Source organism: Amborella trichopoda, chromosome 8 (genome assembly GCF_054954075.1).
Source record: "Amborella trichopoda isolate Santa Cruz 75 chromosome 8, AtrichopodaSantaCruz75HAP2 v2.0, whole genome shotgun sequence".
Lineage (NCBI taxonomy): Eukaryota > Viridiplantae > Streptophyta > Magnoliopsida > Amborellales > Amborellaceae > Amborella > Amborella trichopoda.
In genome coordinates this window covers 30,156,802-30,228,890 of record NC_142343.1, presented here as the reverse complement: position 1 = coordinate 30,228,890, position 72,089 = coordinate 30,156,802, and the positions used below count along the sequence as shown (strand labels likewise).

The following is a 72,089-nucleotide window of genomic DNA, read 5'->3' as shown; positions in this document are numbered from 1 at the left end:
TTAAACTTTTTTTCTGGGCAGCAACATGGGGACCATACACATTCATAATACCCCATTGAAAATCAGCTTCCAGACCCACAAAACCAAGAAGCACAAAAAAGTCTTTTTTAAGTACACAAAAAGAAAGCAAGACAGGAGGGTCCCACAAAATCCAAATACCACCAGATTGACCAACTGAGTCAATACCCACAAAATCTACAGCTCCAAGACCCCAGACTTCCCTCACCCTAGGTACACTGAGACTGAGGAGTTTGGTTTCCTGCAAGATAAGAGCATTAGGTTTATACTTACTAACCAAAAACTGAACATCTTTTTTCCGTCTAAGATCACCCAGACCTCTTATGTTCCAAGAAAGTATAAGCATTAAGAAAACTTAGGAAGGGAAGAACCTCAACCATCCTCCCTGGACCCAAAATAGACCTCTTCCACCATCAACGCCTACTCCATAGTCTCATCAAAAGCTACTTCCTTATATGACGATGAAGAGGGGACTTCAACAACCTGTTCATCTCGAATGACAATACCAGTAGCAGCACTAGGTCGCTGACCACGAACCATCAGCCGAGCAGATGATCTAGTGCCCTTCATTGGGCTCTTGCCTTTCGTTTTCTTTTTGTCCACTTCCTTAGCAGGAGTACTCTCACCACCATCTCCACCATTCTTCTCCATTTCAGTTTTCTTCTCCCCTGCATCAGACACTCCTATTTCTCAACGGTTTCTTAAAAACCACCCCGATTTGCAAATCAAAATCCATTCCACTATCAAGCATTATCGAGCCAACAGTAGCCTCTGCCTTATCACTCTGAGTCAGATTGTCGCACACCAGCGGGGCACCTGTAGCCATAGTGTGATCACTCTGAGTCATCACTTCAAAAAAGACCTGAGTTGCATCCCCAGATGGCACCGTTGTCAAGTGAAGGAGCATCGACCGTTCCTCACGAACCACAAAAATGGGGGCAGCCACTTCGACTTCTACCAACACCACCATCGCTTGCTCCGCTTCCTACACAGTTTATCCTTCCTCTAGCAAAGCCATCGTGGAAGGTTCCAGCACTTCCTCTTCCACCAGTGCGATGGGCTCAACGTCTTCCTCTATCACGACCAATGCCAGCGAATTAACAACCAAAGGATCAAAATCAGCTTTTGGGAAACACGGTTTTTTCTGGCTGCTCGGCGGTGCCACAGTAGATACATGGCTGCCAAAATAGCAAAGCACAACTTGAAGGGCAGTCGTCAACCTAAGACAAATGCCTGTGAGCAAAAGAACAAGAGCCTTAACCTTAGTGGAGGCTCTTTCCACCCCTTAAACTCACCTCCCATCAACTTGGGGAAGAAGGCACCGACCTTCACGCGTGCTTGAGGATAGGCTTGCATTAACATGTTGACTCCATCCGCCGTCAGCACAACTCCCGAAACTTGCGCCTCAAATCCTTGGCTCAGAGATATTCCTACCATACTTTTAGCTTGACAAAATCCCAACTTTGATGGTCCCGCACAAACCGAGACCTCATGTGGACCTTCAACGTGATCTATAACGCTCGACGTGGAAGCCGCCGGTAAATTGGCAAAACGTCCAACGGGAATCCAATGCTTGCGGATTTTCAAATTTTGAAACTCCCTCTTCCCTGCACTGAAATTACGGGAGCCATACAGCTGCAAGTGGCCGGAATTTACATGTACCGGCAAACATCTATGATGTCTAACCATCTCCTGCCAACCATTTTTTCCACTTTTTTCCACCACTTCATTAGTAACCTTCTAAAAACCATGAAGGTTATTGCTTATGTCCTTTGTTTCTTGCAATACTGCTATGGAAAAAAATTCTTGACCCACCTGAAGAATCAGCTTCTTAGGAATGAGGGCCCCACACAATTTCCAGATACAGATCCTAACAAATCACAAATCAACCCCACCAAAAGCTGCCTTATCAACATCACAGAACTCCCCAAACTTATTAGCCAATTTACGAAAAGTAGACAACGACCAAGCATGAAAGGAAATACCTGATAACCTGATCCACATACTTTCTTTCTGTAATAAGAGAGATGGGAATCTGGTTTCCACAGGTCAAGGGATAGAAGCTTCCCCCTAATACGAACAAAACGGTTCTTCATTGCCATCATCGAAACTTCCTTAGTACGAAGGAAGAAGATGACCTTATTATCCCCCATTATTTTAACCTTCGGAGCATAAGTCAAGCTCCAACTTCTTCTAGCCTAATCCAAAAGCCCAAAAATGTGGATTGATGGGGGAAAGAAAGAACCCACTACTGGGAACTTCATACCTGACAGAAGTCTTCCTGACAGATCATACCTAATAGTGACCACGACATCTTCACCCCCCTCCTCTGCATCTCCATCATCACCTCCTCCACACACTACCATCTCTATTCCAAATGCTCCTTCTCTTTCTTGCCCATTTTTTGAGTAACTCACAGAAAAAAAGAGTTTTAGAGAGAGAAACAAGATCATGTTGTATCATTGGTTCGAGAGAAGTGTCTATTGGCAAAATCTAACCCCTTATTTCTATGACAATGAGAGGGACAAAAGAACAAGCACTCGCAAGACAACAAAACCTTTCTCTATTCCAAATGCTCATACTCTTTCTTGCTGATTTTTTTAGTAACTCACAGAAAGTATTCCTCTAAAAATCTTTGCAACCCTGCTGAATCCAGTAATGAACTATCCATGGCCGTAACTGATAAACCCTAAAACCCCCTTATTTTAGAAACATTTTATTTCTAAAAGAAATATTTCAAGTTACCAAACATGCCCTTATAGAGAAATAAATGTATAATAATTGCTAGTGTATTTATTATATCTTTACGGGGGCTTCTCCGTCCAAGGATTTCTTGTGCTAATCTTCCAACCTCATAAAATTAGATAAGGAAAATAGTTCTCTATTTATCTTGAACGGTATGCCTTGCCATTTGCCATACATTCTCTCTAGTAATAGAGTCCTCCGCACATATCCCATCCTTAACTACAACTTTGTTGAATGGAAAATCATTTCATGCGGGCCAGATCACATTTCTACAATATGCGGTCCAGAGGTAAAAGGCATCCATCTTAAAGATGGACGCAAATAAGTGGTCCATCTAAAAACAATTTAACTAACGATCCAAATGTTTTTTTGATATAATTATTATTTCTAATTTTCAAATTCTTTTTTTTTTTTTTTTACATATTCATGATCCCCATGTTAAAGATTATATATTCTCTAAAAATTAGGCTAAAATTTTATTTTTAAAAAATATTTATTGCCAAGCCCGCATTTCTACAATATGTGGGCTAGCCACATAGAAACGGTTTCCTTGTAGAATACACATATATTAAAGGCAAAAATTTATATAAGGTTGCAACATTAAAATGTAGAACTACAGATGCATCACAAAAATCCATCGGAAAAAGTTGTTTTAATGTTGGAAATGCCTCTAATTGATCATCTCAACATCGAAATGTATAACTATGAGAAAGAAAAGGATTTTGAGTCCCAGAACTACTGTATCTTACAACATATTACCTAGACCATCCATTTTCAAGATTTTCATATGTTTATAGATTTACTTGATTTTAACCATTTTTAGAGTTTAAAATTTTATTTTATAATTAGATATGAAAATAGATTTTGAGATAATCCTAAAAATATTTTACATCAAAATGATATATAAAATTTGAAGGTGCGCCTTAGATTGATTGTTTAAGGTTGCAAACTTATGGAAACCGCACCCTATATTAAAAGCTTAATACTAAGCTCTAAGCTTGCTTCAATGGCCTGTCCCCTCTACTGCTATGGTTATTAATGGGCTCTGCGTGCCCAATCTTGACGTATGAAGGTCCTTGTGTTTCGGATAGGCCACATGAATGGCAAAGCTGATACTATGGAAGGGTGAGATCAATGTTGTCAGACTCGCTTCAGAACTTTTTTCGGTTTGGTCTTAAAAATGAAGCAATTTGGTGTTTCAGTTAATTCGGAGAAGACTTCAGACTTTTTTAAATCAATATAAATAAAATATATATTTATATATAAAAACAAATTAAAATAAAAAAATAAAAATATCATAAAAATAAATAAAAAAATTTATCCAATTTATTTTATCACTTGAAGAATTGAAAAAATATTTATATATCTCGTGAGGAGATAGTGCATATAAGAGGAGACATGAAGCTTGGAAATTAATTTATTATTTTAATAAAAGCAAAGGAGTGAAGACACTAAAAACAGGAGGGGTAAGTTTTTTATTATTTTAACAAAAATAAAGGATAATTGTTTGGTGCGCCCAAGCCCGCACCTGGTACTATGCGAGTTTGGAAATCTACACTATCCATGTAATCAGACGGAGTACGTTGTTCCCTATCATCGAGGCAAGAAACGTGACCGGCAGCCCCGGTCTCCCTCTCTTTATCTGTCTCTCTCACCCAAAACAAATATTTTTATTATTTTCTCTCTCTAAAACACCTAGACCCTCTAGAGAAACATGACGGGCAAAGGAACTCTTCTCTCTCTCTCAAACCCCTAGCGCATACAACGCTTCTCTTCGTAGTCTATCGATTTCTCTCTTGGCTTTGATCGGGTCTATAGATAGAAGAGTGGCTTTTTGTCTAAAGAAACTCACATACTCTCTTGTTTTAAATTAATTCTCTCTCTCTTAAAACAAAGCAGGAAAGAAATCCACTTTCTATCTTACTTGTTTTGATTTAATTTCTCTCTCTAAAAATAGGTGGGTTTTCTCTAACACATTTTTTTTTCGATAAGACACTACCCGCCATCTATCACGGTGATGGAGAGAAAATGGAAAGAGAGAGGGTAAGGGAGATGAGAGAGCAAGGGTATGGGGCACATATTTTTGGGATAACGGAGGTCTAAAATCGGGGACAAGATTTTTTGGGATGAGGGACGGTTGCATGTACGGATAGGAAATGAATGATGTGAGGTTTTCTAAATTTGTTGTAGCCAGCTTTTGAAAACAACTCACTTTTGGTTATCCGGTTATCCATAATGAAATCTGAAAATCATCGATTCATACTTACATGAACGTCTTGGATTTGAGACCTCAGCATAATAGGTGTGGGCATGGCCGCACAAAAACATACCAAAGGGCGGCTGCTTGTTCAAGACGTTTGGTTTTTTACCTAAAGACAGAAAACCAAAAGGGCACCTTTGATTTTCTGCATAAAGACAGAAAACCAAAAGGCGCCCTTTGGTTCGGCTGCTTTGCTTGTTCAACATGGTGATAGGGATAGATGGGCCACAGGTAGGGTGAAGTAATTAAAGGACACACTAAAAGACAAAAACAACTCTTGGGCTCCTGCGTAAAATTTGGGTTCTTGCTTTCTCACCATTGGACGGAAAAAATATCGCGCCCAAATGCCTCTACATTCGCTTCGCTTCGCTTCGGTGGTGACAAAAAAATCCGAAGGCTTCGGTTGCTTCGCCCGAACGGAAGCGAAGTGAATTTAACAATATTGGGTGAGATTGAAACGTTCAAGGGGAGTCTGACTAGGTTAGAGAGAGAAACCCCTGAGCTTGTGCCTGAAGAACACTGAAAAATCTTTGGGCGGCTCCCTCACCTGCTTGAGATAGAGAGATTTCTGTGCTGCCCCTATAATATACTATAATAGATTTTGCATGTTTTTTTTTTTTTTTTTTTAGCCAATTGTCAAAAGGATAAAAAAAAAAAAAAAAGCTCACCCTCCAAAACTACCCACATGTTGAAATTAGTAGCTTAAAGAGATGGGTTGGGAAAGTAAGTTCTAGTCTTCTAGTCTTTCTCTCTCACTCTTCATTATTCTTCTATCTCTTTCTACAAATTTAAAAGTGTCTTGGTCACAAGAGAGCACCCAAAGCTTTGCAAGAACACCGTGAAGCAAGCTACTCTTGAGTCTTTTCCATTCCCCAGTACCTTAACATTTTATCTCTATATTGTTTCTATACTCTTGATATTCCAGAATTTCCAGCAATATATTGGGGTGCTTGTCATATTTTTGAGTTGTCGATTTGCTTATTCTTTAAAGCAAAAAGTTTATATAAAGTTGCAACCTTAAAATGTAGGATTACAAGTACACCTCAAAAATCTATCGAAAAATGTTGTTTTAATGCTGAAAAACCTCATATCTGATCATCTTGATATCAAGATATAAGAATATGAAAAAAAATAAGATTTTGAATGCAAGAAGTAGTGCATCTTACACACATTGTCTAGACCGTCAATTTTCAAGATTTTCATATGTTTATAGATCTACTTGATTTTAACTATTTTTAGAGTTTAAAATTTTATAATTAGATATGAAAATAGATTTTGAGATGTTCCTAAGATTTTTTTACACCAAAATTACATATTATGATAAAATTTGGAAGTGCACCTTAATTGGATAGTTTAAGGTTGCAACCTTATAGAAACCACACCATTCTCTAAATGCCCTAGTTGGAGTTTGTTCCCTATTTCATATTTGGTCATTTGGTATGATTAATAGCTATGATAAAGCATGAAATTAGGTGATAACAATTTGGGGATTTATTTTAATGATTTGAAGAGCTTCTAATTATAGATTATTATTTAGGCAAGCTTTTTATGCTCTCCCTACAATATAAAACTTATATACTTCCCCTTATCTAACCCTCCATTTTGAACAGAGGGCTAAGATGGCCCCAATCACAATGTCACGACTTTACACTAATTTATTTTTAATTTTTTTCTGTAAAATATTTTGACACCGAATTTTGGGCATCTAATCCTCTATCAAACTCGCACTTGTAAATAATATAAAAACAATACTCTCAATAAAATAAAATGACCAAAATACCTTTGAAAGATTTAAAGGGTATTTTGGCCATTATATTTTATCTAAAAATTATTTTAATATTGTTTGTAGGTGCGCCCAATGAGAAGATGGTACATACCAAATTTTATATTCATACCATTTGTATAAAAAATTAAAAATAAAATACTCTAAGGCGTCAGTTCTAAGATGAAACAATGAGTGGCTCACTTGATCAAAATTGGATGGTTGGATGGTAGGGGAAGTATAGATCTTCTATGTTGTAGGTAAAGTATAGAAACATTTCCCTATTGTTTGTGCGTCTTATGTAAATAGTTATATACATCTGAAGTGTTTGATAATATTTTCAAGTGAAGCTCAAAAAGATATTTTAATCTCTTTTTGAAATTTAAAAAATGTTATAATTGTAATCATATCACCAAATATTGCAAAGAACAGAAGAAGAAGGATGTTGGACAAGTGAGTGGCACTAAGGATTTTACCTTTGTGGTTGAAGAATGATTGATGGTGAGTTCCCCAGATCAGTGTTGCGTGGACTCATGAGCTACTCAACACATTTCCAACACCAAGAACAACATGGTAGACTTCAAATAAAAGAGTGACGGTGCTAGAAAACTTTACATAGGACCGTCAAACTTCCACTTCCTACCAGTGGTACTTTGACTCTTACTAATGTATTATATGCCCTAGATATAAGGAAGAACTTACTTTCTCTCTCTTTCTGGGATTGATAATAGTGGAGGTGATGTCTATATAAAAAATGGGAAAATAATTATTAAAAAAATAATGTTTTTGTTGTAAAAGCCACTATAGTTGGCAATATGTACAAGCTTGATCTTGATAATAAAATGAAGAGGTCATTTGCTTATGATGAGTGTTTTAATGTTTAGCATAAAATGCTTGGTCACATTGGTTATGAAAAACTATATAGACTAATGAAAGAAAATATAATCCCTTAGAAAAAAAAAATTCAAATGTGAAACTTGCTTAAAGGGAAAACTGCATAGGAGATCATTTCCTAAAGGTCAAAAAGCTCAAAACATACTTGAAATTATCCATCCTGATATTTGTGGTAAATTAAAACCCAAAAGTCTTGGTGGGTGTGAATATTTTATCACGTTTTTAGATGATTATTCTAAATACTCTTACACTTATTTAATGAATCATAAAAATAGAGCATTAGACAAATTCAATAAATTTAAAGTAGAAGTTGAAAGTCAATTAAATAAGAAAATAAAAATTGTTAAAAGTGATCGGGGAGGAGAATATATATCATATGAGCTTAATCAATTTTGCAGTAAGAATGGGATACATAGGCAAACCTCCATGCAATATACTCCTCAAAAAAATGGTATGGCCGAGAGAAAGAATTGAACATTGATTGATATTGTCAACTATATGATACAAGAAGCCAGTGTAAAATATTACTTTTGGGATGAAGCTATTATGGCAGCAACATACATATGACATAGAGTCCCTTCTAAATCGATTAATGTATGAGTTGTAGTTTGGAAGGAATCCTAGTTTCGATCATATTAGAGTATGGGGCTCTGTTCATATTCCTCATAAAAAGGGAGAGGGAAACTAGGACTGTGAGTGTATATTTGTTGGGTATTGTACTAATTCCCAGGGATATAGATTTTACAATGATGAAACTAAAGAAATTATAGAGTAGAGAAGCCCATTTCTTTGAAGACTTTCAAATATCAATATATAAGCAAGCTAGACTTTTTGAATAAAGTGACCAAGAGGAATCACCCGATCTTAGGACAACAAATGTAAGAAACTCTTCTAAATTTGATCGGACCCCTAATTTGTACGAGCGTAGAATGAGTACTAGAAAAATTAAAAAACTTAGTCATTTAGATAAATTATAATGAATTGAATGAAGTACCCCATAATTTTAAGGACGCAATCAGCTTCGATGAAGCAAATAGTTGGCTAGAAGCTATGAAGGATCAATATGAGTCCCTAATGAGCAATAAAACATGGGTCATAGTATATTTGCCTTCAAATAGAAAGACAATTGGTTATAAATGAGTATACTCTAAGAAATTTAACTCTGATGGTAATATTGAAAGATATAAAGGTAGGTTAGTGGCTAATGCGTTGTAAGAAGGCCTTGAGATAAGTCTTGGTATAGAAGGTTTAGAAAATTTGAAAACTTTGTTGGGTATGTCTGGACATGTGTGGTAACGTGTGTAAAATGAACACTCTAGTGGTGTGTGCGTGTGGTGTGATCTAGCATGCACCTGCAATCAGCCTATTATACTAAGATATAGAACAAACAGATAATGATCCAAAGAAATCTAATCTTATATGATAAGATCAAGATTTCTAAACTAAGCAGATAAGATAAGATTGAAAAGATCAAATCTACCCTAAACATATAAGCCAAAAAAACCTAATCTAACCCTTAGTCCTCTCTCTCTCTCTTTGTTCTGAAATTTCAAATCATTGAAAACATGAGAGAAAAAACTCAAAAATCACAGCGAGCCGAAATAGGGCAAAAAATGGGATTGCTGAAAATTTTCCAGCAGTTTTGTCGATAGTTATGTGTTGTCGTGTCACGCTGCGAGACTAGGTTCGAGTTGTGTTATCCAGAAGGTCCAGGATCAGATTTTGGGATCCTTTCCAATACATTTTTGGAGTTTTCGGCTTCTATAATTCTTGCTTTTCTGGATATTATTGTATATTCACAAAATGATTTTTACAATATTAGTGTGTGGATTTGAAGCTCGAGGGCTCCACAGTAAGTGCCAAAGTGTTCACGCTCGAATTTGCACCGATCTCTGAGCGAGATCAACTCAAATCTCTTTCACAACAAGTTAAATTTCAAATTTAGTAGAGAGAATGAGATCGCACAAATTATAGGTTTAAGGGCATCACAAATCTTTGCATATCCAGTTGTCATCTAAACCTACTGGCAGCACTAGCTCCAAAAACCATTTATTAGATCTTAAAACGCTTAAATATTAGCTAAATCTAAGAAATAAAGAAATAAACATAAACACAAAAATAAAACAAAAAATAAATAAACAAGAGAGAAAGATCGCGTACTTGAAAAATCGAGAGTTGGGACCCGTATCAAGATCGCGGGATGATTTACACATTTTGATGCTTTCTCTACCTTTCTTGAAGCATGGTTCTAAGGTTTTTGATTTAGATCTAGGAGAGCTTGTTCTTGGGATTTTGAATTTTAGAGAAATATTGAGAGGATCTGGGCTTATTGCCCCTAGAATAGGGTTTTCCAGGGATTTTGTCCCTAATGTTTTGGAAGTTCTCCATAATTTTCTAAGCGTTTTAGGATTTCTCACATTTTCCTAGGTATTTTGGACAAATTTCCTAACTTTTCAAGCTTTTTATTATTTTCTAGATATTTCTTAATTTCTAGAATTTTCTGGGAATTTCCTAATACTAGGGATTGTCCTAATGATTTTTTTTTGGATCTAGTTTCTAGGGAATTTGAGGGGGTACTTATATGCTTAAGCTAGGGTTAGGATTGAATTTAATTGATATAATCTCCTAATTCTATTTTGATTAGGAATAAGCCAATCTTTGAATTTTTCCATAATATTTCAGTCAAGATGGACTAAAAATTCTAAATAAGATAGCACTTGGACGAGAAATTCACCGACTAACGACAATCAGGCCATGCCACACGTTGTGCTACCCGACTCGCCTCATGGAACGCGGCCTGTGCACAAAATGGGGAGAGTCTCGCTCATGGGCAGTTTGGTAATTTCTACCTTTTTAATCCCATGGTCTATGTCTTTTAGATGGTAAATCGGATTTTGATGATCTTTGGGCCGTTAGAAAGCTCTCGAGACCTCTTATGACTTGGGATAGATTTTGGGACAATTAAACCCGATCTAAGTTGACTATGATTCATTAAATTTTATCCGGTCTTTAGAAATCATAACAAGGATTTCTAAGAATTCCTTGGGTGGGGGACGCCGGGTAGGTCTAAGTCGTCAAATAAGGATTACAATATTATTTGTGGACCGGTTTATTTGCTTTGTAATTATTCAATTTCCACCATTCATCCTTTAGAACTAGATCATTAAACAATTTGAGGGAACGATAGATAATCTTGACGGCGGAGTCTAAAATATCAATGAAGGAATCTGTGTACAGAATCGTTGGGGCACTAGTTTTGATGTACTTAATTCGGATTAAGAGAATCCGTATTCGAATATGTGGATCACATGAAAAGATTAAAAAAACAAAAGAACGAGGAGAAGTGGTAATTCTAGGGTTAATAACACAAGGACAGCCCCAGAACCCGGCAATTCTGGTGTGGACCACTACTTTTTTAAGTACTGCTTAGTGGGAGTCATCAATTTTTGGGCTCATATATGACATTCTCGCAAAACTATCAATTATGAAAGAGCAGGGATTTTTTGGTCAAATAAATGCAAGATGGGGATTTTTTTTCCTTTAAAGGTTTTTGTTTTATACGATTTCTAGATCATTGAATTCATCTATTATTTTCTTTGAATTTTATTTTGCATGGTTCTTTTGGTCTTATTTTATGCATGAGATACTTTATGGCTGTAAAGGATGATGGTATCTCGTCTTTATATTTGAATGAGCAAGGGAATTTGGCTATTTACATACTGTACTTTTTCTTTCAAATTGTTGCCATCTGTAATCCATTAAACAATGGCGTTTTCCCTTTCCACTAGTTCATATGTGAAGGACGTATACTGTACTTTTTTTTTTTTCAAATTGTTGCAAACTGTAATCGATTAAAAAATGGCGTTTTCCCTTTCCACTAGTTAATGTGTGAGTGTAATTATCTAAGCATCTGTAATGAGTCTGAGAATATCCTGAGTCATATTTGCATATAACATGCCAGACTCCAGAAATGGCCAACATATACATGGTCATGTTATACTGGGAATATGTTCATGAGTCGCATAATATATTGTTCAATGCTTTTGAAATGTTGCTACCTTACATAATAAAAGTAACAGTATCGCTGTGAGTGACACAAGTTGTGCTGCATGGCCATATTCTAGTGTCTACATGGGGCTTTGTATGTGCATGAAGTTCAAAAGTTGATCTGGGACCTGTTTGATAACTGAAAGCAAGTTCATGATTTGTAAATTGAAAGTTCCTCTTTGTTGGGAAGAAAGAAGTTATTGTAGGAAGTTTTGTATTTGATAATCGGAACGTTGAAAAAATTATGAATTTCTGTGTTTGATAACCTCCTGGAATGTTAAGTAAGTTCTAAATACCTGTGTTTGATAACATGGTGAAAGACTAGGAAATTTTGGGTATCTGTATTGGATTAGCTATAGAAGTAATAGACAAGATGTAAAATGTTAAAATTGAAACTTAGATATTATTTATTTTTTATTAATTTTTAAAATTTTATTTTTTGAGATAAAATATCAATTGAAAGTAAAATACGTTGGCTTGAAATAGAGATAAAGTTTTATTGATGAGTGAGAGAAACGTCCTAGAAGGATATATTTGTACAACAATTGAAGCAGATGTTGCATGATAAACTTCATTGCACCTCAAAATTGAAGCAGTCTCCAGATAACGTCAAGCACAACCTCAATTCAATATTGTGTACCAAATCACTAGTTTCCCAATCCATATCTTAAAATAGAAATCAATATATTTTCTTGACTATTATGGGTATACAATTTGTTGAGTTTTTTTTACAATTGTGAAGTAGAATAGGTGGTTTTAAATCTCATAAGTAGGTAATCGATGACTTTCTTCTTAAACCGAATACAAACTCTCTCGCTCTCTCGCTATTTCTCACACACATTCACACACACACATGCACACTCATATCTATCGGCGGTCATGGCAATTATGGATTTGGTTTTCTGTATTCTATTAAGCTATGCTATAATATCTTGAGCACAACATACAAACAAACATGCACAATTAATGCATCTATATGCAAGCAGTAAGAAACCAGCCCATTCAACAATAACATGTAATAGCTTCAACACAACGTAGACATACATTCACTACTCATGCATCCATATCCCAACCTCAAAAATATATCTCATTCAACAATAAAACAACGTTGTTGTTTGTCCCACAATGTTCCCAAAATAAAAAATAAAAAAATATTTAGACAACAATTAGAACTTTAATGAAAGCAAAGATTAGATGCTTAGGAAGATAGTCTTGAGATGCGGATATACCTTGAGGAAGACATCAACCCCTATTTCTTCCCCCTTTCACATGGCTTCAATCCGAAACATCTGTGCCAAATATCTTCTCCAATTCATTGAAGTATACTGGCAAAGACTTGCCTCTGTACTTTGTCACAAAAGTAAACTCTTGTAAAGATAACACACGTATGTATTGAATTTCTGTGAACATTGCACCTAAACTTGCCAAACCACAAAGAAATAGACAACAAATGCATTTCAACTCATCGCTGTACACTGATCCCATATGGCTGGTTCGGCAGTCACCATTCGATTAGCCTTATCCTAGCCAAAACCTGGTTGTCTCAAAATGTTTCTTACTTCCCTGTACATAAATATTAAGCATAAATAAATAATAAAAATTGAAAGGCATTATAGCTCAAACATAAATAGAGAAAATGCAGAGAAAGCTATAACAAAGTACCACAATGAATTTTAGTATTCATTGGAAGCTCTAAGTACAATCCAGTAACCAAGTTCTACAACAACGAGAATGTAGATCTATATCGCCTAGACCCTTTAAGGAGAAACATGATGGACTTTCTGTGCATGTGCTACATTGTTTCCCGACGAGTAAGGTCTATGCTGCATAATTTACAACAAAACATGTGCAGAATTTGAATTGTAAGCATTAAAAACATCCAAAGTCAACTTGTACATTATTCCCAATATATTTTTCTTTATTTTTATGTTTTCCACAAAATTTTTACAGTTTTTTAATTCCAAGGACGTATGATTTCTCGAGTAAACACCTCATCAGAAACAGCCATCAAAAGCACTGGAGTTCTCTTTCGGTACTCTCTTCTTCCTCTCATGGCATGCTTTCAAAGCCTGCACCTCTGCAACCACATTCATCACCCAGATTAAAAAACGCAAAAAGAAAAAATAAAATAATATAAGGTCAATATAGGATGCTCACACAAGAAAAATTAATGAGGCAAAAACAGGGAAGGAGGAAGTGCTCAGAAACTCTGTAATTAAACTGCATACATATCTTACTAAAAAAAAAAGCATACATATGTGAGAGCAGCGGGTCTGATTTGACAAATTCGAGCTGACTTTTTCTTTCGAGGAATGAAAATATAACTAGAGGCATGAAGATCCAATTAAGACATTTGCAAGTTAGCACTTGCTCTTTCAAAATGGGCGATAGGTCAGGTGGATTTAGAGCTCTTTCGGAGCTCCAAACCAAATCAAAATTTAGATAAGACTAATTTTGAAGGAGCAAGAAATTCTTTTGATGTGCCTCACACCTCAAAATTCGTTTTTCGGTGGATGGAGCAAAACTTTTGGTGCTCCACCTGTATCACACTCTCATTTTCCTTTATTGGTGAAGATCAATCATGTGATCACAGAAATCTGTCCTAAAAATAAATTTGACTGGAAGGTGGGAGGTACGTATCAAAAACTAGTATTTATGCATGCAAGGATTGCCAACCAGAATACCCTGAAGAAAGTCATGATTTTAAAGTATCGAACAATGGCCATTTCCTAAGCTATAGTTTTTCATGAAGTAACACAAGAATATATACAATTTACAAGGGATTTGGGCTGATTGTTTGGTGGTCGGGCATTGAGGGCTGCAACAAAATGTCCAATGTTTAAATTTCATTGCTGACCTAACAAAATAGTCTTAATATCATACAATCTAATAATGAAAATATAAATTGCTGTTATGTGATTTTCCTTAGAGCAAGATGATGCATCGTGATCAATCAATATGGTGCCCAGAACACAACCCTAAATTTATAAATTTATGGGCTTTTATGGCTTTCACAGCCATCCATCACCGGTATGTAAAGACCATAAAGAGCCTAAAGTCATCACACATATATTATCTCCAGAAGCTTCTGATCACTTGATCATGTGCATAAACATACATATTTTTGCAAATACTTACATTCTATAATCATACAACAAGTACATGGTAAACATCAGTGGGCAAATACCTCTACATGAAAAAAGTAATTGGACATACCTATCAAGTGTATTTTTCAAAAGACAAGATCTTTAATGACAGCTTCACTATGTTATTCAATCTCAATGTTCAGGACCTCCATGCAAGCATTTCCTGTATATGAACTAGATGCAAATGATCTTTCATATATACTAAATAGCACTGATCTTTCCAATGCCCCGTCCGTTTTGGCAACTACTATAGAAGAAAAAAAATGAACCGCATGAGAATTTCTTCAACAAATTTTCAGCTTCATAAGGAGATGGTAACATTCGGTACTGTACGATGTACCTTCTAGTGGATCTAAGAGTTGATTCAACAGATAGTAGCAAAGAAATCTAACTTTTTCAAGTGTGCTGATAAACAATGCTGACGGAGGCACCCCCCAACTCCCACACAAAAAAACCATCTACTTTCTAGTGAAGTAATTCATGGAAAAGACATTATTTGCTCAATTTTCTTTTGTTTGGACAGAACTAACATCAATGCAAAACCATCAGAAGTCTTCTCACATATGTTTCTCAAGTTATCTCATCAATAGAATTTACATCGAAGAGGAATCTTGACACTGGCATATAATTCTTGCATTAAATTTTTTTTAAAGGATTTGCTTGTATTGTTGGGTAAGGGAATTATATAGAAGACTCAATATATAACAGACACTACAAGAAAGGGAGAGAAACACAGGCAAATTCATACTAGAGATCGCAACTAGGGCCAGCACATCAACCTGCTCCTTAGTTTCCCAGTGAACATGTTGCAATGAAATTTCTATAGTGCAGCAATCTATATTCTAGAACATTTTGGGAGACCCTAATAGCAGAGCGCACCTCATTGAGCAAGTCTTCTTCCACAATGATCTACAACATATGCAACTATGATCTCACATTCGCATACCATCACAAGAAAAGAAGAACTTGACAGCAAAAACACAAGGGTAAAGAGGACCTTGTATACAATGAGAGAACAATCAAGCCATAAGATGCACTGAAAATGGTTTTTATACTGATTAACAACAACAAGAATGTGAACTTTGCTGATGCTTTTTAGGAGATGAAGTTCAGGGGATGTTTTCCCATTGAGAAGACAAAAAAGTCATGGAGCCCCCTTCGGCTCTCAGTCAATTGGCTCCCTGATTATTTATCCTTAAAATAGCAGTTGAAACTTTCATCATACTAATAATTAACAATATTTAATAAGAAAAGTAATAACATTAAAACATAAAGAAGAAAAAAAGTACCCAATAGAACTTCTATATATCCAATGAAGTAAATGACTTGAAAGAGTTAAATGGAAGCTGTTTAAGAGATGAATTTAACCAATCACTTAGCATACTCTTGTTTTATGTGAACTACACATCAATTCTGCCATGAAAAGCAAGACCAAATGGCTCCAGTGAATTCAAGAAGGAAATAATGAAAAGAATAACTACGATTTCATCTACAAATAAAAAATCTAAAGAAAGGCAACACCCAAAGAGGAGCCAATTCTCACTAAACAATCATGCAAATAACTCCAAGCCAATCAAAATATCTAAACCAAATTCATTGCTTAAACCAAATAACAACGTAAGTCAATCCAATGAAATAGTAAAAACCACAACAAAAGAAACATAATAATACACTAAAATAGATTTAAATTCATAACCCCAACTCTGTTAAGCTTGTGATGCCAAGACATTTACCTGGTTGGCAAGATTTCCAGTTCCTGTTGGTATTCACAAGGCAATCCTATGAACAAATATGGGTTAAAACACTTAAGAGTTTTGAAATATGTAGAGAGAGAGAGAGAGAGAGAGAGAGAGAGAGAGAGAGAGAGAGAGAGAGAGACCTGAAGAGCCAAGTAAAGGATGGCGTAGTGGTCGAGATGTTTCACATTGTTGTCTTCGTCATCCAAGTCACTTTGATGAACTGAGAAACCAAAACTGATAAGAAACCAAAACAAGTGAAAAAGAAACCGAAAACCCAAAAATCCATCATTTACAGATAATTTATCCCCAAAAAGAAAATTTTGATCTAAAAAATCTTCTGCAACAACCCATCAATCCAAATCCCTTTTGGATTGATGAGAAAAATTAAAAACAACAAAAAAACATACCTAAAATAGCTTCAAGGGCTTCAAGAGTGAGGACATAATGATATGAGAGCTGATGAAGCCTACAACCCAAATTAGGGATAGAGGGATTTTCACAAAGAGAGAGAGAGAAAGTGCATGAGAGCTCTAGAAGAGAGAGTGCAGAGGTGTGAGAGCCCTAGTGCACAGAGAGAGAGAGCGCAGTGGTGTGAGAGCTCTAGAGGGAGTACAGAGGTATGAGAGCCCTAGTGCACAAAGAGAGAGGGTAGAGGTGTGGGAGCCCTAGTGCACAAAGAGAGAGTGCAAGGGTGTGAGAGCTCTAGCGAGAGAGAGTGCAGAGGTATGAGGGGCCTAGAGAGATAGAGAAGGTCGGGGATGAGAAAGAACACAGGAGAGAGTGAGAGAGGCACGAGAGAGGACCTGTGCACTAGCTGAGGAGTGCAGCGCGCAGGCTTTTTTCACGGGTTTTCACAGGGGCAAAACTTCCTTTTTTAAGTTTCATGGTTTTTCATGGAACATTTTTTATGAATAAAGTGAGAAGAGGAATAGTAAAATGAAGTTACTTATTTATCTAACCTTTTTCTATCAAACACAAAAGATAAACAGTAACAGGTAAGTTCCAACTTCTGAAAAGCAACTTTCTGTTATCAAACACGTCCTTGGTGAATTTGCAAGAAGGTGGGTGTAGGTAAAAGGTTATGGGCCTCAAACTCTCTCGTCCACCACATTGGGGCCATACTTGAGCCTTAGCAAATTTAAATTGACAAAGTCTGCAAAAATAAAGGTAGGGTGTTTTGCTTATTTCTTAGTGTGTGTTAGGGAGCCTATGTGGACGTTGTGTTGTCAAAAAATAAAATAAAAATATAGATATAAAGGAATAGTTAGTTTGTCCATACTTTCAAGATTCCTACGGTAGGCCATACTTAAGCCTAGACTAATTCTGTGTCAAATATGAGTTGTGAAAGGAAATGTAGTTTTGTTTATTTTTTAAAGTTCCTTTTTTTTTTGGTATGTTTATGAGTGCATTGACATTCTAAATAAAAAATTTAATGTACTAGACCTATGCACAGCCAACCACCACGCACATAATCTCTTCCTTTGCCCATCTGTTGCCTTCTTCCGAAATTTTAGTGGTCCACCTTAGAGCGGGAACGGTTTATGGAATGGTTTGAGCAAGTAAACTGAGCTCCTTCGGGAGGGATGTCGATAAGCTGGTTGTGGAAAATGAAATCTGAAAATTGAACCATAGCCGGTGAGATTGATTGGCTGGAGTTGCAATCAGAGGACCAACGGGTGACATTAAAGTCCCCGCCCCAACACTAGGAGGCCGGGCCTCAAGGCTATGGTCTGTAATTCAGCCCAGAACGAGGGCCTGAGGCTGTCGGGATTGGGAACATAGACCGCCAAACACTTCCATTGTGGCTTGTCAGACGATCGAAAGACAATTGCCATGGTTGAAAATTGGCCTAAGTTAAAATATACGCCCTGAATACCCAAATACTCCAGATAGCAGAGAGTGGGGGAGGGGACTTTGGTTTCGATCAGGGCAAGGAAGGAGGGTGAGAACTCAGCATAGATGTCTCGAACCACGTTTCTTTTTTGTGGGTGGCCCAGGCCACGAATGTTCCACATCAAGATCCTCATTGGGAGAGGCGAGTTTGGTCAAAGCACTGGCTAAAGAGCCCAGATGGGCAGGTGAAGATAGTGGGGGGTCCGGTAGCTGTCTTTTGTCATAGTTTACCCCAAAGCTAGGAGGTTAGACAGTTCTCTTTAGCCCTTTGTCTTAGCTTTGGAGGGGGAGTTGATGTCAGCAGAGATGGAGACTTCCAAAACCTCCCTGGGGCCGTTGAATTTGAAACCCATGACCCTCATGACTTCAAGAGCATTGCCTTGAGCATAGTCCATGTCATGGACAAATGTGCAGTCAACCGAGATCACCGATTCCGATTGGAAGCTATCAAGCGAGATCCGGGATGAAATTGGGGATTCAAGGGACCAGGCAAAAAAGGTGTTGACCAGGGGTGGAGAGTTGAGTCCAGGAGATGAGGTGGATCCCACCAGGGGAAAGGAGGGAGAAGAGGAGACCAGAGTGGTTGCCGGAGACGTTGAGTAGGGTAGGAAACAAATAGGGTTCGGAGTAAGGGCGACGAGGGAGAGGAGCAGGGCTTGATGGAGGGCCGGTGGGTGGGGGAGGCATTTGATGGGGCGAAACAAGGAGTAAGACCAGATCTGTCACCTCCTTGGACGAATTTATGAAGGGATGCGGGGCAATCGAACCACAGTATGGGGGTGTGGCCTAAATTCCTGTTAGGTTGTGGGGCTCTGGCAGGGGGAAGAGAGTGTTGTTGTCTCTGTTGAGGGCGCAAATCTGAGGATTGAGAGGGAGGGGAAGATCCCCACAGTGGGGGGTGGGGGTGAGGAGGGCCGAGAGGAAGGGTGGATGAAAGGTTGGGGGAAAGGCCTTGGGTTGTGAGGGAGTGAGGGCCAGTGCAGGGAAGCGGGGAATGGTGGGGGAAGTAGAGGTAGCGCAAAAGAAGACGAAGAGGGCACCGGTGGAAGGTCCAGGATGGTAGCCGAGATGAGGACCCAAGACAAAAAGTGTGGGTCAGATATGGGAGTGTGAGTTTCTATTGCTGCAAGTCCTGTGGGATGAGAGGGGTACTGTGATAGGTGACGCCTCCAAAGGCAACCCACCCGTGCTCTGCAATAGCAGCCAAATTACAGTCAGAGGGAAGAAGGGATGCCTTGTTGCTGTATTGGCCAAGGGTTGGTCGGGAACTAAGGCAACAGAGGAGGGGGAAGCCGAAGAGGGAGAGCCAGTACACATAATGGAGTTGGAGAAGGAACACGTTGCTGACGTTACCAAAGGGCCACTTTCCAGTCGGTCGAATGTGCTGTCATAGGTTGAGAATAGTTGACCGTTGGATGAGGAGAGGAGTGGACACCCTTGCCGCATGGGGAAGGAGGAATGGATGGTGGGGAGGCAGCCATGTGATCCCTCACGAGCGTGCTTAAGACGGTGACCGGTATATGTGGTGTAAACGGGACAGGTGAGAGACATGTGGTGGCCTCCCTGCCTCTCCATGAAGGGTGATTGGAAGACAGGGTGTGGACCATCTGGACTGCCAGGGGACATGGATATCAAAGAGGGCACTTCCTGTGTTCTTGTTGCAGCAACAGTCATATCCTTTCTAGAAAAAAAGGAAAGGATGTTCTTCAATTACAAATAGAGAAAAAAAACATTACCATAAGCAATAACCATCTCGAGGACGCAATTGCCAACAGAAAGTAAACACTCAGAAAGTAAACATGATCAACTACCAATATTTTGAGCAGAAACTTTGCTCTTTGTAAGGGAGATTTCATAAGATGGCCAGATAGGAAAGGCAGAATAATTCACATGAGCAAGCTTTAGAGAAGAGAGGTCCAAAACTAAGATAAAGATACTACGAGGGTTACAGATATGCTGGCACATGACAGATTAGGAAATCTAATAGAAATTAAGAATGAAGCTTTTAGGAGGACAAATTTGTTGCTCCCTAATGAGCCATGAACACAACATATGTTTTCCATAATATAAAGAACCAAGAAATACATAAACATTTATAAAGGAATGACAAGCACCGGTTGATCTCAAATGGAACAATCATCAATCCAGTTCAAATTCCATTTAAGTTCTACTCGGAAAATTAGTCGACCTCACCATCCACAAGGCTATTGAATTTGTAAACCTCAAGAAATTGATTGATTTTGAACTCAATCAGAACAATGTTATATCAGTTTCGATTTGGCTAAATTTCATCAGTGATCTTCTAGAAACTATAAATGTATAGAACAATTTAAGTGAAACTGCATATCTCAGGGGCAGTTATGGCATCTTAAGAGACTTAGGTTTTATTTCAGAACCTAACTGAGCTTTTGCAGGCAGGATAAAGACCCTCTAGCCACAAAAATACCTGAATGCACTTTAGATCCATGCTCAGCTTTGGACATTACGATATCCTAGAGAGAAATGCAGAGAACTTGGAACAGTTACTCATGGAGTGCTAAAAAGCCAAACAGACAAGATTACAAGCATTTTACTTTATTGAAAAACTAGCCTGCCATTGCCTTTGCCTCGTACAATTCAACATGTTGGAAATATGGCCTATCAAGGCCTAAATTCTAGTAGTCTCTCATTCAGTGGGAGCAATTGAGAGATTGAGTCTTGCGAAATGGAGCCCAGATTCTTTTACCCCAAGTACGCATAAGGCATCGAGAGTTCACGTGTTGGGAAAGCAATTTCTCAAGGAGGTGTGAGGGTCACCTCCTAGTCAGGATTTTATAGGTTAGCCTCATGTTTAGCTGCAATCGGCCAGGGCTTGGAGAATCCAAATGAGAAAAATAGAACCCGAGTACTTATTGAGTATTTGCCCTGTATGGAATGGTAAAGACTTATGGAACATAAGTCCGTATCCTGACACGAGACCATTGCATGGCATATGCATTTTCATTTCATACGGGAAGCCACTCTTCCAAATGCATTATCCGAGTTTGGAAGAGCCAGTGCACATGTGCTTTGAGAGGACCCCTGTAGTTGAGTTGGATCATGTCCCACAGGGGTACACCTGTAATCCATTGAGAGCCGAATGATCGGAAGTTCTGGCTCAGCAACTTTGATATGACCAATTATGTGTCCCTGCTTTAGACTGTGGAACATAGGACTATTGGGTCGATCTGAGACTCGGCAGAACATTATTCGAGACTAACCCAATGGAGTACTCCGATACCTATAGTTATTAGCCTGAGATCTCACTATACCTTTTGTCCGATTTTATAATGATGAGAAAAACCTAATAATTACTCAAAAATACTTCAAATATTTATTGTGAATTTTAGAGAATTTTTCAAAATTTTATTTGATAGAAAAAATGAGGGTTTTCATATTGTTTGACTCAAATTCCACTTTAGTCTTGACCTGGTGGTGCCATGTGGCATCTGAGTGGCCATAGGGATGCCACATGGCACCCCATACCTCACTCTAAGATCACCGCCCCAGCTGGGCACTCATCCCTTGGCGGGGGACTAGATTGGCATTTGGTAGCTTGTTTTATAAGGGGTTGTGTTATGGTGTCTTGTTATATATTGTTATATTTTGTTATATAATGTTATAAATTAAGGCCCCATTTTTGTCACATATCTTAATTAACTCACACGTGAGTCATGCATGGCGTGTGTGAAGTTTAATTAATTTATTTATTTGACATTAAAGAGAAAATACATTTTCAAATTTGAGTTGAAAAATATCTTCACACATGTTTGAAGGGGACATTATCTTTAAATTGATTAGTTTGAAATTTTAGATCTACAAAGTGATTGGCTTTGATAAAGTAGAAAATCTACACATGTGTGAGCTTTGCCAATTACTTATTTGCCCTTTAGCCTTTGTGGTTATCTACTCTAATACATTACTAAAAAACTAAGGGTATTTTTGTAAAGCCATATTGGATACAATTGGAACAAAAACATGGGCCAAAGACAAAATGGTAAAGTGGCATAACTTAAGGTTAGGGTGAATAATAATGATGCGAAATCCCATCCCTTCATCCTAGTGGTTGGATGGGGATGGGTGGCTAAGTATATTAGCCTCTCATGTGCCTTTGGATTAGTGCATCATGGGTGTTGATTGAATTCAAAATTACAATGATGTTATAAAAGTACATCATGAGATCTTTAACCCTAACTATCTCAACTCTTGAACCATTTTGGAAAATTGTTGCTCCCCTCCTTCTTCTAAGGTTTTGTGAGAGAAAATTGAAGTGAGAGAACTTTTAGAGTTCCATTAATGGTGATCTTGATAGTGGTCCTCTTTTCTTATGCTTAAGTCCATAATATGCATTTATCAAGGTAAACTCCATTGAATTTTTTTTTTCTCATAAGATCATATCCTTGGCATCTATAGTTGCTGGAGTTTTGAATTTAGAAAAGTTTCATTGATCTTAGAATCCCCATTTGATCATCTTTTCATCATGCTTATTCATAGCGTGGTCCTTCATGAGTTATAGCCTATACGCAAGAGAATCCATGATCATGCATAGTATCTATTAATTACTTTGCTTCAAACAAATCAAATAATTCAGTCTCAGAGTGTCACTCCATTTTCAGAACTTTTTCATTATGCTTTTACCTATCGGGGTTCATAATCTTTCCATACAAGACTGTTTTGGTGGTCCGGGGACCACCATGTGTAGTTTGGCAATAACTTTCTTGTTCTTTATCTAATTCGATTCAAACCTTTTTCATTCTGTTTTGGATGATAATGCCAGTGTGTTGAGATCTTAAGAAGTGATTTTAAGGTGCGTAACTTCTTCCCATTTTGATTAGACATTCTTGTGAGATTGAACCACTTTTGTACAATCCGAAGGGACAAAATTAAGTCTTTATAGGGCCCGATTGTGTGGCCCCGACACAAGGGTTCGAAACATGGCTTCCCTATTTTAATTTGGCATTCTAATTCCCTGTTTAGTTGATTTTATTCTTTAGAATTTTGTTTAGATTAGTTGCATGATGTATTAAGCTTTGGGACATAGTTTATATAATTTGTACTATGAAAGTGTAATTCATAAGCTAGTCTTGCTTTATATGTAATTGCCCCATAAGGGGTTAATATTTAAGTTTATTTACAGTGGTTATATAAGGCTAGAAATAGTTGTAATTGTTATGTAAAAGGATTGGAACTTATTCACTTAGCTTGGTTTTTAGCAAGTGGCTTGTTGAATGTGTCCATTTTGCCCTGTTTTTCGGCTTTAAAATTTGCTCTAGTCTTTGTATGCACTTTCACAATTCTCTCAAATGCAGGTCTAAAAAGTTTATTAGGCTATGCGCAGTAAGACTGCGAAGTACCAATCATACCAAGTGACTATGTATATCATATGCAATATTTCCAGGAACGAGGATTTGCAAAGCATTTATCAATTGAACTTCCATCACCTTACCTTCCAATAACTAAATCCCAGATTTAAACATTATAATTTCGGAAGCCATAAATATCAGGGATGCAGTAAATAACCATCTAAGGCTGGTATTAACATATTTTATGTTCCTAAAATTCGATCTTTGTAATTAGACAATCCAGTTCTTTGATAATTTTAAAGGAAAACACTTAGCAAGCAATCATTATGTTCATGCAATGGCCCCCTTAGATTGTCAAAATGATCCATGACTAAGATTACAAAGAGTGGGCCACATGTACAGCACATAATAGGCAGTAACCTAGATAAAACCTCAATTTCTTATTTTTCAAAAGTTTAATTGGTCTATTGTAGGGTTCTCTTGAGATATGGAAATTTTACTTCAATGGTTGGAAGATGGTAGAAATTTCGTGCAAAACTTTTAGATTTAAACTACTATCTTAAAGAGATTAAAATCAGCTGGATGCAGGCTCTTTGCTTGGCAGTTAGGCTAGGGTTTATGGGGCTCCAGCACAGAATCTGCAGTTCATTTCCCAGATAACCAATGTAGGAGAAAGAAAATCATCAATCACAACAAGGGAGATGATAGTTCCTCATTCAACAGAAAACATGTAGGACCCCAATATTGACCATCCGTGGCATATCCAGACAGTGGAGATGACCATAACTTAGTTACATGTTAACAATTGTCCATCAAGGAGAATCATGAATCATCTTCACCATCTCGGTAGATCAACAAAGGTTGAGAATGGGGTCCTATATGTTCCATTTAGGATGGGGTCTCATATGATATTACCTTAACAAAACAATCTTATATTGGAAATATTGAAATATACTTAACACTATATGAATTGCATGTGTACAGTGCAATGGAGGCTCTAGGACAGTTTTCTGTGATCAGTTCCATCACCATTTAAATTTAATCCACTGACGTACACTTAAATTTTTGGTCCCCAACAAAACCGATTCCCCTAAAACTTCAACAATCAAATATTACTCTAATAATACATACCCAGAAAACTAGCCAATTGAATCTCTGTATGCTACCTATTGGTGAACTTATCCAAAGATAAAAACAATATATAAGTTTCTCGGTGCACAAACAGAGAGCACGAGATGCCAATGTCTATATGGTTTCTTCCCATAGTAAAAGGGAAGGATATATGTTATCCGTCAGTTATGGGGACATGCCCATGTTAGCACACTTATTTCAAGAATATAAACATATTGACACTGCTAAACAACTGCAGCTATGAAAAATATATATTTTAACAAATGGTATTGAAAGGAATCCATTCAATCCAAACTTCTAATGCACAGGGTAGAGTCCACCATCAATGGCCAAAATATAAGTTAAAAACAAGCAAAAACAAAATAAAACGAAATACTAGTTAGACACAAACATGAATCCAACCATGTATGGATGCATATATGCATTATAACACCATGACTATTACAAGCAAATGTTCATGGAATCAAGAATGACACTCATTAATGCTAATTGTGTTAAATAGGAATGTGTTAACATGATTGATAATTATGCCATTGAGTTTCAAAACCATATTTTGATACTGTATGACAGGTGTTTTGAAGGGATTGACCCATATGTCTATTGGTTGCACAAAGAGCCCCCACCCAATTTTGATGAAGAAATTATGAGCGTTTTGCTCAAATTTTGTATGATTTTCACCATTTTAATGCATTTATATGAATGCATATGTGTTTTGATATATTTGGACTCAATTTTATTGAAAACTGGCCCAGGATTTCAAGTTAACAGTCTAATTTTTTTCCCCACGGTTAAGATTTGTCACCACAGAGACCACAGTTTCAATCCAAATTCCTTTTTTTTGGTAGAATTTGAACCTAAAAGGATTTTCGACCTTTTGGGTCACATTTGAATTCATCTCAAAGCCTTTTGTTTTGAATATGCGGTAATCAAATCACATGAATATCTCTCCCACTGATTTGACCGCGGTTAAGCATTTAAATGTTGGGAAAAGGTTATGATGACGATGAAGCATTTAAATGTTGGGAAGACTTTAAAATCATCTCCAAATATATGGTTTATCACCCAAATTATCACTTTGATCTTTTAATCATGTTTAAAATTAGAGCCTTTTCTTCTAATTCCATGATTACTGAATCATTTGAAGCAAGGCCCAATGTGGATTACATTTCTTCCCTTAAGAGTAAGTCAAGCACATGTCACTATAGTGCAAGGGGGACTCTCTTTATGCACATGTACACATGTCCTTGACAAGGGTTGTTCCCAGTAGTGTGGTTGTCATATGTACATGTTGTGTAAAAGTTGTTGAGGATTTGGTCGTCGTTCTCACAGGCCTACATCTCCATACAAGAGACCACACAAATCTCCTGGCCTACTAACCATAGCTAGGAATTTCTCCAACCTCAACAAGGGATGACCCTCTGTAAACCCTTTTCAGTAATACCACATGCCTAGGTGTAAGGAGATGACCAGGGCCATAGACCGCCTAACCCTTGGTCAGTCAAAACATTACACTCTCCCACATAAGTGTATGATGCACTACAAATGTTAATCACTTGCCCTCATGGCCTTTAAAGGCTACACAGCCTAAAATGCATTTTGAGTAGGTTACGAGAATCAACTTGGAATCACCATTTTCAAAAGGAAATACTGACCCCTAAAGAGAATTTGGCTTATACGGTACAGCATGCCAAATCTTGCTCAAAACACCTACCAAAATAACTTACTGTTCATATTTAGAATATAAGAATCCCTCCCTTGGCCAACTATATAAAATAAATAAACTCAATTGGTTTAGTCTTCAATTATGAAACTTTTGGAATATGCAAGCTAAGAATCAGTACCTGAAGAGGTGCCTCAACAGGATCAACCAATTGATGGAGAGGCCATAATTACCACACATTTTTGTGCCTGTGATTTGCATCTGTATGATTATAAAGAATAACACAAGCCAAAAAATGCTTTACAATGAAATACCAAAAAACTCTGCTAACTCGAGTTTTCTTCTCCTAATTAAGTCATTCGAAAAGAAATAAGTGATGCTTAAGAGAAGAGAGTGTAACTTCCCCATAAAAGATTTTAATATATTGTAATGGGATCTGAAAAATCCAATCAAGTTTAAGGCTTCATTCAAAACATATTATGGAGGATTTTTAAACAAGAAAAAACTTGTACTATATTTAGATTTTATTCATGAATTGGGTCCAAGAGACCATTGAATTCTTTGATTTTGTCCAAATATTTCCAGAGCCGTTTCATAAATTCATATCTTCCTTTTCTCGATACAATTTTATATAATACAAAATCATGGAAGAGAAAACAAAAAGATAAGAGAAAAATTTGGTTTATTAGAATTTTCAATTGATAACCATTGGAATGGATTGGCAACAAAGAATGTACACTGCTTATTTATGCACTGGCGTAGCGAAAAACCTACGCTGCTTGTTCCTGTATCACAAACCCATGATCAAAAAGCGGTGCTCAACAGTGTTCAAGAACTTAGGCTGTGTTTGGGTATTCGGGAGCACTGGCCCTTAACATTGGCAATGCACTAGGTGCAGCACCCTATTGTATGCCTATAATAGAAGTGGAAAGAAGGAGGACCCTTTTCCATATAGAATGCACTTAGCGGCATTTTGCATGTTCACCCAATGTGAAAGGGTTATGGTAAACCATAACCCGTTCACCAACGACACAATGTCACTCAAACTGGGTTGGAATAAATTAAATGCATCTCTCCTTAATGAAGCCTAAGGAGTCAACTTGGATAAAAACACAACGGTCACTAACTTGGGACTATTTTTTTTTTGAGAACGTTCACGGTTAATATTATTATCAAGGGGGTACAAAAGTATGGGGACCGGGTCTCTCAACCAAAAAATGGTCACTAAGAAGTGGACCTGTACAAAAAGGTCGGGCTAAAACAACACCCGAGAAGCAAAAATTAAGATGCCAAATCAAATCAACCCAGGACTCAGGTGGGTCATAGGAAACTCAGCAAGGGCATTTTTACAGTTATCATTTATTTATATTAAAATTTTGAAGCATAAAAATTTCGATATAAATTATAAAATTCCAGAAAATAAAACTAGACTCAAGTCTAAAAAGGATATCTACATGACAACATGTGCGTGAGCATGTGAGAGACAATATAAACATGTACTGTCAAATTAGGATAGCCGCTGTGGTTTTTTCTCTTTTTGGTGTGGGGGAAGGGGGCGGGGGGGGGGGGGGGAGGTTGGGGGTGGTGCACTGGGGTTGGAGGAGGAGAGATTATTTAAGATAGCTTCTCACTTATTGTTGACTGTTTCTGTCGAGGCTTTCGTCTTTTATATGAAAACTTATAGCATTTAATAACAAAAACTTAGGTGGTAAATAACGGCTTGGATGAATTTTCCATCACTCAACCATCACTTGCAAGAGTCTATTAGGAAATTCATACAGGTGAACCTCTCTGTTAAAGCTTTCCTCTTTTATATGAGAACTTATAGCATTTAATAATAAAAACTTAGATGGTAAATAACGGCTTGGATGACTTTTCCATCACTCAACCATCACTCGCAAGAGTCTATCAGGAAATTCATACAGGTGAATCTTAAAGAAGCCAGTCATCATGGTTATGAACTGGTTTCTTGCTGAGCTTGCCAGAATCATGTGAGTCAACCGGACATGCCTGAGTCAATGAACTATGTTAAAACAATGTTCTGTTTTCTTATAATCGACAAAAGCTGTGTCAGTGTCAAAATTCATTGAACCATTGACCTCTTACATTTTACATGAACCATTCATGAAAGTCATTGTGATCTGCATACCTTCACAACATAGTCAATGCCAAAATCGTAAATAAATCAGACCTCAATGGATATTTTACAATTGAAACCATTTCACCAAAAAAAGAAAAATCACAATAACTGAATAGAAAGAAATGACATCAGAAAATTTTCAATAACTTATGAAATAATACAGAACCAATATTGGAAAACAGAGTATCAACATGGTTGTGATCATCAAGCTCTCAGAAAAGGTTCTGTCCAACAAGTTTTTGCCACACTATTGCCTCTTCACAATCTTCTATATCGCCTAAATTTTGAGATCAATTGAATGTACCTACCCTTTTCCACCATCTGGCTTATAATCTCATTTGCCAAAGAGACTTTCCCAGCACTCCGAAGGTTTTCCACTAGCGTACTATACACCTGGAAATTAGGGTTACAACCCCTTGATTCCATATCCTTGAGCATATAGCATGCATCCTCAAATTTCCCAGCCATACAGAAACCTCGAATCATGGAATTATACGTGAAGACATTTGGGAGGTTCCCATTATTAATCATATCATGAAAGAATTCTTGAGCCCTGTCCAGTTCACCCCACGCTATAAACCCAGTGATCATCACAGTGTAACAAACCACATCAGGCATACACCCCCTGCTAAGCATTTCTTCAAAATAATATAAGCATTCTTCAAGCTTCCCTGCACGACTGAACCCATCAATCAAAGCTGTGAAGTGAATAACACGAGGGTGGCAACCCACTTCATCCATATAATTCAATAGCTTTGAAGCGGCTGCAGGCTTGTTTCCTCTACCTAATACATTAAGCATAATGTTATACGTATGAAAGTCTGGGGCAAAGCCACTCTCACTCATTTCTACTAAAAATCGGTGCAACTTATGTAGCTCACCCATTTTGTACTTTGCAAAAATAAGGATGTTATATGATAGTGTATCGGGGGAATGTCCATCCCGAAGCATTTGGTTGTAGACCCATTCAATCAATTTATACAAATTTGAACCCAATAGAGAGTGGAGAATAGCATTATAAGAATGCTTAAAAGGACGGTAATTGAAGGCCTTGGTCTTCAGAAATCTCTCCACTACTCTCCTGGCCAAGCCCACGTCCCCACAAGTGCATATAAGAATGTTGAAAGTTCTAGCAGTGGCAGGAATGCCATTTCGGATCATTTCATCAACCAACCTCCACATTGGTTTAAACTCCCCAGTATCTGAGAAGATTTCCAACATTAGATTGTATGTGTTCGAGGTGTGTCGGTAATCTTTTTGTTGACCTAACCATACAAAGAATTTGTAGCCCAATTTAGCACTTCTCTCCCTATTGTCATCGGTTATACCCCTTTTTATCTTAAGCAAGACTTCTCGAACAATCCGGTTAGTGATAATGGGTTCCATAGCATCCAATTCACATCGCAAATCGAACCCTGGTCCATCTTTTCGCAGTACTTCAAATATTTTATTGGCTTCCATAACAATGCTATCATAAAATAAATGCCCCAAAGGAGAGCGGTTGCAATTTTGAGTGAAATTTTCAGGTGGATTATCCCCATAAGTGAAACTTGCCGATGGGTCATCCTCATGAGCATCTGTTCCACAAGAGAGAAGCTCATTCAACACAAGAGACTCCCCAACATCTTGTTCTAGTTCTGGTTTTTGTGAGCTTTTCTCTGCAACATCACTGTCGATAAACATGCGATTTGAAGAATGGTTTTCTACATTCTGTTCTGATGGTTCTTTACCTCCCAACTCTTCACTATTTCTAATGATACCGCCAAATATAGACCTTGAAATTTTTGGACAGTTACGAATAAACCGACCGCCATTGCAAACAAAAGAAAACATTTAGAAATATCGAGAAAACCCAGTGGTCATGCTTTCTTCAAGGTTATTTCCTTGAGCAAATCAACCAAGAATTTTGCATCAAACAGTTCAGTGGTGATTTCGGTTTTTCAATTTGACTTAGGTAAGCCCAGTAGTCACTATTCTCTCTCTAGAATTGACATATTTTCATGCCAGTAATTGCTCCAATCACCAAGAGACAGGTTGAGAAAACATGGTACTTACCCAAACTTCAACCAAAGCTTGCCAATGTTGCAAATAATGGTGAGGGAAAAGCATCACAACCGAGTTTCAGCAAAATCTATCAACTTTGAAGACGTTGCGTGATCTCCAAAACAAAGCAGGTCTTTGCTCTCCAAATATTCGATACTATCTCAAACAAAATAAAACAAAAAAGGATTTTGGTTACTGTTACTCGTTTATAAGGGAAGAGAGAGGGAGAAAATCAATGGATAGCTACCTCGGGTAAGAGAGATTTGGTTGATGCTTACTGGATTTCTCTTCAGTTACGCTCCCGTGGGTGCACGGAATGAATCTTTTGATATCTTAATGTCAAACTCATAGACATCCGAGTGCAGTTACCTCCTAATTCGATTCAGGAAAAGATTCGGTGGTCCGGATTACCACCGTCAACGCAGAGACGAGATTGAGTCTGAAAGGAAGGGGTGGATTTTCTGGGCCGGCCTTAAATTTCTTGTGTGAGAGGTTTTCTTAAATGAAGATTCAGATGGACACGTGTTAGTGAACTTTACGTCGTACACCTAATCAGTACCAAAAATATATTTATCATTTAAAAAAAAAAAGGAGAGTTTAAAGGACCATTTACTTTTGTCACAATCTCTTTTGGAAAAGATTTCTATACTTTCCCTTGAGCATGGATCAAGATCTATATTTTCCCAATAATATAGATGATCTATATTTTTTCTACCATCCAATCTGTCAATTTTGATCAAGAGAGTCACTCATATTTTGATCAAGAGAGTCACTCACCGTTTGATCTTGGATATGATATTTTAAAGTATTTTATTTTTAGTTTTTTTTATATAATTTTTATGAACTTGAAATTTGATACGTGTCATCTTCTCATTGAGATTCACCTATAAAAAATATTAAAAATAATTTTTAGATAAAATATACTAACCAAATTACCTTTTGAATCTTTCAAAAGTATTTTAATCATTTTATTTTATTGGAAATATTTTTTTTATATTGTTTGCTAGTGCAAGTTTAATAGAGGATTGGATGTCAAAAATTTGGTATCAAAATAGTTTATATAAAATAAATGAAAAATAAAATAGAAAAAAATTAAAGTATATTTGTGATAATTTATCTATTTTATAAAATAATTATAAATTTGATATTAAATAGTATTTTGATAGAATATTAATTAATATGCATTTATTTGATATAGATAATTATTAATTTATATGGTATTTATCTTCACAATTGCATATTTTATAAAATAATTATGAATTTGATATTAAATAGTATTTTGATATAATATTAATTAATATGTATTTATTTGATATAGATAATATTAATTAATAATAAGGGGTGTTTGGATGCCTAAAAATACATTTCTAGACATGTTTTTATGTGGAAATGGCACATTTTTGGCATTTAGATCGAAACTTTGGGATTGTAAAGTATTTTGCCAGAAATTATTTTCTTCATTGCAAGTAAAAAATAAAGAAATTTTGTATCCTTGCCTTTACCTTAAATAACCAATTTTGAGTCAAATTTCCTTGTCACATAAAAGCCTACTTTATGCAATAATGCAATACAATTAATTTAGCCAAAACACTTTCACTAATTAGAGAGAGAACTATCTCAAATTTTAAGTTTTAGAGAGTTAAAGTATCTTAAAGTTTTAGAGCGATAAAATGTATCTAAGTTTAGAAACTATTTGAAAATATTTAAATAGAGAAACTATCCGAAAATTTTTACAAAGAGAAACTAAAATGGAAGCTTTTAGAGAGAGAGAGTATCTTAAAAATTTTGAGAAAGAAACTATATCAAATTTTAGAGAGAGACTACTTCAATTTTTTTACAGAGAGAAACTATCTCAAAATTTATAAAGAGAGAAACTATCACAAATTTATAGAGAAAGAAAATATCTCAAATTTTAAGTTTTAGAGAGAAAAAGTATTTAAATTTTTTTTGAGAGAAACTATTTCAAAAAATTTAGAGAGAAAAATTATTTCAAATTTTAAATCTTGAGCTGGACCCTGCCATTGGCAGCCCTACTTGTAAGAAAGGAAGTAAGAATGAAATGAATTAATTGACCTAAGAGGCAAAGTTAGGGGAGTGGGTCGAAAGTTGCAGAGAATGATCAAAGGTGCTCTGGTGTGGGAGGTATGGAAGGCTAGGAATAAGAGAATTTTTTAAAACAAGGCGATTCATGTTGAACTGATTCAGGAGAAGGTGTTGCTTAGTGTAGCCCAGCGTTTTAAAAAACGCCGAGTCGAACCGGACTCGCCCGGTTCGACTCGGAAATAGTGAAAAAGGAACCGGATCGTCCAAAAATCGGAAATCGTCCGGTTCTAGAGAGAACCGGACGATTCTGTACAGTGAATCGCCGATTCACTGTACGGAATCGGCGAGTCCGAACAGTGAATCGGCGATTCCGTACGGAAATTTTTTTTTTTTTTTTTTTTTTTTTTTTTTTTTTTTTTTTTTTTTTTTTTTTTTTTGGTAATCCATGATAGATTTTTTTTGTAATCCATGATCGAATTTTTTGGTTTTTTGTAACCCATAATAGAATTTTTTGTAATCCATGATCGAAATGTTTGTTTTCTTTTCTTGTAATCCATGATCGATTTTTTTGTTTTATTTTTTTTTTTTGTAACCCATGATAGAATTTTTTGTAATCCATGATCGAATGTTTTGTAATATATGATCGAAATGTTTGTTTTTTTTTTGTAATCCATGATTGAAATGTTTGTTTGTTTTTTTTTAATCCATGATTGAATTTTTTGTTTTTTGCTTTTTTTGTAACCCATGATAGAGTTTTTTGTAATCCATGATTGAATTTTTTGTAATCCATGATCGAACTATTTTTTTCTTTTTTTGTAATCCACGATTGAATTTTTTGTTTTTTTTGTTTGTTTTTTTTTGTAATCCATGATCGAATTTTATGTAATCCATGATCGAATTTTATGTAATCCATGATCGAATTTTATGTAATCCATGATTGAATTTTTTGAAAATTTGTGATTTTTTTTGTTTAATCCATGATCGAATTTTTTTTTGTAATCCATGATAGAATTTTTTGAAAATTTGTGATTTTTTTTTTAATCCATGATAGATTTTTTCGAAAATTTGTTTTTTTTTTTTTTTAATCCATATTATTCAAAGAGAAAACGAGAGAGATGATGATTCTGAGGCCACCCTATCCCAGCCATATTATTCACATATCGAGTCCCAACAGCAACAGTGTAGGGATGAGCACGAAATACTGTAAATTAAATACTGAATGGCGGTTCATGCAGGGAAAGAACATATCAATATTCGCATATTCATTCAAAAACATGAAAATTCTTAATGGAGTACCCTCATTTTTTATTGAATTCCTAAAAACCAATATTTATAATGAATTTTAATAATTTTTTCGGATTTTTTTGAAGCTTTATTCTGACCGATTCACCCGATTCCGATCCGGATTGCCGATTCGCCGATCCGGATCGGTTTTTGAAAAGCCCGATCCGGGTCACCGATCCGGTTTTTAAACCATTGGTGTAGCCGAATGGGCAGCTGATTGCAAGGAGATATAGGGATGGTATGTAATAGCAGGAAGATCAACAGGTGCATGGGTTGTTGCGTTCGAGGAGGGGTTGTTGAAGTTTAATTTTGATGGGAGCTTATTGGGAAATCGAGATGAGAGGTAGAGGGATCATAAGGGATAGTAATAGAGTGATTTTAAAGAAATATTATCGGCCTGCAGGTAATGTAGTAGAGTTCTCTTCAATATTGCAAGGTTTGAAACTAATAAAGGATATGGGGGATAGATTTGTTGTTTAAGATCATTCTTTAATTGTGGTTAATTGGTGTACAGTTTCGAGCTTGTCTTTAGAGAGAATAATAGCATAGTGGATGGGTTGGCTAGGCATGAATAGATTTTACTTGTGGAGTGAGCAGTTTTTTTTGGGGCAAGCTTTCTATGCTTCTCCTACAACATAAAACTTATATTCTTCCCCTTATCTAACCGTTCATTTTGAATGGAGAGCTAAGATTGCCTCTAATCACAATGTCACATCTCTACACTATTTTATTTTTAATTTTTTTTATAAATTAATTGCACCAAAGTTTGGACGTCCAATCCTCTATTAAACTCGCACTATAAAAATATATATAAAAACAATATTTCCAATAAAATAAAATGACCAAAATACCCCTGAAAGCTTCAAGGGGTATTTTGGTCATTATATTTTATTTTTAATATTTCTTATAGGTATGCCCCAATGAGAAGATGACACGTACCAAATTTTATATTCATAAAATTGTGTAAAAAAATTAAAAAAAAAATATGTTAAGCTATCGGAACTAATATCAAACGGTGAATGGCTCTCTTGATCAAAATTGAACTGCTGGATGGTAGGGAAAACATAAATCTTAGAGAAATATAGAAACTTTTTTTTTTTTTGGGTGAGTAAGTTTTTTGCATTAAACTTTTTTCTTTTGTTTATGATTGTTGTATGGACATTGCTCATTGTATTATTGTACTTGATGTTTTGATTGGGATTCTTGTAAAAAAAAAAAAGAAGTTATTGTCCAAAAAAAAGATTCACGACAATGAGCAACGCTAGTGTCTTTAAAATAACAATTACTGCATCCTAATGGGCCTTGCCTCTAGCCCTGAACATCTGGGATCACATGAAATTATTCGAAGTTAAAGGTGTTAAATGGGTTGGGTCGACCCAACCTGGTCTAGTTGAAGACCACAATTGCAGCCAACATGTTGGTGTCATGTCCATTTGACTTGGACCCGACCTAGGTCAGGTTTAACCTGCGTGGCCATGACATAAGATCATACCCCATTCTTTTATCTAAACTTAGTATTTTCTTAATTTGTGTGGTTAGGAGGTCTCATTCAACCTGAACATACAACTAACACCTCTATAGATCTCCATTAAAAATGTCTCTCCCATCTAATTAGCAACTTATTACTGCACGCCCTTTGTGAACCAAAAACTTGATGGTACCTAAAATAGCATCATTGCTGTTTCTGCATATTTTTCTCCTCATGACCCTCTCCCCCTATTCAGAACCAGGATGTATATAAATGCCACTTTCTCATCCTCCCTCTCATTCCATCCTCGGCCTCTTCTTCCCCTCCCATTTGCACAACTAAACAATCTACAACCAACAATGGCTTTGAGGAATGGTCAAATGGTGGTGGCGGTGGTGGCAGTTGTGGTCCTTTTGCTTGGTTTGGTTGCTCGAACGGAAGCGAGGCTTGGGCTATTGGTGCCTCCTGCTCCTGAGGCCAACCATCATGCGTTCCACCCCTTGCCTGTGAAGCCGGGGGGCTCGAACAAAATACATGATCTCGGACAAGGGGAAAGCGCCTTCAAGCCCTTGCCTGTGAAGCCTGGTAAACCACATAAAGTGCTTGGCAAAGTGAATTTCAAGCCCTTGCCAGTTAAGCCAGGTCACTTGAGGAGAGGCCGCGTCGATACCTTCCGCCCCTTGCCGGTGTTGCCAGGTCGCCACCACTGAACTTGTTCCCCAAACTCTCTGAGAAATATGTGATTGAGATCAGAGAAGTCTAAATAAATGTTTATTTTTAACAAAAAAATTGCAAAACATAAATTGTTTTTTTTCCATTTTTTTTCCTCTCTGGTGTGCCTTTTGGGTAACCGGCATGGATATTGCTTCAGCTAATAAATAAAAATAAATGCGGAATTACAGAATATCCATTTTGTTATTGCTGTCATCCTTGTTCTTTGTTTTGCTCAATCGACTTCTGAATTTCCTATATTAGAATGAATCTATTGAAATCAAAGAAAGAAAAGAGTAAAATAGAAATGGGTTGAGGCTGTGTTTTATTCCATATCTTCATCCTGAGAACTAATGCAATGGCCATTATGCATGAACTTGCAAGCAATGTGAGAAGACACAAAAGAACTGCAAGACAACATTTCTGCCATGGCGTTCGGTCGATGGACGCCGATTTCCCCCTGATCTGAAAACCAGATTGAACCTACAGTTTGCTTTTGCTTTCTTTTTTTTTTTGGGGCCATAGATGTTATTTAGATTGGATGGTGAGTGGGAACTAATGGTTTTGATGTGCAAGGTGCAACCATAGCCTTTTTCTCTTGGCAGAGTATAACTATTGTCCCCAATCTTAAATCAATAATAATCAAGCAAAAAATGGTAGGTCTGAAAGTGGGCTAGATCTGGGCCAAGAAAAGGTCCACCAAGCCCAACCCATTGGCTAAAGAGCTTCAACCCAGACCCGAACCCAGGCCCATTATGGCCAAAACCACTTTATCTCGTAACCTGGATTGTATCCTTAAACCCAGCCCGAACCTATCCTGATTGACCAGTTATTTTGGGCATGCTTTGTTTTTTTGGGTAATTCAGTGGCGAAGACAGGCTCAGGCCCCTACTTATTTTTTCAATAGATTAAGGAGTTACATTTCGAAGGTATTAATTGGGGTTGTCAACGGCAAAAATGGATACTATGATGTGGTAACTGGGGGTGGGGATGCTACCACCATGACCCCAAGCCGTTTCCTAATTTGGGCATGCTTTGTAGGGGTGGCAATGGACCCAACCAGACCCGGGACTCGATCGGTAGACTTCACCTTGGGTCCGATATGGGTCCAAATTTTGGATCCAAAAGGTTGGGTCCAGGTCCAAAGCCTAGACCTGAATACTTCCGAGTGCAGTTGGACCCAACCCAAATAATATGAGTATATGTGGGTACTCATAAATATTGCCAATGCGTTTGTTTCTTAAGAATTTCCAATTAATTATGTAAAATAATAAAAAATGTGGGTATATATGGGTATTCTTTAATGTTGTGCAATACTGTAAATATTGCCAATAATATGCCAATCATATGGGTATATGATGGTAAAACAAATGGCCAACAAAAAGAGAATAAAGAAGCTCACAAGCATAGTGTGATAATAGATCCAACTAGACCCGATCTGTAGACCCTACCTCAAGTCCAGGTATAGATCCTGGTCCCGGTCCGGGACCCAACCCGTTGACACCCCTAATGCTTTGGCTAAGCTATGGCTCAATACTTGCTCGTATTGACAGTCCACATTTTCTTTTTAGATTGCTTAAGAGCTTAGCGTGCCATTGCCTAGTAGGAGCTACCCAACCAGTGCGCAGCTTCAAAAATAAGATGCAAAAGAAAAACTATCTCTATAATTACCTTCCGTTACCTTGTCAGTTTTTTCGAATTGAGATAGGATCAAATTTGACACCCTTAATATTTGATCAGATACTCTTTTGGCGCCACAAATATGGTTTCCAAAAGCTGATCTCTTCCTAAATTTTTTTTTAAATATATTATGTTCAGATTCCCCTTTTTCACATTAAAATCAAGGGATTATGTGTCGTTTACTTTTTTTATATAAAGTCATGATCACCCATACTTATCACATGTGAAATCCAATAGCTTAGACGTGCCACTAATTTCGAAAAATTTCCTTTTGGATAGGCAATGCAATCAATAGCAAATTTCATTTTCGAAACTAATAATCTCATTAATTTTTTATGGGGTGTAGTTTGTATAGAGCCAAGGCTCTAAACAATTAAAGTAAAATGAATCTTCAAATAGTATCGAGAAATATAGTTTCAATACTGGAAATCTTTGTGATAGCCTTAAAATATACTTTCATCTTTGATTATAAATTTAAAGCTTAAAAAATAGTGTAGATCGAGAAGATCTATGAAAACTTGAAAATCTTTAAAATTGATGCTCCAAAAATGAGTTACAAGATGTATTATTTCCAAATTTTGAAATCTATTTTTTTCGCATGTTCATGCATCTTGATGTCGAGATAATCAATTTGAAGATATTTGGGCATTAAAACAACCTCTTCTAGTGAAATTTTTTAGTTGGGCTCTAATTTGATGTTTAGAGCCTTGGCTCTATATAAACTTTTTTCATATTTTATTACCTCTACCAAATTAAAAACATGCATTGCTTAGGAATAGAGACATGCACCTCAATAAATTCCTCTATAATGGAGATGCCCTTTCATTGAGACATCTTCTTAATAACCGGGTCATCCTGTCTATATCATTCTTAGCAACTCCGCGATTAAACGACAATTTTTTCAAAAAAATGAGCTTTTATGAAAAATATTTAAAACAACGTTTTTTTGACAAATTCGGGAAAAAAATCACGTTTTTTTAAGAAAAAAAAAGTTATATCCTGTAATTTTTCTTTTTTGAAAGATTATTGTTTTTTTTGGAAAATTATAAAAACCCCCCCAAAATCAAGTACCCTATCAACTTAAACCCTAAGTTAACTTTTTTTACTAATTTTTTTTAAAATTCAGCTTTTCTAACAAAAAACCCCCCAACACAAAAGTAGGTATTTTTTGGACGAATTTACCCTTCCCGTACGTCAAATTTTTTTTTTCGCGTCCCATTAAACTTAAATCCGGACCGTAACAAACAAACGCCGGACAACTCCATCAAATGCCGGACTGGGGTAGCTGCAGTGACATAAAGCACCGGATTGCCCCAAAAAACTGCCGGATTAAAAAACACCTGACTGCCCTACAAAAACGCCGGACTGGACCGTATATAGTGCCAGTCTGGTCCATGATAACACCAAACTGGGGCAGTTCCAGTGATATGAATCGCCGGACTCCCCAACAAATTCGTCGAAATGTAAAATGCCGGAATGATGCAAAGAATCGCCGAACTAATGTGCCAAAAATGCCGGATTGTCTCTTATTACGCCGGAATGGGGCAGTTCCAGTGACTCTAACACCGGACTGGACAGTTCTTTCACCGGACTGACGAAACGAAATGCCGGACATGTCCACAGAATGTCGGACTGGTTTTCGAGTGAGATCAAACATCGGAGTGAACAAAGACAACGCCGGATCGAATGCTATAAACGTCGGACCGATTGTCAAAAACTCCAGACTGGAAATTCCAGTGAGCATAATCACCGGAGCCACTAGCTTAAATGCCGGACTGATGCCCTTAAACGCCGGATTGACCTTATTTATTGCCGGACTGAGTGTTTCATTGATATAGTCGTCGAACTGCCCCCATGAATTTCCGGACTGACAGAGCATATTGCCGGACTACCCCTTTGAAGTGCCGGATTGGATTTTCCAGTGAGTTCAATCACCGGATTGCCTAAGACAAACGCCGGACCGAAGGCCCAAAGTGTCGAAGTGCCCTTAGAGGATTGCCGAACCGGTCTTTCAATTGACCAGACGCCGGATTGCCCCAATAGTTGCCGGATTGAGCCAACTTTTCGTCGGACTGCCCCCATTAAGTGTCGGCTTGCTCCTAGTGATCACCGGATTGAGCCAACCTTTCACCGGACTGTTCCCATTAAGTGTCAGCCTACTGCTAGTGATCGCCGAACCGTGCCTTTAAGGTGCCGGACTGCCCCTCATTATCACCGGAGCGGCCCAATATATTACCGGACTGCCCCTGTGATTTCAATGATTGTTCAGCTGCAGGAAGATACAGCTTCCTAGGTGAAGCAGTACTCTTTTACATTGTCATTTGATGCAATTTCATTGTTATTGCTATAACTCAACAAAATTTCACAAAGGTTTCAAATTGCTTCTCTTTCAAACATCACTTTATTTTTATTAACTTTCAAAGATTCTTCTACAATAACTGAATTTTGGCTAAAGTTTTGAATACAATCTAAATAACCCATACTGGATGCTCGTTATTAGCCACTAAAGCCTGCAAAATTGGACTTTAGCTAACAGGGATATATATATATATGTAAGGGGACATTTCATTAGCTGGCTACTTGATATAGTAGCTTCAAAGTACAAAAACTATTACAATGATACATTTCATTAGCTGGCTACTTCAAAATACAAAAATATATATTAATTGAAAGATACAACTGAATCACTTTTTTCGCCTCAACCATTTTTTTGGCCAGCTTGTAATACCCGTTCTTTTTACATTTGCCTGGACATCTCCATCTCCTTGTGATCTTGTATGCCTTCTTGATTCCTCTTGTAAGGTTGGCAGAATTTGAATTTGCAGGCTTCTGCTTTTGTCATAGCTGCTTTTTGTTCTCGTTTCATCTCCCTCGTCAGTGTCACTTTCATCTCCCTCCTTAGTCTTGTTTTTCTCATCTTCCTCCTCAGACTCGTTTTCCTCATCTCTATCATCATCTCTCTCCTCGCTAACAAGTTCATCGTCTCCACTCTCTCTCTCATCGCTATCGCTTTCATCATCTCTATCATTTCTCTCTTCACGCTCGTTTCCACTATCTCCCTCCACCCTCTCCTCGGCATTTGTCTCTATAAGAGTATTTTGTAATAGCAAATCATGTGCCGCTTGTACGTATTGTCTTGATTCACCTACTAATACTTCACCCCTAAGTGCAGCTTGTAAAATCCCTATGCAGGTTAATCACTGCAAGTAGACAATGAAAAACAAAATCAGAAATTATTTTGAATGCATATTAAGTCAATAAAAAAGAAAATACATAAATTACATAATATATCAATGTCCTCTCTGACTGATGCCTTGCGAGGGGGGGTAATTGGGATTGCGGCTGCGAGGGGGGGCACTTGGGAGTATTTATATAACTTGATTGCGATTGCGAGGGGGGGTACATTGGAGTATTTTTATATCTATGGGTGAACATGTTGTACCAGCTCATATATTCATTTGTAAGCATTCCACCATATTTATCCACGTCTGCCCTGACAATGTTGCTTTCTCGTTGACATCAGTCGCTTCAATCCAACTTGTGGGATGTACGCCGACATTTTCCCTCCTATCCCACTTGGGTGGCCCAACAGGAATCGCTTGCATCATCCCAAATTGTCGCAATACACGATCAGACATATAAAACTCTACAATGTTGAAACATATCAAATATGATCGGCACAATGCATTTTCTTTACTTAATGTATCTCGTGGATTGTACTCCTCATATGGTTGCCAAGTCACCTACACAAGAGCAAAAAACAATTATAAATTATTTGTATTTGTATTTATTTACAATTACATATACACTAGCAAGTAACAAACCATGTCAATTGAGATGTCATCAAATGCTGTTAATGGGTCTTTCTTGCATGGTTGTTTATTCCATTCGGAAGCTCTAGGCATTTCTATAGTGATAGTTGTAGGCTTGCTGGCTAGAGCTGGAAAATGCTCATAGATCCAACACTGCAAAAGACATAGCTACAATGTAGAAATATAGCAATAAACAATAGCTAGAAATAACTAGAATGTAAAAATATAGCAATAAACAACACTACAAGTTACCTGTAGTAGTGTTGTTGACCAACTAAAATGTGTATTCCTGTCCACAACCTTAGATAAGGAACGATACAAGAATACAAGTGTTGTTGCACCCCATGCATACTTTCCTGCCTCATCGAGATCTCAAAACAGTTGCAGGTAAATTGTTAGTGTCATTCTTTTAGATGCATCAGCAAATATAGTTGTGCCGACTAAATACAAGATATAAGCTCTAGTGTGTTGAAGCAATTTTAATTTGGTAAGTTTTTTCGATAGTTGCTCAAATCCCTCAACCAAGTATATTTAAGTCGGTTCAACTTATCACCAATAGGGCAAACTCCTAAAAAGTCCATGATGAAAGCCATGTAGTCTTTAGGTCTTATGCCTGTTACAGGCTGGCCTGTCATAGGTATCCATAATATGTGCAACCCATCGTATAGGGTTGGAGTCATCTCACCAACAGTTAATCGTGAGGTATTAGTCACCTTGCATCATTTTCCAATGAAGGCCTTCAGTAAACTGCAATGGATATGTATGACCCCTATGTCTTTCAAGGATATCAAATTGGTTTTTTCAACCAAAACTAATTGTTATGGATCCAGCTCCCATTTTCCCTGGGTCTTAGTTGATTCATTAATACGAAAGTTGTTTTTGTTCTGAAATAGATTCAATAAAATATGTCAATATTTATTAACAATATAATAATTGTCTAATTAATTTAAATCATGAACTAAAGTAAATTGAGTATCATACCTTTTCCCTTTGATCAGAGGAAGTGGATGGGCCCCTTGTTCCACTTGACGGATCTGGGTCTTGCATCACTATTATGTATTTATAGTATTAGAGTTTACATGTGCAAAACATATGAATTGACAAAGGGAAAGTATGCTTCTTTAATAAAAAATAAACACAATTACAAAAAAGGAAATGTAAGTAAAGTATGATTCTTTAACCAAAATAAATAAAACTACAAGTAAAATAACAACAATCACATAGAAAAGAAAAGGAAATGTAAATAAAGTATGTTTATTTAACCAAAATCAACACAACTACAAGTACAATAACAATAATCAAATAGAAAAGAAAAGAAAATGTAAGTAAAGTATGCTTCTTTAACCAAAATGAACACAACTATAAGTACAATTACATCAATCAAATTAAAAAGAAAAGAAAATGTAAATAAAGTTCAAGTAGGTGCTTTACAAGTTGCCCAATTATGACTAGTTCCTTTGCACCGGCTACAGTGAATAGGTCGCACTGGTACTTCTTGTGACTCGATGCGCTTCTTTTTAGGTCAGCCAGGGGGACACCTTGAGTGAGGTGGAAGTACTCTTACTCCCTCTAGATGAAGCTGTCCACGTAAACTATGCCTAGACAAGTCCCTCAAGGTAACTGGCATGATAGCTACGGAATATGTTTCACGAAATTTTGCAACTGTGAAATATTCTTGAAAATAGTCAACAAGATCCCTATTCATTACTTGAAGAGCTTGACAAGCATGCTTGCAAGGCAAACCTGTTATTTGCCAACCTTGACATTCACATTCTCGTGTAATAATATTTACCTTGTAATTTATGCGATCACCCCTACCTTCATAAACTGCTCCACTTGTTGCCACAGTGACTCTCACGGAAAGGGATTGTTTTATGACATTTTTTAGTTCGTTTTGTGCTTTTGGGGTAAGTGTTGTAGTCCAAATTTCAACTTTCAAGCTGCGAGTGGCCATGAATTCTATGATTTGTCTTCTAATCAAATCAACGTATTGGAGAATTGGCATATCTCGTGCTTCTAGAATCCACTTGTTATATGACTCAGCCACATTAGTTGTTACTTGGTCATATCGATTACCCTTGAACTGTGATGTGGCCCAACGGTTTGGTGAGGCTTCCATGAATCACTGGAATACGTCCTCAGAAAGTGATATAATTTCCATCATCTTATCAAAATACTATTGCTGCCTATATGCTCTACATGCACTGATAAAGGTACATACAATTGCCTTCTTAACATCATTAGGTATGTGTTTTGTTTCTTTCTTGAAATTCTCCGCTAAATAATGCTCACAGAAGGCATGATGAGCATTTTCAAAGACTTGACACACAGTATCAACTAGACTAGGGTATCTATCTAATAAAAAAATAATTTCACGATCCGTCACAACAGCAACTTTTAACAATTCCATAAACCATAACCAATTATCTGTATTTTTGGCATCCACAATTGTGAATGCAATAGGAAACATTTGCCTTTCCCCATCGAGTGAGTTGGCAGCAAGTAGAGTCCCAAGGTACCATGCCTTCAATGATGTCCCATTGAGAAATATAAGTGGACGACATCAATTTTTGAAGCCATATATTGACCCATAAAAACTTAAGAACAATCAACGAAATCTATCACCTGGTCATACTTGTCCTGTCGCATAACTACCAGGATTTGTCTCTATCACACAGTTTACATATGCTGGTAATTGGTTGTATGCCTCATCTTGCGAACCATGTATGTCTTTTATGTCCGTTTTTTTTTCTTCGTCAAGCCTTCTAATATGGTAATTCTAATCCATAATCTCGAGGCAAATCAATCATGCTTTCTCTGGCCTTGTAATGTGCAGTGTCACTTAATTTATCCTTGATAAATGATACAACAAATTTTTGTAAAGCTCTTCTCTATACATCACTGCTTGTCCCAATATTGCATGAGTGATCTCTTATCGATGTTTTGATTATGAAAACATTCGTCTTGCCAAGCTTTCCAGCATATATCTCCCATTTGCATCATTCACCCTTGCATTTTGCCTTTACGCGATACCCCTCATTTTTAATAAAACGAAGTATGAAATGGTTTGCTATAACAAACTTGCTAAGGGCTTTTAGAAAGTCTTCTAAAGATTTAAACTGCTGCCCTATCCCAGAAAGTGCATTCTCCCAAGTACTAAGCACCTTTGGTGCAATGCTTTGTTCGGAGACTGAGATTAAAACATTAGAGGATTGTGGCAGTCTGACCTCTTCGACTGTCATGGTATTATGTGAAGTACTTCCATCCTTACGTTCACTTCCATCAAATACATAGACAAGCACTTCATTCTCACCTTTATAGACGTTCAACATCCTAATAATATCGTCATCATTGTATAGGTTCACAATAAATCTTTTATTTCTCAAGACAAAGTATCTTAAAGATATTAAGTGGATGTCAAGTGAAAATCGCTCTGCTATGTATTTTCGTATGTCATCTAACCTAGTACTACTGTCAATCATAAATGTACATGCATAACCACCAATATAATCCAAAATCCCATCGACACTTATTCGGAGTTCTCCGCCATAAATACAATAACCCAATCTGTTATCACCCATTTTCTTTTGCCTTGCACAATATTTGTAAAAATTTACACTCTATACATTGCATTACAACATCTTAAAAATAACCTTAAAACTTACAGAAGTTTAGCAAGCTATTAGATTTTTTTTCAAAGAGCTACAATTAAATTTTAACAGGAGGTATGCATATTGTTGGGGGTATATAACCTACAAAATAACAAGAGCTACACATAATTTTATTTTTTAATAAACTAAAGTTAACAAGAATAATATGATAGATTATTCATATCATAATTGACAACAAAAGGAACACAATTCCAGTCAGTAGAGAATAAATAATCTCTCTGATTTTATCTTTTTTTCATTGTTTTTTTGTAAAAATGACAACTCTATAATCCTAACCTTCTCTGTAACGAGCTAGTCAATATTTTGTACCACTAACTTCACAATGAGTCCCATCTTTGCTAAGATGGCACATTCAAGCCCTAAAGATACCACATTCAATTTTTTATACAAAAGTAAACAGTTTCAAACAAAAATTTACATCAATAACATTCAAGCCTAAATATAGTACATTCAATTTTTTATACAAAAGTAAACAGTTTCAAACAAAAATTTACATCAATAATATTCAAGCCCTAAATATACCACATTCAATTTTTTATACAAAAGTAAACAATTTCAAACAAAAATTTACATCAATAACATTTAAGCCCTAAATATAACACATTCAATTTTTAATACAAAAAAAAAAAAAAAACACTTTCAAACAAAAATTTACATCTATCAATAACATTCAAACCCTAGCCCTAAATTAATTTTTTATACAAAAGAAAACATTTTCAAACAAAAATTTACAACTACAAATAACATTCAAGCCCTAAATATACCACATTTAATTTTTTATACAAAAAAAACAGTTTCAAACGAAAATTTACAACTACCAAAAACATTCAAGCCCTACATATACAACATTCAATTTTTTATATAAAAAAAAACAGTTTCAAACAAAAATTTACAACTATAAAAAACATTCAAGCCCTAAATATACCACATTCAATTTTTTATACAAAAGAAAACAGATTCAAACAAAATCTATAACTATAAAAAACATTCAAGCCCTAAATGTACCACATTCAATTTTTTATACAAAAGAAAACAGTTTCAAGCCCTAAAATCGAGCTCCACATTCAATTTTTTATTTCTCAGATTTTATACCTATGGGTTGATTTAGGGCTAAAATCGAGCTCCACAAATTCGCCTGGTTTGAGGGAGCCTGTTTGAGGGTAAATCTTGAAGACAGAGAGAGCACTACGGGGAAAAAATGAGCAACACAGTGAAAATAGAGAGCCGGTGGAAGATGGTGCATGCTTGGAAGGAGGCAGCGAAGAAAGCTCTTCGGTGAAAACGGTGCTTGGTCATCGGTGGAGAGAGAGAGTGAAAGCAGAAAATGCGGTGAAGAGAAATTTTCCCTTCTTTTATAATTTTCCCTTCTTTTTTTTCGTGTTTGTGTATTTCTATTTTCATGCTTTCTAAAAAAACGTATAGTTAAGAAGAGAAATTACAGATTATAGATGAAAACAAATCACCTCTTCCTTTTCTCTCTCTAAAATCAGCTCCACCTTCTCTTCTTGCCTTTCCAAATCTTGCCCGATCTCAAAAAAGGAGTACCCAAATATCTACAAACAGAGCATGGTTAGGGTTTCTTTCTCTCTCTAAAATTAGTTCCACCATCTCTTCTTGCCTTTCCAAATCTTGCTCGAGCCTTAAAAATGAGTACCCAAATCTCTGCCAACAATGCATGCATAGTTAGAGTTTCTTTCTTTCTCTATAATCTGTAAAATCAGCTCCTCCACTTGAGCCGTAGGGTTTATTTCTTTCTATAAAAACAATAATACCAAATTTTGCCAAGGTTTCTTTCTCTCTAAATACAGACCAATAATGTCGCAATTGTTGCCCTACCCTGATTGAAGCTTCTTCTTCAAGATATTGTATGAGAGGACAAGACCTTTTAATATTACTCATTTAACAAAAATGAGAACAAAAATTATATGCTCTAGGGATCATAGTGCACTTCTATACTTAATTAAAAAACATTATTGGGATTATTGTTAAGCTACCGTGCTATTTTATGTTATTGGGATTATTATTAAGCTATTATGCTAGAAAACTATAATACAAATGCAACATATATTTATCCAATTTTTTTACTTTGAATTTTTTAGCCTAGTCTAATGCATTGGCGATATCTGTACAAGAAGTATTTTTGTCGATCCATATTTTTTACCTTATTTTTTCATTAGACTTTTAAAAATAAAAAAGATTTGTTTCTTATTTTAGCATGAGCCGATTTATTGATTGTTAGGATATAGATATCTCGATTCATAAAGATATACATCATTATGGATGTTAGGATATATCTCTCGATAATGTTAGATATCTAGAAGATAGAGAATTAGTTACTTAGTTATCAAGTTATCGTATTATAATTATTTTATCTAATTATGTGATTATTCTCTATTGAGGTACTTATTTATTGATATAAATATTCATTTAAAATAATAAACATATAACCGGTTGGGTATTGAATATGTAGACGTAAAGCTTCGATCTAAACCTCCAAGAATTCGGACAGAACCGCAACACAATGAATAACTCGGCCTGAACCACGACGAATTCTAAGATGGTACTTTTGAGTTCTCTCTTATTCTTTCCCCATTCTCTATTGTGTTCTCTCTCCATTCTTTATTCTTTTCTAAGATGGTATCAGGACAAGGTTCACCATATTTCGTCTCTCAAGCCTTTGTATCCAGTTTTTTGATCGGTGAAGCCCTCCATTTGATCGGTGAAGCGGTGAAGCTCAATCTAATTGCAACTCTCTGTGTAACAGCTGCCGCACCATCTCTGATTTTGTTGAATCTTGTTCTGGAAATTTCAGTCACCGCCTTTCAATACCAACACCGTCTTTTTGTTGCCCTACGCCGTGTAAAGCTTGAACATAAGACACATGGGCTGAAGGCAAGGCATAGCGGTGATCAACTGATCACCTTGCTTGATAAATTGCGTTCTCTCTTTACAAAGACCCTAAAATTTCGATGATCAAAACCTGGTATCACACTTCACAGAGCTCCATGGAATTCTACGCCCTAGAAACCATCACAAAAAAAAAACGTGGATAGAGATGGGGAATTCTACGCACTAGAAACATCACCAAAAAAAAAAGGTGGATAGAGATGGGAAACCCAAGAGAGAGATGGGGTCGAAAGTAGAGGGAGAAGTCTCTGGAGCCATTCTTTTTGCTTTTCCCCATCAATTTATCTCCGCCCTGAACCCATCAAATTCTCTTCACCATCATATCTGCACCAACAGGTGAGCCCTAAGATCTGTTTTCAGGTAAACGCCTTGGGATTTCGAGTTCGAATGAGCAACGCCCTCGTTTTTTTTTTCCCAAAAAACTCGCCCGAATATATCGTTGCATTGGAGCTCCGCCACCTGGTCTCTCGAGAAATTGCCATCTCCGCTTATCCAAAGCCACCATCAATCGCAGCCATCTAGTTGGAGCCTACATCTACCGTCCAATCGCGCACGGAGAAGGTCCAGTCCAATTCGGCAGGAAACGAAGCTCCATCTCTAGAGAAGAAGAGAGAGAGAGTGTATGAAACCAGAAAAAGGAGAAATTAGAAAACCAGAAGAGAGAGAAAGTAAAACGGCGAACGAGATCCTTGTTTCTTGGAGAAATAAAAAGGGTAGAAAGACGTGGTTCATAGGGACCATATTATATCAAAATAGACGTGTCCGTGAGGACTGTGCTTGAAAAAAGAATGAGCAGTCTTTGGTGGTGGTGGAGCCATCACCGGTATAGTTTAAGCCTTGAGCATCTTCTTTGAGGCCGCTCCTCAACAGATCCTTCTTCCACCGATTGATTCCAAAAAAATAAAAATAAAAAAAATAAAAAATAAAAAAAATTTGGATGGTATTTTTTAAGATGCGGGCTATTGTCTAGAAGCCTAATTTCATTTGCATTTTTTTTTATATGATTGTACTCAAAAGAAAAAAAAAAAAAATTGTATTTTGCAAGTTGGGTGTTTATTCGCATCTACGCCCAACTTGAAGGGGAGAGTATAGGAGATGAGGAGATGAAGATGATTGATGGTTGATGATCAAGAGTTCCCTCTCCAGATGAGGAGATGAAGATGATCGAATTTCTTGATCCTTGATCAAGAGTTTCATCTCCATATAAAGTTTCCTCTCTAAATGAGGAGATGAAGATGATTGAATTTCTTGATCCTGGTTGATGATCAAGAGTTTCATCTCCAAATAGAGTTTCCTCTCCAAATGAGGAGATGAAGATAATCGAATTTCTCGATCCTGGTTAATGATCAAGTTTTTCGTTACTTGATCTCGTTTGATGATGAAGTTTTTCGTTACTCCATCCTGTGTGATGATCGAATTTACTCGATCCTATTTGTTCAAGATGCCTATATTTCAATGATAGAGTTTTTTGTTATTCAATCCTATTGGATGATGGAGTTTTCTGTTAGTCCATCCTGTGTAATGATCCTTTTCTTTTAGAGAGAGAGCTTCTTGAAAGAAAAGAAGCCTCTGAGAGATAAAATCTTCAAAGAAGAAAACCCTCTAGAGAAAGTATCTAGAAGAAAGTAGATAGCCCAAGAAAAGTTGTTTATTGGAAGACCTTAGTATGAGAGTCTCTAGAAGAAAGTAGAGAGCCCAAGAAAAGTTGTTTCTTGGAAGACCCTAGTGTGAGAGTCTCTAGAAGAAAGTAGAGAGCCCAAGAAAAGTTGTTTCTTGGAAGACCCTAGTGTGAGAGTCTCTAGAAGAAAGTAGAGAGCTCAATAAAGGTTGTATTTGGAAGACCATGGTAACCACTGAAATTTATCAGTGATTTAATCACTACTCGTTTTTTTTGACAACTTAGTATTGTTCAAACTCCCGTATTGTTCAAACTCCAGCTGCTTTGTGTCAAAGCATCTTGAATTTGAAGGGGAGTGTTAGGCTATGAATATCTCTTTTCATAAAAATATACATCATTATACCAAGTTATTTGGTTATCAAGTTATCATACCATAATTATCTTCTCTAATTGTGTGATTGTCCTCTATATATAGATGTACTTATTGATGTAAGCATTCATCCAAAATAGTGAAGCTGTAGCCGGTTGGGGCTTTGGATCCGTAGACACAAAGCTTCGACCTGAACCACGTAAATGTTGTGTTCTCTCTTATTCTCTCTCCGTTCTCTATTCTATGCTACTAGAATTCTAATATTGATAGTCTCCGACTTGTTAACTAATTGCTTACCAACAAATCCTTCCATTACTGATACCCCGATGCACATTTTACCATCACCACTTAGTAATTGGAGCTAAATTCACATACTTGAGTTTTTTGATGTCCATGTCGAGCTAAATTCATGTACTTGAGTTTTCTCATACTCATTTCTCCTTCCTTTGTTGTAGAGACATTCTACCATGCCAGTAAGTGATATTTCATTTTCTCTTCATTCCCTTCGCATAAAATGATCTTTGTCAAACCCGTCAATGTCTTCACACTATCATTTGGCATTTGATAAAGAGACATGGATTGCAGATTCGAAAGCGTGTACTTAGCTTTCTATAAGTCCAATTTAACTTGAAATCTTTGAATGATAGGATCGCAAATAGACTGAAGATATTCTACCTTCTGTTGATGGCATTCCTCGATACTTTACAAGGGAACTATCAATGTCACATCCCAAAATTGAAGGTGATATAGAGTCTAGCTCTTCTACAATAGTTAACTTAAATGACAAAGTAAAACTTGTACATACAAGTACCCACTACTTTTGCTCAGCGTTACAGTCACAAAAATGAACTTACAAAAACTCTAACATCATTGAAAATAAAAGATTCGCAACACAATAGAGTCCTCAAGTCATAAAATAAAACACATTGCACATGGAGAAACAAACAAACTTCTTTACGTACTCACATGTACATGGACTACACATATTTTTCTCATTAATATAAACAAGCTTCAAGCATTACACAATCAATTCTTCACGACACAAAACGTTTATGAACTCATGATTACATCAACTAAAGTGCAAAGTGTGAAAGGGAAAATTAATGATCGAACCTTTTGTACCCACATGATATAAATAGACCTTTTAGAGACTCAACTTTGCCCCATGGAAGATAGCACATATGACTTTGATACATAAAGGCTGATATCACTTATACAATGAGAAGCTTATGCACACTTAATTACCATTTGATGAACTTTAAAATGAGAGAGAGAGAGAGATGAACCTTAATGGTGAAAATAGTGAGCATAAATCAGGTATAGACAAATCATGCTAGATGGGAATCTATGGCTTTACACTAGTGAATACAAGTATAGTTTCACAAGGAAAATTCTCTAGGATCAGAGTTCCAAAATATGTTACTCAAATGGTACTCGATACGTGTTGATATGCATGAAGTAAGTCAGAGAGTTCTAAAAAAAAATCAGATGGATAAAATGGTAGAGAAATGGTGTCTAGATACAAGATTGTACACTAATGCATATACGATGGTATGGATGGATAGTTCTACAAGGAACCCAAAGATTATGAACACTCAAGCATAAAAGGATGGAAATAATCCTGTAATCAGAGATCTAAAGCAAGGGAAAGATGGGGAAAATACTCTAGTAATGAAGGAATAGCGCCTATGAGATTACCTTATGTATGAAGGACCAAATGGGCTACACACCGGAGAAAGGTCGTAAGGCCATAAGCGATATTTGCTCATAAGAAGTAGATGGAATGATAAGGAGAGTGGAGCATGGAGCTCTCTCTATCCGTTTTTTCTCTTTCTATCTCTAAGTGGATGTATTTTTGTGTGTAGAGAAATGAAGCCCCCCAAGGGGCAATGTGACATTGTTAAGTGATATAGTCTTGGCTCTTGATGTTCATCATCTATGATATATGAGAGAATCACGATCATAGTTATGATCATAGTTATGCAACTATATCTAGCCATCAAGATGAAAGGGTGATATTTCACACCATTATTATTTCATAAAACCTTACATTAGACTAATTTACCATATTGTCCTCAGGTTTTAAATAAAGTTCTTATATGCCAACTTAGTTTACCTAAATTGCCCGGCGTGCCCCTTTGGTAATTGAAAAAAAAAAACTTAACCAATCAAATGTTGCCATTCAAAAATATCATATGGGTTTTAGCAAATAGAATGATGCCACTTAAAAAGGTAAGCTATAATAAGATATCCATCAAAGACTTAGGGTCCAAGCCAAATTATCAAGGCTTGCTCTTAACCTTAGACACATTTGGCCATGTGACAAAATTGTTCACTTAAATAAAAAAACATAATTTTATTTCAAACTATACAAAAACGCTTTCTAAAACAAACCAACAAATTCTACATAGGCCCTTCCACATCATGCTGATGTCATCAGCCTGGGTTGATGTTATCCGTCTGGGACTGATGGGGAGCAGCCATGTGCCTATTTATGGCAACGTGGATGGCATATGTGGGCCATAACTAGTTGTTCTTGTGTGGAATTAGTCCCAAATAATTTTGAAAATCACATCTTTTTATTTTAAAAAGTTCTAAAAAAATCCCAATAATTCTTAAAAAGTATCTACATCATTTTCCATAAACAACACTCACTTTGGAGACAAAATAAAATTGAATAATGAGTAAACAAGATATTATGGATGACATCTAGGTATTCAAGTATTCCATTAGGTTTATCTGGAATGATGATCCATTCTCTAGAATAAACCAATGAACTTATATTCCATAGTCTAGAGTAGAGATGCATAATGTGGCTTATCAAAGTCACCTTAATCAATTTCCCAACATCCTCAGGTGTTAGTAGATTATAGGTACACCCTTGAGGACATGGTACTACTTTATATAGGGGTCCTTTCAAGGTATATATACACTAGCTCTTCCTAGTTGGATTATAACACATCAGAAGAGTGGCTTCCTATGTGACTGCGGTTGCACATGCCATAGGGTGATGAAATATTAGGGTACCGACTTATGGTCTTGAGTCATGACCATCCTATGTAGTATTATACTTTAAGGTACTTCTGTTCTAATCTCTTTTTAGTTCTCCTAGCTCTAGCCAACACGTTATCTCATGCAGCATGTCGTTTAAGTATAACGGTGACCCTTGTTGGAATTGTGGCCTTTCAAGGCCTTGAGTAAGTGATTTTTCTTGGATTCTCGGTCACAATGGGAGTGAGCTAGGAACTTTTACGAATCGAACTTTTTGAGGCAATAAAATTTTGAGTCATGAGGCAACAATATAGGACTTTTTTAAAACTGAGAGTTTGAGGGTCGGCTCTAGCCAAGGTCGGTGAGAATGCCTACTGATCGTTAGAGTCAGGGCATATAAGAAAGGATTGAGAATTCTATCTTATTAGAGTACCTCTATGAGAACAAAGCCTTGTGTGAGTGCACTAGGCTATGAGAGAATGTACTCAATTTGCTCAAAGCGTATTCAATTTGCTCACAACATGTGCATAAGATAGTCGCACTTGGAAGCCATTATGATGAAGTAAGATCTACTGAATCAGAACTATGCATACTTGCATAGAGAGGAAACCTCGCATCCACAAGAGTGCATGTCCCTCAGGGGTACATCTGCAATCCACTAAATACCCAAAGGCTGGACTGTCTTTGACGAGTCCAACCATATATTATGGGTTAAGACTATGAAACATGGGCCTATTGGCTTGATCCGAGAAAGTGGACTGGGATCCAAGTAGAGTACCACACAGCCCAGCCTCCTAAGGATCTTAATTTCCTTAACTAGATTGTTTTGGAATACCGGATTGAGATATTTTTATAAAAAATGGTTAAAAATAATTTAGCATAATTTTATAGAAGTTTTGATAATTTTATTTGAGGAAAATGCTTTATAAACTTTGTTTTAATAATTATGCCAAACAAGGACACTCCACGTGTGGATGGTAGCACACAAATGGCCAAATGTGTGCCACAATCCATGGACCCACATTGCCATGTCACTTCCATGTGGCTGTGACATGGATACGGCATAGTGGAAGTGTAACAATCCTAAAATTTCAAAAAAAAAAAAAAAAAAGGAGAAAATATGCTTTTAAATAGGTGATGTTCTGTTTGAGTATGATGGTCCTTGAGGACCATCACTATTTTCAAAAGATTTTGCCTTTGCCTTTACTTTTTTTTTTGCCTGCTTTTGCCTCCTGCTGCTTGCAGCTGGCAACGTCCTTTAGCGGACGTGGTTTTCGTACGATAAAAGCAGACTTTTAACGCGACACCTCAGGTATGAGGTAGAGCGTAATAAAATAATATAATAATACATTATAAGAATTTAAATAGGGGATGTGAGCACTCCCACCCTAAAACAAAATTTTGAGATCTCTCTCTCTGGTCGAAACACAGTGAACTCCCCTCTCGAACCGAATTTTTTATCGGAAGCTTCCTCTCAAATAATTGTGGGTAAGTGACATCGTCTTCCTGAAAACTAGTCTGTTTTTAATAAATAGTGATATTTCCGTCCAGGATCTTTATTTTATAAGTTTTGTGTGTAAGTGACCCCATTGTCTCGAAAAATAATCCATTCTTTTTAAAAATGAAATGAAATAAGTATTTATGCTTATTATCATGAATTTTAGGCCCGATAAATTTTATGCGCACGTGACCTCATTATCTTGAAAAATAATCTTTTTAATAAAAATTGTGATATTTTATCTATGTTAGAAATTTTGAATGCTGTAAATTAGAAAAATAAATTTATTTATTTTTCTTGTCTATTGGTAGAAATAAATGTGATATTTCTGCTTTTAGTAAAATTGTGATATTTCTTTCTACTGTTTTGAATATTTAGACATTGTAAAATTCATGTGCAAATGACTGCCTTATTATTTAAAAATTGACATTTTTGCAATTGATTACAGTATTGTTGTGAAATGTTTATTTGTGAATTGATATTCCATAAATTGTGATAATTCCGTATTCTTGAATTTTTATAAGAGTTTTTCTATACATATTAAATTGGCAATTATGCTAGAATGCTTTTACAAACTGCTACCTTTCTAAATTTGAGCCCAAAATATTTGATTGGTTATTTTTTAAATATTATAGAGAGTGACTGTTATTAATGGTTTAAGTGAAATTCATATTAATGGTTTCAGTGATATGTTGAGTACATGATATTGCTGCTTTCGAATGTTTAAAGAGATTTAGAAATAATTTAAGTATGCAAGTGGACTCATCTGGTTCGTCGGTGAGGTATAAGTGGACCTATCTGGGACGCCGGTAGGGATTAAGTGGACTCATCCGGTACGCCGGTGAGGTATAAGTGGACCTGCAGGGATTAAGTGGACCTATCTGGGACGCCGATAGGAATTAAGTGGACCCATCAGGACGCTGATGGGGTATATAGGTGACCTACTTGGGACGCCAGTAGGGTATTTTGTGAAATCCTTTGAATTATGTACTGCCGTTAAAAGTGTTATAAGCATTTCAATTACTCGGATTATACTTAAATTATGCATTTATTGAAAGTGAAACTGTTGATGCATTTCTGTTAATAGATCTCATTTTGGAAAATATTGATATCTTTCAATCATGATTATTTTTAGGAATATGATGATCACTTACTGAGTAGCCAAACTCATCAAACTATGGTAAACATTTTTTCAGGATAACTACAGATTCATTTTGAGTGCTAGTCAATATCAACTTTGGAAGATACTGTTGTTGTGCTAGCTTTCTTTATTTACTAAGTAAGACCTCGCCACTGTAAATTTGTCCTATCAATAGATGTATATATGTTTTGTCCGTCACAACTCAGGAATAATAGTATTGTAAATTCTTGGGGTGTGACAGGAAGCGTGTGGCCTTGTTTGTTTAGAGTGTTATTTGCAATGAAGTGTATTATAATTAGTAACTCATATGTGTGGTTCACATTTGTGCATATATAAGCTGGCACTTCAAAATATCATTTAGATAAATTATTAAAAATATCCCTTTTTTAGATTAAAAATAAACTCCAAATTTTTTAAAACCTCATCCATACCCCTTTTCAACACTTTTAGCATTTTTTTTACTAAAATACCCTTAACATAAGTATTAAGTCCATCAAGGCATCACGGTTAACCCAAAACCTTGATGGTCGTAGAGGGTTGGTGTGGGGCATAAGTCATCACGGTTCTATTAGGACCGTGACAATGGGGTAGCGTTAGAACCATCACGGTACTTAAATAACAGTGATGATCGCCTTGACTATCATGGATCAATTAAAATTGTGATAGTCAAACAATCCATCACAGTGTATTAAGTGTCGTGATACTTCAAACACGATTCTAGCCTTAAACCCTCACTTTGACTATGATCATCACGAGTCTGGATTAACCACAATTACTTCATAGAACTAAGACTGCCGTGAAGGGTATTTTTATTTTTAAAAAAGCATAAAAAATGGTGAAAATGGGTATGAATGAGATTTTAAAAAATTTAGAGTTGGTTTTAATAATGTAAACAAAAAAAATGATATCTTTTATAATTTACAAAGAGAAAAAAATTTTCCAGCATAAGACCATTTACCTTGGGTATAGGGATGTCATAATTACTTATAAGTTACAACCATCCGATGTGAAATCTAATAGCTTGGGTGTATCACAAAGTTTGAGAAAAATTCTTTTGAACTTTAAGCTTGGTCAATGAAATAAATGCAGCCACTAAATTTTACATCCAATGGTCAAGATTAATTGTGACCGCCTTGTACCAAAAGTATATGGTCTCCTTACATACTTTCCCTTTATTTATTATGTGTATCATGAGACATGTTTTTGTATATTTTAAATGTAAAAAATAAAAAATAATTCGTTCTCCATTTTATTTTTAATATTTGCAAATTTTTTATTTTCATATTTAATACTCACTTATAAGTGAGTGATAAAATTAAAAAAGGGGAAAGTTTATATAAGGTTGCAACCTTAAAATATAGAATCATAGATGCACCTAAAACATCTATCAGAAATATTGTTTTAATGTTGAAAAAACCTTCTAATCGATCATCTCGACATCGAGATATATGAATATGAAAAAAAAAAGTTTTTGAGTTCCGAAAATAGCATCTTGAAAAACATTATCTAGACTGTCCATTTTCAAGATTTTCATATATCTATAGATCTACTCGATTTTAACTATTTTTAGAATTTAAAATTTTCTAATTAGGTATAAAAATAGATTCTAAGATAAAACTAATAATTTTTAACAACAAAATTACATGTTATGATAAAATTTTAAGGTGCGCCTTAATTGGATTGTTTAAGGTTGCAACCTTATAAGAACCGCACCCATTAAAAAATACCAAAAAGGGAAAAATAGTAATAACCTAAATACAAATTATAGTGATAAATAATATAATCAAAATTATTTTCAAAAAAATCAATACTGCAAAACGCGTGTTAAAAATAGAATTATAATCATATTTTGAAGTTGATAATATATTTTTGTATTTTTAGTTTTTCTAATTTTTTAGAATCATGTTAACTTAAAAGCAAATAATATATTTACTAATATACTTAATAATAATTTAAGAGTAGTTTAGAAAATAATTTAATTAAAAATTTAAAAATAAATATTATTTAGAAGACCATATGTGAAGATGGATCCATCAAATTCCCTATCTTTCTATAGACTCTCTGTATACCTCCTTGGAACTAGTGAGTATTTGAATTTTCAATAATCCATGCATTTTATGTACGGCACAAACACAATGCAAATGGAAACACTCACTGATGCCAAATCCATTTACCATAAAATTTGGAAAAATGATAGAGAACTCAAGGATGAACATAATGGTCCAAACCTCACCTCAAATAGATCACAAACAAGAGAGATATGGGCCGTCAAAGTAAACACATTTATGTTGCAGATTGCAACAACAAATCTGAGGATTGTTGACCCAAGCGCTTCCACTACAAGGGATTATAGACCCTGGGGAGTATGATAATTTTGTAGCTGGGACTACGACATACATCTCCACAAAATTTGGGCTCAATATTCTCCATATCATGGGAGAAATTATCCATCGGCTGTCAAACTTTTGTAAATTTTTTATGGTTACTATTGTAGAGCTTGCTACTTTCTCATGAGGGAATGACAAGATTTCGTACTTATATGGCTGATAGGGAATTGAGTTAGGAATCTATTGATCTAGATCCCATGATAAAACTCCTTATAAAATGAAAGAAATATCAAATTTAGTGACCAAAGGTCATCCTAACTCTTTGTCTAGCAGATGATGCATAAGGATCTGGTAGCTGACGAATATGAATGATTGGTTAAGCCATCTCGATATGACCATAAACTTTGGGATGAAGGATATGATGCTTCAAACATGATTTCCCAATAATTTTAGACCAATCCCAAAAATATCAAGTTCGGAGTCATCGGTCAAGGTATATCTTGGCTGTCGATGAATCATGATCGATAGGCTGAATGACGTTCAATTCATATGATTCTTGGACTAGAGGCATATGAGGCCTCATTGAATATATTTGAAATGACATACTTGCAGACACTCCCCTCAAAATTTTGGCTAAGGGAATTCCTAAAGCCTTTAATTCTAAGTCGAAAGGACCGTACAAGCCCTAAAACCACCCGAAATCTATCCCAGATCAAAGTAAACCCCTAGAGCTTTGTAACGGTATAAGTTTCGCACAAATCAGACCACCAGAGCCAGAGTTGGAAGCCTTGATGGAACAAGGGACAAAATACCAAAATGCCCCAACCCAAATCGTGCGTCGGACCATGTGAGGCGGACCTCGCACACGGGTCGCATGGCATCGTGCTTCGCATAGCCTGATGGGCCCCTTCAGGCCAATTTCTTTTCCAAATTGGTTTAAATTAGTCAAGGTCGGAAAAATTCCTAAAAATTAACTATTTTAACTCAACTTGAGCTGTTGGATCAAACAAATCTATTCTCCAACTTGACCCTACTTCAACCAATAAACACCCCATACAAAATTCATTAAAAAACATATGAAAATATCTAGAAATCCTTAGCAAATCATAGAAAATAGATTAGAATCCTTAAAAAAATTGAAATTAGGAAAATAACTAATAAATCCCAAAAAATAGAATTATACATTAGAAACTTAGAAAAAATAGGGTAAATTACCCACAAATCATAAAACTTTCAAAAATTCCAAATTAATATTATGAAACCCCAAAAACCTTATAAAACTAAGGAAAACCTTCTCTGATCCCAAAAAAAGCTTAGCTAGATCCTAGCTAAAAATCCCTAGCCTTCTCTACAACCTTAGGAATCTTAGATCTAGGTGAACGAACTTTAGATCTACCAATTCCAGCGAACTAGACGCATCCAAAAGGAGATGGTAGCATAAAATGATGGTCTGATCCAAGTCCGAAACTCTGAGTTTTTGGTCCCTAAGTTAAGTATTTATTATACATAAAGCAAGAGAAACACCCCCTTATTGTCACCCCACGTGTGCTTTTTCCTTCCATTTTTATCTCTCTCCTTCATATATTTCCACAATTACGGACACACTCTCTCTCACACATAAAAATGATGACTCCTTTTTTAGTGTGATGCTACCTCATCTTTTTTCTCTTCCCGATTTAAGTAAGTCTCTCTTTATTTTAATTTATCTTAATAGTCTCTCTTTATTTTAATTTATCTTAATTTACTCTCTTTCTCTTTCTCCCTCCCACGTTTCTCCAAACTCTCTCTCTACCCTATATGCATAAAAAGTCATAAACATAGCTCTCCTTTTTTTTGATGTTATGTTCATGTAACTATTAGGCCGAAGTATCTCTCTTTCTCTCTCTTCTCTCTCTCTCGATTGACATTAATCTCTCATTTTAACTCCTAGCCAAAAAAAGATAATTTTTTGGTGTTATATTCATGTAACTTCTAGACCCCTACCTATATCTCTCTCTTTTTATCACTTTAACTCCAAACCCACAAAAGTAGTTATAAAAGATAACTCGTATCATTCTCTCTATCAATTTTTTTTAAGCAACTCTATGTCTAATTATTTTATTTTTCTTCATGGCAAGTCTCTCTCCATATTTTAAGAATGTGAAGGGTCTCTATAATGGGCAAGCTTTCTACGCTTCCCCTACAACATAAAACTTATATACTTCATCTTATCCAACCGTCCATCTTGAATGGAGGGCTAGGATTGCCTTACACTATTTTATTTTAATTTTTCTTCTATAAACTATTTTGACACGAAATTTTGTACGTCCAATCCTCTATTAAATTCACACTATCGAAAAATATAAAAAAATATTTCCAATAAATAAAATAACCAAAATACCCTTGAAAGTTTCAAGGGTTATTTTGGTCATTATATTTTATCGAAAAATTATTTTTAATATTTTTCATAGGTGCGCCCCAATGAGAAGATAGCACGTACGAAATTTTATATTCATACAATTTGTATAGAAAAAACTAAAAATAAAATGTTGAGACATCAGGTCTAAAATCAAACGGTGAGTGACTCTCTTGATCAAAATTGGACGGCTGGATGATAGGAGAAGCATAGCTTTTCTACACTGTAGGGGAAGTATAGAAACCTTTCCCCTCTATAATTGGGGTTTCTCTCACATTAACTATAGAGATGGATATGCGTCATATACCAAAGAATAGGAAGGTTCATTTCAACCCATATTTCTTTGTCATCCTATGTGCATTTTGGTAGTTTGTTATGGAAGCAAAAACAAATAGATTCACTTCCAAAGATGATAAGAAAATGAGTTTGATGACTTAAGGAAGAGGACTTGCAAGCTATTATAAAATGTACATTCAAGAAATCTTATAAGAGGCCCTCATGGAAATAATTAGGTTTGTTTGTTGCAGGCTTGGAGTTTGATGAACATGTTCTAAAAATTGGAAAGTACAAAACAATGAGAGTGGCGGCCTCTTTTAATTTTCTAAATAGAATCAAATATGAGAGGAAGAGCCACCCTTCAATATTGACATTCGCCATGTATAACTCAAAACAATAAGGGAAATTATCTCTAATATATCTCTATTTTAAGAAAATTGGAAAAAAACACCCTACTTCCCAAAACCTCACCTATATCCTTTTTTACAAATTTTGACATTTTTTGGACGAAAATAACCTTCACGGTAAAAAGACTACCGTAATTTTTTTTTATATTTACGGTAATTTAAGTACTGCTATCATTTCACATAATGTTATCGTATTTTAAATACCGTAATGAGATGAATTTATATTACGGTACTTAGAGTACCATAATATCAAAACTTTACATTACGGTGCTCTTAATACCATAATTACTGCAAGGTTGCTTGAAGAACACTTATGAGACATTTGCTTGAAGAAGCCATGAACAATATACCACAGCCAGGGTCCGGAAGAGAGAGGAATAGAGAAAAACGATGGATGGGAAGAGGGTTCGAAAATAAAAAACTGGGCATACCAGGCTTGCAACCACAAGTTGTTGAGCGCATAGTTAATTCTCACTCTTCATTTTCTCCCCATGTTCATGTTCTTCTTCTGGGGTTTTCAGTTCAAAAGTCTCAGATGGGGAGCTTCGTTCTTCGATTGCAAGCAGTGATTGCAGGTTAGTCTCAATGCGTGGATCTCTTTTTTATCATTTACAATTTACATTTTTTTTGAAATTTGAATTCCATTTTATATGCATTTTTTCTTTTTTAAAGGTTCCGATGGTCGTGGGGCCATTAGAATAAAAAATAGCACTAATGGATGTAAAATTATCAATGTGGCTATTTGTTTCTATGGATATTATATGACCAAATTTAATCTCCTTTTCCTATGTATTTTTTGTTTTTTTCCGCAATTTTTGAGATGCTTGTCTGATTGGTGTTTTCATCCTTAGTGGTAATTGCTATCATATTTGGTTTCAAATAATATTTAGCTTGACTCTGATTCTGCTTTTGATCTATGGAAATAATCATCTCCATTTAATTCATTGAATTTTTTGTGTTGGGCTGAAGTTGGGGGAGCAGGACTTCAGGAGGAGGGCGAAGGAATCGCAAAAATGTAAATCTCTCTTTCTCTCGCAAAAATGTAAATCTCTCTCTCTCTCACACACAATTGTAAATCTTTATATTACGGTACTACGAGTACCGTAATTCATTGCAAAACCAAAACAACAATTAAATTACCGTACAATTTTTCCTTATTAATATGGTATATATATTATCGTATAGACGAGACTAAGCATTACGGTATTTAAATTACCGTAATGCTTTTTATGGTAAAAAGACTACCATAGTTTCGTCAAATAATTGTCAAAATTTGTAAAAAAGGATGTGGGCGAGGTGTAAGGAGGTGTAGGGAAGTTGGGTTTTTTTTTTCAATTTCCTTAAAGTATATTAGGGATAATTTCCCAAACAAGAATAATGTAGTCTTTATTCCTTCCTTTCTCTTTAACATCTTTATAATGTTATCATTTTTCATCATTCATATCAAATAAATGCTGAAATATTCCTACGCAAATCATGATCTGATAAAAAAGAAAATTATTTTGATCCCACGCTTTTTATCAGCCTTTGCGTTGTAATTTTTATCCATGGACGATGGAGTCAACCATTTCAGTGTATTGTGACAAATGAAATATTTTTCTACATATTCTCTCTTAGTTTGCTGGCTCCTAACTCTGATACCAAAAAAATTTGTACCTTGTAATGTTAGATATTAGGTTAGGGGTATGGTTTTTGTAAGGTTGAATCTATTTGAAAAAATTTAAGTATGCCACTAATAGGCGATAAGATGAGAGAGAGTATACTAAGGTGGGTTGGACATACATAATGCCAATCAAGTAGATGTGCGAGTTAGTTTAAGTGGAATGACAAAAAAAAACAAGAGGAGTAAAGGTACGAGTTAGTTTAAGTGGAATGACAAAAAAAGACAAGCGGTAAGTTCAAAAGGACGTGGTAAGAAGTAGTTCAAAAATATATAAAGACCGGGCCTTATTGAGGTACGACCTTTAATAGAGCAGAATGATGGACTAGGATTCGTGTAGCTAACCTCAATTAATTGAAAAAAAGCTATGATGATGATGATAATATTTTCATAAGGTTGCAACCTTAAACAATCAAATTAAGCCGCACCTCCAAACTTTGCGATGAGATGTAATTTGGTGTTGAAATTCTTAAAGATATTGTGAAAACCTATTTTATCTCTAATATAAATTTCTAGACTCAAAAGATGGTTCAAATTAAGCAGATTCATAAATGCATAAATTTTTTAAAAATGGACAGTCCAAATAATGTATTGCGAGATGTGTTATTTTAAGTAGAGGTGGTAGTGGGTTGGGTCTGGCTGGACCGAGACCCAAACCCAAATAGTATCCGGGTTCAGGTTTAGACCCAGACCCAACCCGTTGTGTCCTGGACCCATATTGTGTGACAATCCAAAATTTTTTGAAACTGAATAATAATAATAATAATAATAATAATAATAATAATAATAATAATAAATATAATAATAATAATAATAATAATAATAATAATAATAATATAATAATAATAATAATAATAATAATATAATAATAATAATAATAATAATAATAATAATATAATAATAATAATAATAATAATAATAATAATAATAATAATAATAATAATAAATATAATAATAATAATAATAATAATAATAATAATATAATAATAATAATAATAATAATATAATAATAATAATAATAATAATAATAATAATAATAATAATAATAATAATAATAATAATAATAATAATAATAATAATAATAATAATAATAATAATAATAATAATAATAATAATAATAATAATAATAATAATAATAATAATAATAATAATAATAATAATAATAATAATAATTTTTTATAAAAATCCATAAGGTTAGTAATACATTATAAGGATCATTCTTTTCATCTTTCCTAATAGAGAACCGTTAGTTTTTTTCTAAATAAAATATTTTAAAAACTATTTTTATTATTTTAAATTTGATGCTAGTTTAGTTTTATAGTGTAGACCTTATGGTCTACACTTTATTTGCACGTTGTGTTTCACCACCTTACCTTACGTGGCAACACCAATTTGTTGGCTTCTCTCTCGACTCCCTCAACGTGACAACTTAAGAACCCCTTTGGTATACTATTGACCACCCATATCATTATCCGTTGACACGTCTAAAGTGAGGTGTTATAAAAGCTACTCTCTCTTACCTTTAATATAATAAGGCCTCTTCTGTCTAGCTTTTATTTCAAAGACACTCTTTCTCTCTAGTGTTTGTTATCGGGAAAATTACAAAAAAAGAAACTCTAAAATGGACTGTACAACTCACCTAACCCCAAATTATTTGATTCATTTTTTCTCCCAAAATTTTTCTTAACAAAAAAAAAAATATTAATTTTATTCTGGAAAAAACATCTCATTATAAAAAAAAAATTATTATTATTTGAACGAAAATGCTATTTCCATATAAATCAAATGAATTCTGTTTGAACTGCCATTTTCATAATGCCGGAACACTGTAGTTCATATCTGCATCGTCGGAGCGCATATTTAGAATGGAGCAGCGCTTGTTTATACTGTCAGAGCACGATCCTTCATTACCGGAGCTCTGTGGTTTCAAAAGCTTCATTGCCAGAGCTAAATGTCAGAGCGTGTTTTAGCACTACCGGAGAGAGTTCTTGTAATGTCAGAATGCTGCGGCTCAGACCCGGAGCAGTACATTCATAATGTCAAAAGCACGCGTGAAAACATGAGAGAGGCCGTGTGCAAACAAATAAAAGTGGTTTAGTCTTATTTCATACTACCTTTCCGAGGTTATTTGCAGGAGAGGTTGCTTGGAGGATATAAGTGAGAGAATTGGAGGATGTAAGTGTGAGAGAAAAGATGGAGGTGGGGTAAGTTGATAGTCTATTTTAGGTTTTTTTTTTTTTTTGTTTAAATAAACTCTCTCTGTGCGATTCCTTTCTGTGCTTCTCTCTCGTATGGATCAATAGTGGAGACATAGAAGAAACGTATGGATCAATAGTGGACACATCTTTTCTGTGTTTCTCTCTCGTATGGATCAATAGTGGAGACATAGAAGAAACGTATAGATCAATAGTGGATACATAGAAGAAAGGGTTTGGTTCTCTCTTTGCAGTTTATGTGGTGGAGTGGGTTATATGATGCTGATCATCAGGCTTCTCTGTTCACCAAAGCGATTCTTTCAGTTAGTCTACTTTTGGGGTTCATCAGTTCCTCACAGAGCGCTGGACTGGTACACCATTTCACTTCACAATATCTCTGTTGATTAAATAAAACAAATTCATTCTCCATGGTAGAAAGAGAATTAGAGAAAAGCAGGCGTGTTGTCAATTCTGCGGGCTTTCATGGGTCCCTTTCCTGCTTGGTTTTGAGGTACGTTCCGGCAAAGTGTGATCAGTTTTGGCTGGTGGATGAATGGTGGTCCATTGATTTTGACAAAATCAAGAAATTGTCAACTGGAATTCGATGGATCCATCCATTGAGAATGAAGGTAACGATAAGGGAAGCATGTGGGTTCTCGAGTAAAAGCTCGACCAGCCCGTGGATGAAGAGGCTGGTCGGCTTCTGAGCATGTACGAGGAGAAGAAATTTTTCAACTGTATTTACTCTGCGCCTTGCACGTCTCCTTTGTATGTATTTTACAGCACCTTTCCTCAAGGAATAAATGCCCCAGAAGATGTGATAAGAGCTCTTTCACTGATTATATACTCTGTTAACTCTTATCCCACTTCTCAAATATTTATTTTTGGCCTTGAGGGCAAATGAAAATGGCCAAGGTAAGTTGCTTTTGGTTCAATCCTCTGTCAAATGAACCATGCTAATGCATTCACATGGAAAATCACTAGAACGTGTGATTGAGTATCATTGTCTTACTATTCTTCTGAAAAGAGCATGAGAGATTCTGAGAGTCATAGTAAGTATAGTTTATATCTGGGAAATCTGGACGATTGGTGAATGCTATCCTCATTGGGTACAGCTGGACTACTAACCCAGGGAAATGCAGAGAATATCCTTTTCTTTGGGTAAACATTCACTGGAAACATTTTATCGATGGCAACATTCACTGGAAACATTTCATTTCTTCCATCGAATCCTGATGCTCAAGAAAATGACATATAGGTAAGTGATCTTTTTCTATACGCAAACCTTCATCTTCTCTGTCTCTGTCTCTGTCTCTCTCTCTCTCTCTCTCTCTCTCTCTCTATCCCGACCTATGTACTCAACCCTTGAAGCCTCCCTCTTCTATCCATGTTTCTCTTTGTAACCTACCGCTCCACAGTGGGAGAGAGACAACATTTTTTCTCTAAAAGTTTCTACTTTGAAGCACCTTGTGTCGTTCACAGAGTTGCTAGATCAATTGGCTTCTCCAATCCTCTAGAGAGAGAGAGAGAGAGAGAGGGAGTGTGTAGAAGACAAGAGGCCATCTGCATCATTCCCAGGGTTGAGAACTCTATTTTGCTCCCACCATCTCTACATTGTGGTTCTTTTGTTGCATTATGTAAATATTTCTCAACTTTTATCTCACCTTACTGCTTTTTCTGCATGTTCTATTGAGTACCAGTTGCTTTTCCGAATGATGATTTGGATCCCCATTAACTGTGATAGTTTGCTTTAAAGCTGCAGCTTCTCTGTTGTTATGATTATGGATTGTCGATATCTTATTCTTGTTCCTTGAATCATTCTCGCGTTTTCTACTTTGTCTTCATGAATGTGATATGGCTTGACATATTTTGTCATCCGTTGCTTACATGGGTACCACCTTTCTTTGATAAGTAGTGCTTTTACTGCTCCGCAACTTTCTACATATTAAAGATATGCATTGTAGTACAAGATATATGTAGGGAGTTTGAACTTCTTTCTTCACAATTTGTTAGTTTGTGATCATAGAGGATATTGGACACACTACATATTCCATACAGTTGAAACTTGCTGGTACATGTATGAAAATAGATGCAAATATTGTATGCTTTTCCCTGCACACTTTTTTGGCGCCTTCATTTCAATTCCACCCATAAGTTTAACTCGCGTTTCTCTATTAGAAGCTTGCCCGTTTTTCTTGTCAGACTACCTATAGGTTCCTCAGTTTTGGTTTATCGAATCATATCAATCCTAGATATCAAAAAATTTTGGATGGGTGTTGCTCAGAGTAGTTCATATTAATTTGAATTGATGGCCTGTAGATGTTTTCCATGGTCTTGTGCCATCTACACCTTAAAGTGATGAAATTGAGGGGTATGCCCTACCATAAAACATGTGCTTGTCATAACTTTATTATACTCTTGCATGACGAGAGTAGTCTTCAATATTTCTGTATTGAAGTCTTTTATTAAAAAATGAGGATTTGTTTTGGTTAGTTAGCTGAATGAAGTCTTATGGGGAGGTTTTGTTTCTTTTGTGAAGTTTTATATCTTGAAGTATTTGAAAAATTGGGATTGGCTAAATTCCTCCTATTCAGCAATTTAATTGACAATCGCCATCGTCTTGTAACATTGCAAACTTGTTTCTTTAATTTCTGCTGGTATTGACATGGGACCCGGCCTGCATAATATATGTGCAGAAAATAGATCAGATGAGCAGCAGGTTGCTAGATTGTATCAATCTGTGTGATTTATTTTGTGGAAATATGAGCACTTTGCCTCTTGGGTTCTCATATCTTCATGTTTTGCAGAAAATAAAGGTTCTTCTTCAATGCGTTGGAACTTCTATGTGCACTGACCAATCAGACTGGTTTGGAGATGGAGATGCAAATAATCATTCAAGAAATGCTGATCGATAAGTTTTATCAAAATTTTTACAAGCCCATCCTGCGGATTTTGCCACCCTGAAGTTGGAGGTAACTTCTGTGAAATATTTTGCTATCGTTTTGTTGCTCTTAGATGAAGCCCTTTTCTTGGATTTTGAAAGTTTGCTTGTCGAGCGGGTGATTGTTCTCTTTTTCAGGTTTCTCCCTATTTTTGCACATGTTTGGCCATACTCTCTCCTTGCATTTTATGCATGCTTGATGCCGATTCTACTGGTGGAGACTTGGTGTGGCAATAGTCCAATTATTTGTGTATGTTAGTGAGCAATTGGGATTGATTGGTGAGAGTGATGTGAACTGGTAGACTAAATTTTCCTTTTAATCTTGAAGTCGATTAGGCAGTTAATATTTCCTTCTTGGATTTTTCTAGATTTGATTGAAGATTCATAATTCTCTAGTCTAGTTTACAGGTGGCTCTGCCTAGTTTTGAATGGCTTTGAGCCAAATAATAAAAAAAGGGTTCTTTAAGAGAAACTATCTCAAGTGATTTTTTTTAGAGAACGGTATTTATACTTTTTACGTTATGAGAAAAGACATCCCCTGAGCTATGTGGGGGTGTAAGAAGAAAATTGGGCTGTATTACCCAACTTCCAAAACCGTGGTGAGGATTAAAATCACATATAATGCTCCTGAAACCATCAGGGAAGCCCTTGCTTGTATCACAATGAAGCCATAAATTCATTCCATGAATAGTTTACTGTTTTTTTCACATAGAATAGAAAAAAAAAAAAAAAAACCGTCTCTTTGTCTCTCTATGACCTGCTCAACTTTGATCCCCCAGTCAGTTCGATATCTTGTCAACGAAAACAAGTTGAAAGGGGAGACACAAGAGGAGAGCTTGAGAGAGATTCCTGAATTCCAATCTCTATGGGGCGACATCTTCATTATAGCGTTATATACTGCAAGGGTCATTTGTTAAGGTATGTAGAATTACATAAATGGCCTTGACATTCAGGGCCTTATAAGGGATTGGGCTTCGGTTAAGACGGTAGCATTGGGTTTTCATAGTACTACGTCTCAAGATCCATTCCTATTTAACCTTGTCAAAAAAAAAAAAAAAAGGCATTCAAGGGCCTTATATTGTTTAGTAAAATAACAAACAAATGACAATAATTCCTCTTCTGCATGCCATACGCATTATAATACATAGTGGAACTCCTCAAATTGTACATCTTTCTTGGACATATATGATTTATCTTTTAAGAGATGCTGTTCACTGGTTATCATTTTGGTTAAAATAACCGCTATCGGGTTTTCGATTCCTGTATTATCCCTTTGAATTTCATCTGTTTATATATTCTTGTAGACAAAATGGTAATCGATATCTACGTGCTAAGTACTTGGTACGATCCTGAAAAATAGGTTCAGCTGCAATAGCGAGTGCACTCTGATTATCATAATAGATAGTGGACCTCTGTACTCTATGGCTGTGATATACTACCAGGTTTCTTATCCAAGAAATGTCTACCACAATGCTTGTATATGCTCTATGTTAGCCTCCTTACTTGATCTTGCCACAATATTTTGCTTCTTGCTCCTCTAAGATATCAAATTTATTTCTAAATAAACACAATATTCTGAGATTGACTCGTGAATCAAGATCTCTTGCCCAATTGGCATTAGTGTAGCCAATATGCAAGCTACATGTGCATCATCTATTTGATTTGCAAGCATATAATTCAGTGATTAATGGTCCTTTTCAAATGTAGGATAATGCACTTTATTGCTTCCATATGGGCATTGGTGGGTGCATAAACTTCTACCGATTTAATGTGAAGGTTATGTCAGGACATGTAGGGGATGGGATACTGAAGTACTTCTACCATGCCGTTTTGATTTTCTGTTTTCTCAAGTCATTTTTGTGGATTCACGCTCAATTTTTTGTTGAGGGCTGCTAGAGTGGCTAATGTGTTGAAACGCGACGTACTGGTGTGCTCAAAGAAAACAAGCTCTTATTTATGTTGAGATAGTTGGAGTTCATCCTGAATGCGGTCTTCTGCTTTCCCCAGAAGTACATTGTTGTGCCGAATCTTTCACCTGGAATCTGTCCTGAAGAAATCTCTTGACATTGGTGATGAGATCTAGAGATCTTCTTGTAATGTTGATGTCATTGACATACAGGGGGATAATTACACTACCTTTGGTGCTCCTATGGATGAAAAGAGAACGATCCGCTGTTGTCGTAATTAATCCATATTCCTTTGCTTTGATCCATGGATAATCTCTGTGAGTGGTGATGATAGGGTTATACAACGTGCAACTTCAAAAAAATTTCATCCATCTTGTAGGCCTTCTAATTTTAATCTCCCTATGTATATCAGCAAAGATTTAATGTTGAAAAATTGGCTCCCTGGCCACCTGGACAGTCCAAGCAAGCCAAGCGAATGGGCTTGAGCCTAGGTGCATGCATAGGAGCTCTTCAGGCGAGTCCCTTTTGCACTTCTGTTCATTTATTTAGAAAGATAAAAGGGTCCTTTTCCTATTTTTGTGAGAAATGAAGTGCGGTTCTTTTATTTAGGGAGAGAGAATATGTTCTTTAGAGACAGAATTTTTATTGTACTTGTGATCTTATTCATTTTTTTTAAAAAAAAACAGGTATTTTTGTGAGAAAAAACTATGTTATTTTATTTAGAGAGACTTTGGTCTTTAGAGAGGGAGAGAGTTTTCATTGTAGTTGTGCTTTTTTTCATTTACTTTAGAGAGAAGTATCCCTTTTAAAATTTTGGGAGAGATACTTTTATTTTAAATAGAGAATTTGGTCCTTATGGAGAGCGATTTACTATAATTGTGATTTTGTTTTTTATTTCAGAAAAAAGTGCCTTCTCCTAATATTAGTTTTTATATACAACTGCACATGGATGGCATTAATATTACCTTCTCTACAAACCAAAACAATACTAGGGACAGAGGGCTTCCTCCGACCTTTCCTTCTTCTCTCTTCCTCCTCCCGGCAGGTGCCATTCGCCTAGGCATCTGAGTCTGAATTTTTAAAAAATGGCCTATTTGTAGTGTTATGCAGGGGTAAGAAAGGATGAAGTTATTAACATTCTAATTGTAATGGGATATATGGAGTCAGTTATCCAGCCATTAGACATTCATTTTGGATCAGGGGTAAATATTTCACCATTATTTTTTTGAGGAATCCCATTCCGACATTCTTCTAATCCTGGGTGGATTTCATGTGAACATTTTACAGGGTCTTGCAATCCAAATTGGATCGTAACTAATTTTCAAATTGAATTACAATTTCACCATCCAAGCCTAACCATAACTGAACTTTTCAAACTCACAACTTAAACTTAAATTTTGTAATAACAAATTTACCCTTCTGGATGGTACTCGTGAATAGTACTCATGAATAATACTTATTAATTTGTACTATCCACGGGGGTAAATTTGTTATAAAAAACCTAAAAATAAGCTCTCAAAGTAAACTATAATATACATCTTTTAAAGTTGAATAAAAATAAAGAATACAAACAAATTTTCTTTCCATCATTCTCTCTTGGTTGGAGAAAAGTCATCATCGAGTTTTGAAGTGTGCGAAAATGAAATTGGCATTAATCTGTCAACATTCTTTAACTTGTATATTATAAATATGATCCTAGGACTTGTGGGTTACTGCGTTGATCAAAACACGATGATTATGCATTGGAACTGAAAAACCCTCTCGGAAAGGGTCACTATATGTCAACAAAATATTTTTAATCATATAAGCTTGTTGAATTTACATCACTTGAGCCATGTAACCCTATTGAATTTGCATGTGCTCAACTCCAGAGCACATCATGAGTGTATCTTTAAGATAAACGATTAAACCAACAACTTCACCCTCTTCCAAAATATCCTCACCATCATCATGATCCTTCTCATAGATCGGATCTCCTAAAACATCTT

General features: G+C 35.9%; 1 protein-coding gene and 3 long non-coding RNA genes across 25 annotated transcripts; 2 read left to right on the top strand and 2 right to left on the bottom strand.

Moving 5' to 3' along the window:
* Positions 1–12,790: 12,790 nt before the first annotated feature.
* On the bottom strand, positions 12,791–31,323 carry LOC18423656 (uncharacterized). Of its 12 annotated transcripts, none has more exons than XR_016061017.1 (7): positions 31,078–31,323; positions 29,065–30,955; positions 18,080–20,185; positions 16,752–16,831; positions 16,606–16,651; positions 13,717–13,803; positions 12,791–13,289 (listed from the first exon to the last, which is right to left on the bottom strand). XR_016061017.1 is itself a non-coding variant. In XM_088874160.1 (7 exons), the coding sequence occupies exons 2-6, from the start codon at positions 30,587–30,589 to the stop codon at positions 13,721–13,723; spliced, it is 1,815 nt and encodes a 604-aa protein (XP_088730286.1). In that variant the 5' UTR covers positions 30,590–30,955; positions 31,078–31,323; the 3' UTR covers positions 12,791–13,289; positions 13,717–13,720. The 12 variants fall into 12 exon arrangements, 7 of the variants coding, with proteins under 7 accessions (XP_088730286.1, XP_088730288.1, XP_088730285.1 ...); XR_016061014.1 differs by lacking the exon at positions 18,080–20,185 and adding an exon at positions 26,798–26,864 and having other exon boundaries at positions 31,047–31,274; XR_016061016.1 differs by having other exon boundaries at positions 31,047–31,274.
* Positions 31,324–40,532: 9,209 nt separating this feature from the next.
* On the bottom strand, positions 40,533–47,482 carry LOC18423658 (uncharacterized). 9 transcript variants are annotated; one of them, XR_002282960.2, is made up of 6 exons: positions 46,932–47,482; positions 42,779–42,846; positions 42,050–42,168; positions 41,810–41,950; positions 41,268–41,728; positions 40,533–41,185 (listed from the first exon to the last, which is right to left on the bottom strand). It is a non-coding gene; the product is annotated as an uncharacterized LOC18423658 (long non-coding RNA). The 9 variants fall into 9 exon arrangements; XR_016061006.1 differs by having other exon boundaries at positions 42,050–42,681; positions 46,932–47,361; XR_016061010.1 differs by having other exon boundaries at positions 41,428–41,728; positions 42,050–42,153; positions 46,932–47,326.
* LOC148781007 (uncharacterized) lies at positions 46,475–56,188 on the top strand. 2 transcript variants are annotated; one of them, XR_016061011.1, is made up of 3 exons: positions 46,475–46,797; positions 47,939–48,028; positions 48,233–49,128. It is a non-coding gene; the product is annotated as an uncharacterized LOC148781007 (long non-coding RNA). The 2 variants fall into 2 exon arrangements; XR_016061012.1 differs by lacking the exon at positions 48,233–49,128 and adding an exon at positions 56,049–56,188 and having other exon boundaries at positions 46,657–46,797.
* A 9,999-nt stretch (positions 56,189–66,187) lies between these two features.
* Positions 66,188–70,472, top strand: LOC110008131 (uncharacterized). 2 transcript variants are annotated; one of them, XR_002282675.2, is made up of 4 exons: positions 66,188–66,511; positions 68,061–68,225; positions 68,333–68,473; positions 69,902–70,472. It is a non-coding gene; the product is annotated as an uncharacterized LOC110008131 (long non-coding RNA). The 2 variants fall into 2 exon arrangements; XR_002282674.2 differs by lacking the exon at positions 68,333–68,473.
* The last annotated feature ends 1,617 nt before the right edge of the window (positions 70,473–72,089 follow it).

What these genes read in the sequence shown, in the direction of transcription:
- LOC18423656 (XM_020674456.2), bottom strand. Translation starts at nt 30,589, where the DNA reads ATGTTTTCTTTTGTTTGCAATGGCGGTCGGTTTATTCGTAACTGTCCA. An exon ending in AAGCCAGATGGTGGAAAAGG is followed by an intron (nt 26,865 to 29,064) that starts GTAGGTACATTC and finishes TGCAAATCACAG; the next exon opens with GCACAAAAATGTGTGGTAAT. An exon ending in CTGTTGAGGCACCTCTTCAG is followed by an intron (nt 20,186 to 26,797) that starts GTACTGATTCTT and finishes CTTTTTTTCTAG; the next exon opens with AAAGGATATGACTGTTGCTG.